The sequence below is a fragment of the Humulus lupulus genome, chromosome 8 (assembly GCF_963169125.1).
Source record: "Humulus lupulus chromosome 8, drHumLupu1.1, whole genome shotgun sequence".
NCBI lineage: Eukaryota > Viridiplantae > Streptophyta > Magnoliopsida > Rosales > Cannabaceae > Humulus > Humulus lupulus.
In genome coordinates, this window is record NC_084800.1 from 30,122,985 (window position 1) to 30,195,073 (window position 72,089).

The 72,089-nt window shown below is 34.1% G+C and overlaps 4 protein-coding genes across 5 annotated transcripts; 3 read left to right on the top strand and 1 right to left on the bottom strand.

The window, feature by feature from the left end:
• Positions 1-13,962: 13,962 nt before the first annotated feature.
• LOC133796608 (calcium-dependent lipid-binding protein) lies at positions 13,963-21,488 on the top strand. 2 transcript variants are annotated; one of them, XM_062234189.1, is made up of 12 exons: positions 13,963-14,307; positions 14,427-14,553; positions 16,035-16,136; positions 16,233-16,283; positions 17,068-17,188; positions 17,621-17,742; positions 17,902-18,000; positions 18,831-18,911; positions 18,994-19,079; positions 19,706-19,931; positions 20,465-20,629; positions 20,812-21,488. In XM_062234189.1, the coding sequence occupies exons 2-12, from the start codon at positions 14,449-14,451 to the stop codon at positions 21,232-21,234; spliced, it is 1,581 nt and encodes a 526-aa protein (XP_062090173.1). In that variant the 5' UTR covers positions 13,963-14,307; positions 14,427-14,448; the 3' UTR covers positions 21,235-21,488. The 2 variants fall into 2 exon arrangements, with proteins under 2 accessions (XP_062090173.1, XP_062090174.1); XM_062234190.1 differs by lacking the exons at positions 13,963-14,307; positions 14,427-14,553 and adding an exon at positions 15,752-15,912.
• Positions 21,489-29,681: 8,193 nt separating this feature from the next.
• LOC133796609 (receptor-like serine/threonine-protein kinase At2g45590) lies at positions 29,682-32,123 on the top strand. The gene has a single exon (XM_062234191.1). The coding sequence runs from the start codon at positions 29,802-29,804 to the stop codon at positions 31,905-31,907; it is 2,106 nt and encodes a 701-aa protein (XP_062090175.1). The 5' UTR covers positions 29,682-29,801; the 3' UTR covers positions 31,908-32,123.
• A 17,702-nt stretch (positions 32,124-49,825) lies between these two features.
• Positions 49,826-51,071, top strand: LOC133796610 (probable carboxylesterase 8). Its single transcript, XM_062234192.1, has one exon. The coding sequence runs from the start codon at positions 49,885-49,887 to the stop codon at positions 50,869-50,871; it is 987 nt and encodes a 328-aa protein (XP_062090176.1). The 5' UTR covers positions 49,826-49,884; the 3' UTR covers positions 50,872-51,071.
• Positions 51,072-53,197: 2,126 nt separating this feature from the next.
• Positions 53,198-54,618, bottom strand: LOC133793639 (probable carboxylesterase 9). Its single transcript, XM_062230947.1, has one exon. It carries the CDS (start codon positions 54,347-54,349, stop codon positions 53,396-53,398), a length of 954 nt encoding a protein of 317 aa, XP_062086931.1. The 5' UTR covers positions 54,350-54,618; the 3' UTR covers positions 53,198-53,395.
• Between the last annotated feature and the right edge of the window lie 17,471 nt (positions 54,619-72,089).

Consider the following 72,089-nt stretch of genomic DNA (forward strand, 5'->3'; position numbering starts at 1 on the left):
AGAAAACAATAATAAGAACAAAAACTCTCACACAACCAAAGTGTAGAGTAGTTTGGATCACCAACTTGAACAAAGTTCAAAACATTTGTCCAAAATCTTTTCCCCTATTCTCTAAGCACTAAGAGATCTCTTAAAGAAATAACTCTCTGGAATTATCAAGCCTCTATGGTGTATTTTCCAATCAAATGCTTTGTGGATAGAAAATGGTGTGTCTTACAATGGAGGATTAAGCTCCTATTTATAGAGTTTGAGATAACCTTTGAATTTCAAATTACACTAACCCCCATGATTGTTACCAATGTTTAATTGAATGTTTATGAAATTAAAATAAAGATTTGGGATGTTAGTACAGTGCACATTGCAAACAGTGCTAAACTCGCTAGTCGAGTCATTTGGCCATAAACGTGTAACTAAGTATGACTAGCACTTTAGGGGTTAAAAACCTCGGTTAAGGGTATAACATTTCACTATAACGTTTACTGTATACATTGGGATCCCAAAAATATAATTTCAGAGTTTATTACAAGAAAGTGTTTACAAAAGGCCGTTCTAAGCGGCAAAACAGGGTTCAGCCCTAGTTCCACTTTCAAACCTCGCCCAAGTATTGGTCGAGCAGCTGCATATGTACACGTCATCACCTAAGCTCTCCAACTCAAGGATGGTCCAGCTTCCTTTTTCCTTTACCTGCACCACAAAGCACCTGTGAGCCGAAGCCCAGCAAGAAAACTCATATGCTCATAAACAGTCATATCATGATATCAAATCATATCTGGCATGCCTAGCATTCATAGCTCTATTCAACATGCAAATGAATTCAAACAGATGCTGGGGTATCCAGGATAAGAAGTCCTGGCCTTCTGATTGGAGGACTATCAAGTCAATCCTAATCAGATGAGTGTCGCAACACTTGAGGTTCTGGTAAACCATACTGAGTGACCGACAAGCAAGTCACTAATTCAAGTGGAAGGGTGGCTGTTGGGTAAGCCTCTAACCTTCAACAGGTTCTGGTAAACCATACTGAGTGACCAACAAGCAAGTCACTGGGGCCTCAGTGCCCAAAGCCATGCATATGATGATCAAAATGATCATACAGAGCTCATAGCTCTGATCATATGAGTGAATATCACTTTGAGGTCCTGGTAAACCATACTAAGTGACTGACAACCAAGTCACTAGGGGCCCAGTGCCCATAGCCGTGTAACAACACCGTTACCTAGGCTTTCCTGCAATGGCTCTAAATGACTAGCCTTTGGCTAGATAAATGCTTGTTTATGTTCATCGAACTTGAGGTCGGTCCTGCATTAATGCTCTTTGAGTCATTCAATGCAGAGGGTCGATTAGATCCAATCGACAAAGCTTGCACTAAACACACTAGGGTTGTCATGACTAGTGAGTTAGCACAATGTGACCAGTGCCCAGTACCACTGCCGAACCTGACTAGTGAGTCACGGCTTCACAGTTGATACTAACACCTTTGCCAAATCTGACTAATGAGTCAGCCCGGTGTGACCAGTGCCCAGTACCACTACCGAACCTGACTAATAAGTCACAACTTCATAGTTGATACTAGCACCTTTGCCAAACCTGACTAATTAGTCAGTACCATGCATAAGTAAGCAATGCTATCAATGTGTATCATATGCCAATTATCCAAGAACAGGGCATTCAACATGCTTACTAAACAGTTGCTAGCATAATTATGATCATGCACAAACACAGAGACTCAAGCTCTGACCAATCTCATATTCATCATTCATGGCATGCCCTAATCACATGTTTCTCGTGCATCACATGCATCGCACTTAATCATCCAGCATGCCTCAACAATAATCATATGCAAATGGGCAAGATTGCCAAGCATTCATTATGCTATCCATGTTTACATTTAAACATCAAACATGCATCAATCATAGCCATGCATGTCACATATGGGGTGCAGTTTTCTTACCTTGGGTTCGAGCGAGAATTAATAAAAGAAACGACCTTTGAGAACGATCAGTCCTTTGGTCCTTTAACGGTCACCTGGTCATAAACAATTATGGGATTCCATCAATAAAATGAATAATAAAAGGTTCCCAAACCAAAACCTAACCTCCGGGACCTCAAACACTACTTAACCGGGTAGTAGGTTCAACCCCGAGGCCTTAGGCTTGAATCCCCAAGCTAAAAACACTATTATGGACAAAATGACCTAAAGGGCTGCGGCCCTCCCCTGCTGTGCCACGGCGCGCCCTCCAGACAGAGAGGGCCTCCCTGCCAGACGCCAAGGGCCGCGGCGCTCCACAGCTGCGCCGCGGCGCTCAACCCAGACTAGCCAAAACTCAGCACACGAACTCAATTCTTCCCCTGTGTTTTTCCTCTCAAACCAGCCCTTCAAATCAACTCATAACCTCTTCCAAACACTCATATAAATCTCCAGACATCACCCATAACTCCCCCTCATCAAAACCCAACCAAACATACACAAGAACTCCCCTTGATTCCCACTTTCTACATCAAAAACCATAAGCTGAAAACCAAAAGGAAAACAGAGCACAACTTGAATTTAGTGACTAGAACTCACCTTAAAACCAGTTTTGAACCTCCCTCAATAGCTAAACCAAGTCCACAACCCCAGCCTTTGAGTTTCCTAGCTTGAAACCTCTCCTAGAGCTCAAGAACACCAAAGGATAAAATGGAGAGAAGTAACGTACGGGAAGGAGGAGGGATGTCTCTGTTTTACTCTGTTTTCTACAGCCTTCCAAACCCCAAAGCTGATATAAATCCTTAAGGTCAAAAGACCATAATGCCCCTAGGCCAATTTAAAAGCTTCTAAACACTCCCAAAGGTAAATTCGTCATTTCCAACCTATACCGTTAATTATAATTAACGCTCTCTAATTCCCGCTAATCTCAACATTCTCAAATGCCAATAGATCATACCCCATTACCCTTTAATTCCCGGTAATGTTCTAATCATCAAAATGACCCCGAGACTCACCCCGAGCCTCGAACTTAATCCCGTTATGACTGGACCGAAAACTTGCATCTCATGATCATCTCATGTCGAATGACTCGAACCAATCCACATATAATGTGGTAAAATTATAATTCACCCATATGCATAAAATTACACAATCACGCCCCCAACGGCCAAATTACCAAAATGACCTTGCTTTTAAAATATGAGCCCATATGCATGCATTCACCATCATATACTAATATAATTCACATAAACATGCATATAATCATTAAATACCATAATAAATCAATTATGGCCCTCCCGGCCTCCTAATCAAGGTCCTAAACCTTATTAGGAAATTTGGGGCATTACACCATGCGTCCGAGGAGAGACAAAGGCCTGGTCCGTATGCATATGTCCAGTATGCATGTGTCCGACCAGCACTTGCATTTCCTGCCACTTGCATATGTCCAGCATGCATGTGTCCGACCAGCACTTGCATGTCCTGCCACTTGCATATGTCCAGCATGCATGTGTCCGACCAGCACTTACATGTCCTACCAATTGAGTATGTCCAGCATGCATGTGTCCGACCAGCACTTCCATGTCCTACCACTTGAGTATGTCCATCATGCATGTGTCCGACCAGCACTTGCATGTCCTACCAGCAAGTGCATGACTGTCCAAGTAGAGATATGGCATGCTAGACCAGAGTGCCATGTTAGACGAGAGACAAGGCATGGTAGACCAGAGTGCCATGTTAGACGAGAAACATGGCATGCTAGACCAGAGTGCCATGTTAGACGAGAGACATGGCATGCTAGACCAGAGTGCCATGTTAGACTAGAGGAATGCGTGTCCTACCAGCCAAGTGCGTGACTGTCCAGTAGAGGTGTGTTCGACCAGCTTGAAGGAGATATGGGTCGACCAGATAGAGGAGGACTAAGTCAAGATTCCCAGAAACAGCTTCAACAAGAACCGGTCTTGGCACACGCGGGAATCTCTAATTCTTCCCACAAATTTGGTGTTCTGTTAAATTTTGAATATTTTTGTAATTTATATATAATAAATATAATGAAATATCCCGATTCTAGGGGATATCAGATGTATGATCCTAAGCCTATAAATATATGGCTTATGGGATTAGAAAATGGGTCTGCTTCTTTTTTGGAGAATTTTGGGAAATTTTGGGTCTGAGTTTTCTAGAGAGAGAAAGTGCTTGTATCTGAAAGAATTCTTGTAATCTGTACTGAAGAAACTCAGTTGGCTCAGTTCATCTGATCTTGAGTACAGATCTATAATCACAACTCTAAGTGGATTAGGCTATTACCAACATATTGGGGTTGAACCACTATAAAAATTGCGTGTGTTATTTACTTTCTGTTCAAAATTGTCTGTGTCGTTTAATTTCTCTTGAAGGCTTTATCGTTTTTGACGTTCTCACGTCGTTGGCCAAAAACGCGGTCAACACACGTAAAATTTTGTGTGTTCTTTACCTTATGTTCGTTTTTATCTTCTGGTCACAAACTGTTTAAACATATCTAGTTTTTGTTCAAACAATCTTTGTGTCTGTTTAAACATTTCTGTAATAGTTCAACAACTAATTATTTAATTTGAATAATTAAGTTAGTAATCATAAAAAATGGAATTTCAATTGGTATCAGAGCGGTTCACTAAACTCTTAGTGAGATCTTGTGGTTATTTTCCGTTTGATTTGTTTTGTGTGAAATGTCTTTCTTTGCAGAAGGTAGTTCGATGTCTCGACCTCCATTGCTAAATGACTCAAACTATCCATATTGGAAAGTTAGGATGAGAGCTTTCATAAAAGCTCAAGATGAGAAAGCATGGAGAGCAATTTTGTCTAGATGGTCACCTCCTACTGAAAAAGGTGAAGATGGAAGCACAATTGTAAAATCTGAACTTATTTGGGATACAGAAGAAGAAAAATTATCCAGCTATAATAATAAAGCTCTTCACGCCATATTTAATGGTGTTGGATAAAGTTTTATAAAACTTGTTTCCACATGTGTCTCGGCTAAAGATGCTTGGAAAATTCTTCAAACTCAGTTTGAAGGAACTGTAGATGTTAAAAGGTCTAGATTTATTATGTTACAAACTAGGTTTGATGACCTTAGAATGTCTGATTCTGAAACACTATCTGAATTTTATGAGAGATTATCTGATATTTCTAATGAGTATTTTGCACTTGGTGAGAAACTTGATGATTCTGTTCTTGTTAGAAAAATCGTTCGAGTTCTTCCTAACATGTTCAATGTTAAGCTCACTGCTATGGAAGAGGCAAAAAACCTCAGTACTATGAAGGTAGAAGAATTGATGGGGTCACTTCGTACCTTTGAGTTAAATCAAAAGATTCGTCAAAAAGACAAGCCAAGTACTTCCAAAGAAAAGGAGAAAACCATAGCTTTCAAGAGCACTGAAAAGGAAGTTTCAGATGATGAAGATGGTGATAATGAAACGACAATGCTTGCAAAGAATTTTCGAAAATATATGAATAAGATAGGAAACAAGAAATTCAATGGCAAGATGTCAAAAGGTAATCCTTCTTCTCTTAAACCGTTTCAAACTAATAAAAAGGGTATTCAGTGCAGGGAATGTGAGGGATTTGGTCATATCCAGTCTGAGTGTGCAAACACATTGAAAAAGAACAAAAAAGGTATGATTGCTACTTGGAGTGATAATGACTCTGAAAGTAGTGAAGATGAGGAAGGTAATGTCGCTCTCACTTCTATTTTACCTGTTTCTAAATCTGAAAATGAAAAAATTGTTTGCTTGAATAATGTTTCAAAAGATGAAGAAAATTCTGATAGTGATGAATCTGAATTGAATGATGAGTCCTTGAGTGAATCTTACATAAAGATGTATGGTTCATGGGTGAAAGTGTGTTCTGAAAATCGGTCATTGGTAAGCAAAAATAAAGAATTATCCTTTGAAATTAAACAACTTACTGATTTAAATGAAAAATTTGAAAAAGAAATCATTTCAAAAAATGTTGAAATTAATAAGTTGTCTAAAGATTTGGATACTCTTGAGAAAAATGTTAGAATGCTTAACCCCGGTTCAATTGTTTTTGAGAATATATAGAATGCAGGTCAAAGAAGTCATGTGGGACTTGGTGCTTCAAGTTCTCAAAAATCAAAGAAAATTGTGTTTATCTCGGCTGGGATGCTATCGTCTGATGTTCCTGTGTCATCCTCACTGAAATCTATTGTATCCAGTACTCGGATTGTTCCAACAGAAAGGACACAGTCAGCAGGTAAATCCAATGGTAAGTTCGAAAAATTCATTCCAATCTATCATTTTTGTGGTAGGAAGGGTCATATTCGTCCTAAGTGTTTTACTCTTATGAATTTTGCCAAAAATGAATATTTTGAAAAATTCAATTATTTTGATAATTTCAAAAGAGTTAAAAAGGAAAATGTTTAATCAAAGAAAATATGGATAAAAAAGAATAGTTGTTTAGCTGGTTTTACTAGTGAATATGATAGATTTGCTTCTTCATATTTTTGGTATTTTGACAGTGGTTGTTCAAGACATATGATAGGTGACAAGTCTATTCTTATAGACATAAAACCTATACATTGTGGGTCTGTTACTTTTGGCAATGGAATTGAAGGTAATGTTCTTGGTATGGGTACTCTTAACTTTGAAGGGTTGCCTAGAATAAAAAGAGTGTTACTTGTGGAAGGACTTAAAGCTAATCTTCTAAGCATAAGTCAAATTTGTGATCAAGGTTATACTGTTAACTTTGATAAAGAGAGTTGTTTTGTTTTAAACAAGAATGGTGAGAATGTTCTTGAAGGTTATAGATCTAATGACAATTGCTACACTCTTCTGCCATCTATTATGTGTCAATCTGTTGTGAGTAATAACAGTGATATGTGGCATGCTAAACTTGGTCACATAAATTTCAAAACTTAGAAAAAATTGTCACATGCAGGGAGTGTTCGTGGTTTACCTAAGTTAGGTAAAGAATTTGATGGTAAGTGCAAGAGTTGTCAACTTGGTAAGCAATTAAAAATTACACATAAAAGTGTTTCTGACATAAATACTTCGAAAGTTTTAGAATTGCTTCACATGGATCTTATGGGTCCAATTCAAATTGAGAGTTTAAATGGGAAAATGTATATTTTTGTTTGTGTGGATGATTGATAACTCTACAAAATAGAGTTATTTTACCATTTTTTATGTGCTAATTGTTGCTTAATTCTTGAGTTTTTAATTGATTTATTAAGTTTTTAAGTAATTTTTAATTTATTAGTCTTATTTTGATTTTATATATTTTTGTGTGTTATTATAGTTATTTTGTTGTAATATAATGTAGTTTAATTATTTGAATTATTGTTGTGTTTAGTGGTAAAAAAATGGTGTATTATTGAACTTAAATGTGAAATATAAATTAATTTATAATTAATATTTTCAAAGAATTAAATTGATTTATTTTATAGTTGAAAATATTTTATTATGATTTATTTTATATTTATTTTGTAGGAAAATTTATGACACTTTTGCTCTTGAAAAGAAAGAAAAATAAAGAAAAGGTGGCATTTTTAAGGAAAAGAAAGAAAGGAAAATGACATTTTTAAAAATGCCATGGATCAAGTTGCAAAGGCCCAAACGCCAGGCCCACATCCTCCAATCACAGCTACACGCCTGAAGCTTCCTTCACCTCCCACCATTTTCACTTCCTGGCTCCTTCAGCAAATCAATCCGCGTGCCTCATCACTAAAGCCCCCAGCCAATCACGCCAAGCATCAATTCTTCCCAGCCGAACCACTTCAGCAGCACATTGACGCCTGGGCTAGCCACTCTCCAGCTGTGTCCTTTCAGCCCAAACGTGGGCCTTCTGCTGTAGCTCACCCAGACCCGGCCCAAGTCACCCATGCCAGCACCCTTTCACAGCCGGCCCACCTGCCCCAACGCCAGGCCCAATGCTCCAGCCAGCTGCTTCCCTGCCACAAAGCAGCCCCCATGCATGCCATTTTGTGTCTTGAACCCAACAATGTCTCATTGTCCATTTTGTTTAAAAATACCACTTTTTACCCCACTTTCTACATATTTTACCCCAAAACATCATTATTATACCCTATATTTTACCCCTACTTACCATATTATAATTAATTAAATTAATTTAATCAATTTAATTAATTTGAATTGATTATTTTAATACCTCATTTTTTGCTATAAATAGGGAGTTTTGAAGACCATTTAGGGTGTCCATTTTTTTAGGGAGGTTACCATACCAAAAACTCTACACATTTCAAAACCTCTCCATTCTCTTCATCTTCTTCTTCTTTTTGGTTATTTTCTATGTATTTTTAGAGGAAATATTTGGGGGTTTCTCCTCCAAATTTTCCTATTTATGTTTGTAATTTTTAGTTTTTATTTGTTATTCTAGTTATGTGTTTCTAATCTTTTTAAGATTATTAAGGTGGTGATGAAACAATATGTAACTAGATAGTCTTTATTTTGTATGTTGATTTCCCATTTTGTGCAACAAAGTTTATGGAATTTTCTTCTTCAAATATCTTCTTTCATCTTAAATATCATGTATTTTGGATTGTTAGCACATATTTATACTTTGTTCTTCATTAGTGCAAAAACATAATATTCTTTGTGTAAGATGTGTCATTAAATTGTACACATCCATGCTTAGAACAAAAATATTATGTTTTGCCTTATAAATAATGTTCATTGATTTATTTGTTATTTCATTAGATTGATTTACACTAAATGCTTTGAAATTATAATTTTGAAAAGTGAAGAAAAATCTTATCTTTTTAGAAGTAATTTGTGCTTAAAATTATAAATCTATTTGGAAAATGATAGTTTGATTTATTTTAACTATCACTAAAACTTGGGAATCAATGTACTTATAAATATTATTGAACTTATATTTTGTGGATTCTAATCCTTAATAATCTTATTTTACCATCTTGATTTTTACTTTTAATTTATGTTTATATATTTGTCTTTAATATCTCTATTATTGTCTTTTATTTTATTTTCATTATACAAAACTCTCATCAATCTTTGGAGCTAGGTTATAATTTATTAATTTTGATTTAAAATGGTTTTCTTTTCGATTTTAGACAACTCCCTTGGGTTCGATCTCGTGCTTACACAAACACTATTCTATAAATACGATTGGTGCGCTTGCGAGTATAAATATTTAAAACATACCAGTTTTGGGTCCATCAAGTTTTTGACGCCGTTGCCGGGGAGTTGCAAGAGAAAATAAGCGAAATTTATCTCAAGGTTAGTAAATTCTTCTACTAGTTATTTTAATTTTTGCACTAAAAAAAAACTAAAAAAAAATATATTTATATAAAATCTAAAAAAAAAGATAAAAAGAAAATTTGGGACGGTTCTACCACCCCTAAAAAAGCTTACTTATTTATTTATATTTATTGCATTTTTTTTAGTTGACGGCACCTGTACCTCCTAATTTTTCTATCATTTTAATTTTTATAGTTGACGGTACTTGTGCCTCCTATCTATCGTTTTAATTTTTATAGTTGATGGTACTTGTGCCTCCTAATTTTGTTATAATTTTGTTGTAATTTATCTTGTTGTTATTTTTATTTTATTTTTTGTTACTAGTTGATGGCAATTTTGCCTCCTAGTCTTCTATCTTATGTTTTAGTTGATGGCACTTGTGCCTCCTAATTTTTACCTTAATTTTGTTATAGTTGATGGCATGCTATGCCTCCCTACTCTTGCCTAATTTTTGATAATCTTACTTAATTTTATCTTAGTTTTCTTTGTCTTTTATCATATTATCATATAATTGTTTAATATCTTAATATTGTTTTGTTCTCTTAATTTTATTTATTTTTTCCCTTAATTATCATCTTAAAAAAAAAAAATAGTTTGTCATTTAGTTTTTACCATATGGATCATTTTAATTATAGTTGGAATTTTGAGTACAACTATTATGAGCAATCAAATTTAAATTATGGAGAAACTAATGATATGTATGATATGCATGAATCCTTTGATATCCATTTTACCCCCACCTATAATCCAAATTTTTCATGGAGTCATATCCAATCTCAAATGAATCAAGGGCATGAATTCAACATGCCTAATCCAAGTCATGCCTAATCCAAGTCATGCCCAATCCGACCTATCATATCCCATTGAACAAGAAACGAGCCCATCTTTAGAGGATACCCTACAACAGTTCATGCAATCAACCTACCAAATCTTACTAGCCCAGTCTCAGTCAATCTCAAAAATTAAAATAATAGTAGGACAACTTGCAACTGTTATAGAGTCGGAAAAACAAGTTTACCCCAACCGACCCATTCCCAATCCAAATAGTCAAATTGAAAATGAAAAGGAAAATGAAGTTGTTGAAGAACTTGTAATATGTATCCAACCCCCTAATAAAACCAAAAAGTTGGATGAAATAATTTTTGAGGCTTATGAGGAAAATGAAAAATATATAATTATATCTCAAGAGCCCATAAATGAACAAATTTGTATATTTACTCAAAATGAAAAGGAGCCTAATATAGATATGCAATTTTCGTGCGCTTGCGAGTATAAATATTTAAAACATACTCGTTTTGGGCCCATCAATGATTTTTCTAGATATACTTTGGTGGATTTCTTGAAAGAAAAATCTGACACTTTTGATGCCTTTAAAACTCTTTGCTTGAAATTAAAAGTTGAAAAAGATTGCAACATTGGAAAAATTGTTCGTATAAGAAGTGATCATGGTAAAGAATTTGAGAATTCAGTCTATGATGATTTTTGTAAGTCTGCAGGTATCTCTCATGAGTTTTCTGCTCCAAAAAACTCCTCAACAGTATGGAGTTGTAGAAAGGAAAAACCGAACTCTTCAAGAAATGGCTAGAGTGATGCTAAATAGCAAAAAATTGACCAAACGGTTATGGGCAGAAGCAATTAACACTGCTTGCTATATCATAAATCGTGTTTTTCTCCGTCCAGGTACATCTAAAACATCTTATGAAATTTGGAAAGGTAAGAAACCAAGTGTGGCTTACTTTCATATTTTTGGATGTGTTTGTTACCTTTTGAGAGATAGAGAAAATCTTGGTAAATTTGATGCTAAGAGTGATGAAGGTGTGTTTATTGGATACTCCACTAACAGTAGGGCTTATCGTGTGTATAACATGAGAACTCAAACTGTAATGGAGTCGGCTAACGTTGTTATTGATGATTCCAGGGATTTTTCTGAGTTTTCTACTGAGGAAGAAATTGATAGGTTTGTTGATGAACCTACTGAAAAACACAAAAAAGCTTTTGTCAGTGATACTACTGTTACAACGTATGGACCATCTGTTCCAACAGAGCACGAATCCGATGAAACAAATTCTGGACAGACAGAAAAGAAATTTCTAGATATTATTTCGGATGAAGTCCAAAAAAAGCCATCAACCAGAGTTAAATTAAATCATCCAGCAGATTTAATTCTTGGAAATCCAAAAGACAGTATGGTCACAAGAAGAAGATTTAGTAATGTTGTTCAATTTGTTTGTTTCTTATCCTTACTTGAGCCTAAAAATGTGAAAGAAGCTTTAGCTAATGAAAATTGGATTAAAGCTATGCAGGAGGAATTTGAACAATTTTTTAGAAACAAAGTGTGGATTCTTGTGCCAAGACCGTTGCATACTAATATAATTGGCACAAAATGGATTTTCAATAATAAATCTGATGAATTTGGTACAATTGTGCGAAATAAAGCAAGATTAGTGGCACAATGGTACACACAAGTGGAAGGAATAGACTTTGATGAAACATTTGCACCTGTTGCAAGACTTGAATCAATTAGATTATTATTGTCTATTGCTTGTTTGATTGGTTTCAGGTTGTTCCAAATGGATGTCAAATCCGCATTTCTCAATGGGATCTTGAATGAAGAGGTATATGTTGAACAATCCAAAGGGTTTGAAGATCCCCATGCACCTGATCATGTTTACAAATTGGAGAAAGCCCTTTATGGTTTGAAGCAAGCCCCTTCGGCTTGGTATGAGAGACTCACTCAATTTCTTGTTTCTCATGGATACAAAAGGGGTGGAGTAGATAAAACTTTATTTATCAAAAATATTAAATCTAACATAATTATTGCTAAGATTTATGTTGATGATATTGTGTTTGGTTCTACTTCTGACAATGAGGTGCAGACATTTGTGAAACAAATGAAAGAGGAGTTTGAAATGAGCATGGTGGGAGAATTGACATATTTCTTAGGTTTGCAAGTCAAGCAGTTAGATGAAGGCGCATTTATTTCACAAAGCAAATATGCTAAGAACTTGGTGAAAAAGTTTGGACTTGAAAGTTCAAAGATTGCCAAAACACCAATGGGAACGACTGTGAATCTATCCAAATATGAAAATGGTGTCAAAGTTGATCCTACACTGTATAGGAGCATGAGTGGTAGTCTTCTTTATCTCACTGCTAGTCGACCTGATTTGAGTTATAGTGTTGGTGTGTGTGCCAGGTACCAAGGAAATCCCATGGAGTCTCATGTTGCAGTTGTCAAAAGAATCATTCGATATGTTCATGGGACTGTTGATTATGGTATTTGGTATTCAAAAGAAATTAACCCTAATCTAGTACGTTTTAGTGATACTGATTGAGCAGGTAACACTGATGGCAGGATTATTTAATTTGAATAATTAACTGGGTAATCATAAAAAACGGAATTTCAAATGGAAATTATACTACTTACGTATATTTGTACTTCATATTTTTAAAAAATATATACTATATATATACTATATAAATCTAAGAGAAATGAACATTAGTATAATTAAATTCTTAACCACATCAACATGGACATTGTGCGTAACGTGGAATATAATGTCTCTCTCTCAAATTATCTAAAACTCGGCACAAAGTTCAATTTTGTCCATGTAATTCGAATTATTTATAATTATCTAAAACCCACCTTATTTCCATTGCATCACTGTGATCATAGCTTATAATATTTTAAAAACTAAGTAATGTCCAATCCAATGACCAGTGTTATATAAATAATAATAAAAAAAAATAACAATTAATTATATAAAAAAATAAGTAACTACTATAGTACTTAAAATGAGCGCATAATCGGCATTTATTTATTTAAATGGACTATTACAGGCTTACAACACTAATTGCATAATTGATGATAATCTATTACACAATAAAATTTTAAAAAATGAATATTTAATAAATTAGTAATCTTGTTCAAAAAATGAAAAATAAAAAATCTCCGATCTCGATTCGTATCGATACACTACATCAATAATCTGGCTAAATACATAAAATAATGTTTTCTTCAAAAACCAATGTAAATATAATTAATAATTCATCAAATACAAATTAGCATGTAAAATTCACAATATTAATGACAACCTCAAAAACCTTTTTTTTCTTTGAATCAAGCTCTTTGGCAGATATTATGATTATAAACGTTGCTTGTTTTTTCGTTGTATGAACTCAACCACGTATTAATCTTTTTCCAGCATGCTATAAATATATATTTATATATTGTATACTATAATATTATGACTTTTAAGTAGTTATACATGGTAAACATATATATAAGTAAATCTCTCATTAAATTAATAAATATATTTTTTAATAAATTATTCATAAATAAATAACAGGGTATAATCTTATGGAAGCTTGAGTATAATTCATGAAACGAAGGCCTTACTTTTTTTAATAGATTTTTATTTTCAAAATGGAAAAAAAGATGGCCGACAAAAAAAATGAAAAGATCCACGTAAAGGGTAGAGATGTAGAGTCAAGGGTATTGACTTTTTGAGTTTTGACCCGTATATATGAAAATATTTGGGTAAGATATTACTACCACCACTTGAAAAATTAATCATTTTATTTAATTTTTACACCTAGGCAATAAACGGTCCAAACGGTCATGACAAGAAAGCATAAAGCCAAAATCCAATTTATTATTATTATTATTATCTTTTTGAAAAGATAATAATAATAATAATAATAAAGAGAATGTGATTAAGGCATAGAGGCTCTCGCCTGGCCTGGCCTACTCATCTTGAATGCTTCAGTTTTGTGTCGAATCGAAACCAAAAAAAAAAAAAATCATAAGGAGGAGGACGAGGGAGGAGGAAGTCGTCTGAGAGGGACAATCAATACGACACCGCTTTGAGAGGGACCTTTTAAGCCAGAAACGCCGATTATTAAAAAAGAAACGAACTATCTCCCACTTATTAAAGAGAGAGAGAGACAGAGGGAGAAAACAAGAATGGAGGAAACGAATCATTCATAAATGCTATTCCTCTTTTTCGTCTTTATATCTCATTCATTGGTTCAGTGTTTTCTCTGATCCCTAATTTACTCTCTTTCTCACTGGTAACTTCCCTCTCTCTCCTTTACTCGATTTCATCGTTGATTTGAATGTGATTTTTTTTAAATTTTTTATTATTGTTTTGAATTTTATTTTAATTGGTTTTGTTTTGGCTTGGGCGAAGGTTGCGTTTGGAATCTGAGAAAATGGGTTTGATTTCGGGGATTTTTATGGGGATGATCTTGGGGATTGGGTTAATGGCTGGATGGCGTCACATGATGAGGCAACGCAGCACCAAGCGAATTGCTAAGGTACGCGCGGAATTTCTTTTTTTGGATTGATTTTCGAATAAGAAGTAGTGTCTACAGTTGCTTCTTCTTCTTCTTTTTTTTTTTAATTCAATTGATTCTCCATGTTAGAATTTCAAGTTCCATGATAGGAATGCAATGAAGCTTTGAGTCTTCTATTTTACCTTGAACTATGTGAAATTTGGAGTAAGGTCTTTTTTTAGGGCTGTGTTGGGTTGGGGGTGGCTTGATTTTTCACTCATTTTTTTTTAAAGAAAAATGAGAATTTCTTGAGAGGAAATGCGAATGCAATTTTTTTTTTTTAAAGTTTTCATGAAGCAGTATGATAGCACCCGTTATTATTATAGTCTGAATAAATATGGATGCTTACTGGAATAATGTTTCTTCACCTGCAAAGGTTCCACGAAATATAATTACCTTCAGGATGAAGGTTCAAACTGGAGAGTATAGGTATTAGGAGCTACACAATCTGGTGTGGACCTTTAGTGGGAAATGAGTGAGGGGATGCTGGAAAAATAATATTACTATTTATTATCCGGGGCTTCTTACTTGAAATTTGTTGATTTTATTCAACTTTTATTGAGAGAATTCGATTCCTCACATCCAAGATTCTTTATTCTTCTTTGCTTGCTAAAAGCAGCTCTTTTGGGCTATGTGAGAAATGGGGCAGTTTTTCACAATTTTTCCACCTAAAGGAAGTTTCTGATATCAAGTTAAGGAGCAAATTATGGCTTAGAACAGCACGAAACCTTTCTAATAGATCCACTTCCTGGACTTTGTACTATCTGTGTATGCAAATCCCTAATCTTTGAACAATTTTATTTTCTCGATTGGCAATATTAGTCATTTGAAGCACATCAACACAAAGTAAACTATTATAAAAAAGTTCATATGCTCAATTGAACATTAAATGATATCTGCAGTCTGCATGGCAAACCAAGTATATTTCTGGTTGTATGTATTCTGGAAATATATGCAGCTATCAAAATGGGAGTTAGTTGACGGTTCTGTTATATAGTTGATATGACAATTTCTATAACATTTCTTTAAGGGCTTCCATGGTCATTATCTCAACTAAAATTACTCACTCCTTAAATATTGGCTATGATTTATTAACACTCAATCCTCTTTTTTTCTTTCTTTTTTTTTTGGGGGGGGGGGGGGGGGGGGGTGGGGGGTGGAGAGGGGGAGGGAGGGATAAGAACCCAAGTGGTGCACTAAATCCATAAATTGGTGATTGGAGTTTGGTTCTTGAGCTAGATTGAATCATATAAGATTGTTCGTGAGGGAAGTTTTGGTTCTAGGGTTGGACGCAATTATGAAGTTCTCATTAGTGATGATCCACGCACAAGAGTAATTTAGGTGTTGCCAATATTTTTGTAATTGCTTTGCTTTACATTAAATATTGAAAATGTATATGTATATTTATATATTATATATAATTTTCCCCTTCTGAATATTTTGTAATCATTATTGCTTTGCAGGCTGTTGATATTAAACTCCTTGGGTCCCTCAGCAGAGAGGATTTGAAGAAAATCTGTGGGGACAATTTTCCCGAATGGATATCTTTCCCTGTCTTTGAACAAGTTGGTTTCTCTTTATTTCTCACTTTTGATTATTAAATTTTTTAATTTAATGTAATTTTCATTGTTTGATGGTTCGAAATTGGTTGGCTGTCTCAGGTGAAATGGCTGAACAAGCAACTAAGCAAATTGTGGCCATATATTGCAGATGTAAGACTTTTTTCTCATCCTCTATCTACAATATATACTATTGAATGCAATGTTTTTTTTATCTATCTCTTCAGGGAAAAAGTTGCTTGTATTTCCTTTTTCTGTCTAGTAGTTTACTGCAGTTTTTTTTTGACGAGATTTGTGTTATCTATACTTGTATAGATTGTTCTGTTTCTTAGCATATGGAATTTATGCTAAGTTTTGGACAAGTAGCTCATAAGGCTTTTTTGGGTTTTTTTTTTGGTGATATGGGACATGCAATGCAGCGAAAGACTACTACTTTTGGGAGTGGAGGCACATTGTAAATAATTGTTTTTAAATAAGTCAAAAGAAATCCTATAAATATATGCACATTTTGTATTAGGTGATGATGAGATCTACTTGTTACACAGTGAAGGAAAATTATATTCTTACATGGAAAGATTTTCCGGAGAATATGGTTGTAGTATTACATACTGCAAGTTTGTGCATGCAGTTAACCTTTCTTTAAGTGGATTAGATGTCACGATTAATTTTTTGCTGTGTAGAAAATCTACTTGTTGCCCTTTGTATTTTTCTTGTACATACTTTTGGTTGTATGTTAAAAAGAATGCATAAGATATGAACCATATGGCACTTGATCATGCGATGTAAATTTTATTCTTCTAATTGAATAATATAAACTAAAGGAAACTGAAAAGAAAGGGGAGTTAGGAGGCTTAAATTTAATGATAAGATGAAATAAAAAAACTAGGAAGCTTAGGTAAACTTCAGTGTTTGATACTAACGTACTATTTATTTTCAGGCAGGAGAAATGGTGATTAAAGAATCTGTTGAACCATTATTGGAAGAATACCGACCTGCAGGAATTACTTCATTAAAGTTTACCAAATTGTCTCTGGGTCGTGTAGCACCCAAAATTGAAGGTGTAAATCCATAACTAGTTCCACTATTCTCTCTCTCTCTCTCTCTCTCTCTCTCTCTCCCTAACCTACTTGTTCTGACTGCAAGTATCAATTATGCTAAAGCTTCCTGCTCAAACTGATTAAGGATTTTAATTTGATTTGAGTTTGAGTTTTAATAAAAATATTCATACTTCTGCTGATTTATTATATCTTATTGGATTATTGTTGACAATTGATATATCCTTTGGCACAACTAACTCTTTAACAAGAAGATACTGTTTCTGTTTCCTCCTAATTTCAAGCTTCTCAAGAATTTTTTCATTATCGCAGAGCTATCTATTTTAATTTTGCCTTATTGTGATTATAGATGTCCTGATCCGCTGTATTCACTTTTTCATGTTACTCCATAATTTTTTTTTAAAGCATTTGTTTTTGTACAAACAACCACTGTAGGTATTCGTGTCCAGAGTCTTAAAAAAGGTCAGATCATAATGGATATTGATTTCAAGTGGGGTGGTGATCCAAGCATCATATTAGGTGTAGAAGCGGCAAAGGTTGCTTCAATTCCAATTCAGGTCATTGCATCAATTGTTTTTTAATTCAATCAAACTTTATACCTTAGAGAAATTTCTTTTCTGTTTGAAATGGTTGTTTTTAGCATCCATGACTCTTCCCTGGGAAATAAGATCTTAACTACTAGTGAATTAAATATTTTGCAATAACATTTGTTGCAGTTGAAGGATCTTCAAGTTTTTACTGTTATTAGGGTCATCTTCCAACTTACTGAAGAGATTCCTTGCATTTCTGCTGTCGTTGTTGCCCTGCTCTCTGAGGTATATCTTTTAAATTTTGAGCTTCTTCCCTGTTTGCATATCTCTAAGGATCTCAAACCTCTCTCTCTCCCTAGCTTATTTCCTTCTCTCTTAGATGCTTTCCCATGATCATGGTTTGTGCTCTATGTTTTTAATTCATTAATTTTGCAATCTTTCTTAGATGCTTTACTTAGTTAAATTGTCACACATTGTGCAACAATGAATGCCATAAACATTGAAGTAAATTTTGTTCCCCATCACAGTCATAATTCATTATTTTGTTTTTTTTTTTACCTTTAATGTTTTCTTTGCATATATAATTATCATATTCTCTGGCTTTCTTTTTCTTCTTTATGATGATACCTCATCACTTTTTGGCTCTCTCTATATTTATATAAAATAGTTCTTGTTTCTTATAAAATAAAATAAAAATTCTCTGATTGTCTTATTTAAGGATTTAATTACATGCATATTGATGAACAGTTTTGAGCACATGAATAGTTTTGAATGTTATTAATTTTTTGCATGGGATCATTGGAAGATTATTTATTGTATTAATATGCTTGATATATTTGTTGCATTAACTTGGTATTTCTTTGAAAGTTTTGTGAGAATATTACAATTTAGACTCATTGTTGACACTAGATTGAAAAAATGTATTTTAATTGACGTGCATTGGCTATACTATTTTACCATAACTGAATGATGGAATGGATGAAAAAGTATGAGTTGTCCTTTAAGTAGTTATTGAAGATTTGCTTACCCTTCCTAGTCTGCTTTTAATTAGATGATACAAGTTCAGGTGAGCAGTATTTTTAAAAGTGACACTAATTTATTTATACATTCATCAGCCAAAGCCTATAATTGATTATACTCTGAAGGCTGTTGGTGGAAGTTTAACGGCCCTTCCTGGAATTTCAGATATGATTGATGTAAGTATCTTATAAACTTCCATATATTCTGATTCATTTATCAGTGCTTCTAAGACTCATTTGTCATCCACAAATTTGTCAGGATACTGTCAAAACAATTGTCACTGATATGCTCCAGTGGCCCCACAGGATTGTAGTTCCGATTGGTGGTCTTCCTGTTGATACAAGGTAGTCATGTACTCAATATCTTATTTTATCTCATTATCCTCGACTTTTTAAAATAATCCTTCTAGTCCTTTCCAACCATATGGCCCAACATATATTTATTTCTTAGTTAATATAATATATCTTAAATGAATAATATAGATAAAAAGTGGAATTCCATACTTTCACATAGATGTAAAAAAAATACCTAGATTACAAACACAAAGGAAACATTAGTAACTACTACAGAAATAGACCAGGTGTTTTTGTTTTCTCTTTATTTACTGTTCTTGGTTGGAAATTTTTTTTGTATTGTTTCTTTGTTTGGAGGATACCCTATCTTATTTTTGTTTATTTATTTATATTAATAGAATTTACCTGTTTTTTTTTCTTTTTTCCCCCTTAAAAAAAGGGGTCATGCTCTTAATTTTTACATTGAGTTACTTGTAGTAAAAACAAAATCAATTGCATGAATAATTTATTTTCAAAGAACCCTTGACGTACATTTGTAAATTCAGCGTATAATCGTATGTTATCATGTTTGCATTATATATATGCACGTTTAATGTCTTTTGGTTTGACCTATTTGTGCATGATTATATATTTACGGTTTTTTCTAATCAATGCAACGTGTCTGTTGCTTTATGCAGTGATTTGGAGCTTAAACCGCAGGGAAAACTTAGCTTGACAGTAGTAAAAGCTAATAGTTTGAAAAACATGGAAATGATCGGAAAATCTGATCCATATGTGGTCGTGTATATACGGCCTCTGTTTAAGGTTAAAACAAAGGTTGTTGAAAACAACTTGAATCCTGTTTGGAATCAAACATTCGAGATGATTGCAGAAGACAAGGAGACTCAGGCACTTATTGTTGAGGTTATATATTATTAGTACTTGTGTTCTTTCTCATCCTTAATTCACACTGTTCTACCCTTCTGTTTTCTAAATGCATCCCTTCCGAACATGCTTACTCATAGCTATTTGTAGTGTCAAATTATCGTTCATCTTAGAGAACTGGTGTGAAAGAGAGTGCATCTGTCATTTATAGGAGGCAAACCTGAAAAATTATTGAGGGGTTTTTTTTATAAAAAGAAATTGCCCATTCTAAAATACTTGGCTTGGATTATTGTAGGTACAGTTTGTATCTTTCCCAATAAGAGATTACATATTTTACTCCAAGCCAAGAAATTTCATTTATTTTCCTCCTGAGCTAAAACCGTGAGAATGATTAAGGGGGCGTTTGAGGAAATGACAAGATTCGATTTCAAGATTTGGTAAAAGTAATGTAATGCACAATACAAACACAGATTGAGCGCACAAGCAATGTATTATCTGTTATGGTTTCTAAACTGTTTTAAAAACTGGCTTTTACATTGTTGTCTCAATAAAGTTACTCCTTGTCCACACAGGTTTTTGATCAGGATATTGGGCAAGATAAGTGCTTAGGAATAGCAAAAATACCTTTGATTGAGCTGGAAGCAGAAACTTTGAAAGAGTTTGATCTGAGATTGCTGCCATCACTCGACACTCAGAAAGTAAAAGACAAGAAGGACAGAGGAACTGTTACAATTAAGGTTGAGTTTTAAACTAATTTCTATTTTATTATTTGGCATCACTTTATCTCAGTGGCTTTCGATAAAACACTTAGCTATATCACACGTTCTTAATTCTGTTTTCAGGTGGATTTTCTTACCTCATCAAATTACATATTATACACTATTTCTCTGCTTTTGATTGAATTGGATTTTCTCCCCAGGTTTTGTACCATGAATTCGACAAGGATGAGCAACTGGCTGCACTGGAGGAAGAGAAAAGAATCTTGGAAGAAAGAAAGAAACTTAAAGCAGAAGGAGTTATAGGAAGCACAATGGATGCTCTTGATGGAGCGGCATCACTGGTTGGTTCTGGTGTCGGGATGGTGGGTGCTGGCATTGGCACCGGAGTTGGGCTTGTTGGAAGTGGCATTGGCACTGGAGTTGGGCTTGTGGGAAGTGGCATTGGTACTGGTGTCGGAATGGTTGGGAGTGGGCTTGGAGCTGTGGGGAGTGGCCTTAGCAAAGCAGGGAAGTTCATGGGCAGGACCATTACAGGACAATCCAGCAACTCTAGGAGAAGTGGCTCCACAACTCCCGTGAACAGCATCCAAGAGAATGGCGGTGTAAAACCAAGAAAGGACTAGACAGCTGCTGCTGGAATGTGCTCATGAATCGTTGTGGTTTGTCTTGTTTAAATATCAGATGGAATTCAATTTTAAGCTTGTTTTTATGTTTATAGAATTTTACACTTTCTTGCCAATTTGGAATGTCATGGATATGAGGTAGTTACAGTGCACCAACTTTGTTTCAGATGTATCATTCTGTTTTGTTGTGTATGTCTGCTGAAATGAATTGTGTAATAAAACTTCATAAGCTGTAAAAATAGCTCTTTCTACTATACTTTTTGTTGGCATTTTTGGATTTGAAATCCAAATTAAATGACTGAACAATAGCGACTCTCCCACCACACTGCAGTCCTGTTTAATTTTGTTCCTTAGTCCTTACTTCACTATTATACCTTTCCAATATTTAATGGCTGCTATTAGAAATTATTAAATGTTTTTCAGAAAAATAAAATAATAACCCCTCAAATTTATTGAAAATGATTTGACATTACATTTATCGATCGAAATGGTTAGAAAATATTGATATTCAAACAGTATTTTATGTAAACTTTAAGTGAGACACGTTTCTTAAATTTGGACTATCATAAACATACAGTCAATGGAGATTCTTTATACGGAATGAAAGTGAGTCAAGGGACTTCTACTAATGGCTAATGAGACATCCAAATCAATGGTCAAATGGTCGGTGCGGTACATCCGATAGGCCATACCTTGAGCTTACAATATCATTCATGTTGGAGAATAGTTATGAATATTGTACAATTGGTTAGGGTAGTTGATTATTTATTTTTACTTGGTTTCTATTGTGATGCTATAAATGTAATTGACACATTATCATATATTTTGAAAGAGCTTCTCCCATTTGAGGATTTTCTCCTTTGTCACTGATAGGCTGCATCATTTATCTTATTTATTTTCCAGATATCCTTTTTCCTTGAGTAGTTTTTTTTTTCAATGACAGCATGTGTATGAAGCATTTTGTAAATTTAAATGCTGACACATATATCGTACTAAGACAAAATCTAACAATTGACTATCACTTTGAAAGCACCTTGCAATAAGAAATTTTTTAATAAGTAACAAAGAATCTTTGGTGTGTATTAGTTTGTAACTTTTAATACTCATAAAAAAAAACCATAGAAAACAGTCAAGCGCATTCAACCAGAGACAATTATGATCTTTTTGAAAATGAAGCTTATTTGTTATTTTACTCTCAAGAGAAAACAAAAAAACGTTTCTTTGTTTTTGTAATTATTGTTAGAGTTAGTCGGCATAAATCTGTAACACATTTACCGGGAGTCGACCATAATGCTAATATGGACAAAATGTACATGTCAAATATTCTAATAGTTCCAAATAATTCACATGTCTTTGGCCTTATTCTAATCGAGCACCAACGTTTTATACCAAAAATCATTAATGGTCATAACTTATTATACACCAATTATATGCATATTTTTTGTTCTTCAAGAACAAGCTATCAGAATTGAGACATATGGCACATATCTCTGATTATCTTGCATAACATAGAATATTGTGATGCTTGGATGTTACGACGAAATCAGGAATTATTATTATTAGATACTAGTGGCATTTTAATGTTTTAGGAGACTATTATTTATTGTGATGCTTGGATGTTACGACGAAATCAGGAATTATTATTATTAGATACTAGTGGCATTTTAATGTTTTAGGAGACTATTATTTATTTTAATTTTTCAAACTTATAAATTATATTTCTTTTTTTAAAATAAAAATAAAAATTGAGGAATAAGCTACGTTTTACCCCCAAACTACCATGTGGACGTTACTGTTTTAAAGCTTCTAAACAATAATATAAAAGATTATTCCATAAGAGAATAGTACGACTATTAATTTTATTTATGTATATATAATGTATTGGACTGACAACGATTTCATATATAACTTGTTTGACATTTAAGATCGATTGATTGGATATAAATATATATATATATATTTATATTGTTGCCTCTATATGTATAGTGCCAAAACTCAGCTGATAGCCTAGCTTAAGAATAAGATGCCGGGAGAATTAAAAAAAAAAAAGTTGTTGTACATTCTTTAACAGAAGTGTCATAACATAGACTATAGCAATCGAAGATTCCAATTTTTTTTTAAATATATACATATGTATATATTATATTTCAACAGCACATAGGGCTTTATTTGGAATTTTGATTTTACCAAAGGAATATTTAGTAAGAAAATTAATACTAAGAAAAATAATATTTTATACATAAAAAAATTGTGAATCGTTTATAATATTTTTAATATCTCTAATTTACACTCAAACAAAAAAAAATTATGTAATTAAAAAAAATATTAATTTAATATAATTCATAAAAAAATGAATTCGGAAAAAAAATATATTAAGAATATGCATTTCTTTCTAAGTACTTTCTCGACAATTTTCTTCAAAAATCTAAATAAAAAAGAAACCTAAATTATATGCAGTCAATCAAAATTTGCGGATTAAATTTTTTAAGCCATCATACTTCTTGAATCTTCAATAATAAGAAAGTTAAAGTATTAATGATCAATCAATCATAACAAATTGCTTTTAAATAATTAAGGAATTTTCCACATTTTTATAAATAAAATGAATAGTAAATTTAAATGATTAAAAGAAATCTTACAGAAAAAATGATTAAAAGAGAAAGATGAGTTCATTTACATATTTTTAATAATAAGTTATGATGAAATTAAGCTAAAAATTTGAGTTTATTTTAATATAATAAGTATTTGATTTTTTCTCTTTCCCACACTCACACACATAACCAGTTGAACTAAATGATATCTCTTAATGTCTATTTTAGATCCTACTATTGTTTGGTAAAAAATATGTATATTGTTCTGTCTGTGTTGAGGTTTGTTTTATCTCGATATTATGAGTTATATTGTTAAATTGATGAGATAATTAGTTTTTGTTTAACAGGTTTTGTTTTCTCCAGCTGGTAAGTTCACACGTGACTGTGTGATGTGATTTGGTCTTGATATACTTACTATAAATAATATATTGAGTTGATCAAATCAAACTAACTCTGATAGAAAACCCTAGATTTCAGTTCTTGATTTTAGCCTTATTGTTGCAGGCACAAGAGAAAAATGTTGAAGAAGAAGCTTAGGAAATCTGGCTGGGTTTTCAAGATCAGAGAGGAAGCAAAAGTTTGGATCAGATAGTAATTAAAGAGATTTCAGTCAGGTCATTAAAAATAGTTCAAATAGAGTATTTTGTCCAAACTTGCTATTTTAGAATTGCTCTTTCATTGTTCTTTACTAATTCTTGATTTTGTTGTACAATCTAAAATGTTACATTATGAAAGATTGTATAAGTATTCTTAATAATTTTTTTTTGTATGTTTTCAGATCTATGATAATCTTTCTTGAGTTAAGAATTTGAAGTACGTTTATAGTGATTAAGTTTTTTTTATTAACCACAAGTAATCTAAATTTGTTATTAAAGTAGCAAATCCAACTTCAATATCAATGAAGATTTATAATTGGCAAAGAAAAAGAATATGAAGTTTTAATCTAAGATGAGTAAGAGCACTTCCAATGGATGCTCTACTCCATCATTTAAAATACATCCCCAAAACACACATTTTTCTATTTTACCATACATCAACTTCTCTATATATTTCTCTATATCATTTAAATATTATCTTTAAATATATTTTATTAATTAAAGTAAAATAAAATAATTGAAAAGAAAGAAGAAATAATAAATATATATACTAAATAGGAGAGAGAAAGCTTCTAAAGAAAAATAATAATATTAAAATATTATATAAAGAATATGTAAATGTTATGTAAAAGTAGATATGAATTAATTGAAGTTTGTGCATAGCTATTATAAATATATGTATAAACGAGCTGATGGAATATGTTTTTGTGTGTTTTAGCTAAATATTATAGAGAAAGTGTATTATAAAATATACCACAAAAACATATTTTTTTTTATAATTTACCTCAAACTTTTACATTATACTATACATCAGCTTCCCTATTTTTTCTTTACATCATTTAAATATTATGTTTTTTAAAAATATTTTATTCATTTTAAAAAATAAAATAATTAAATATAATAATATCACACTGATATATATACAAAAATTTATAAAAAATAATAAAATATTTATAACTTGATGAATAGTATTTCACTACATATAGAGAAATATTATTTATTTAGGTAAATAAATATAACTTTATATTACCCATTAGAAAAATATTTAACAGTTTTTTCTCTATATTATAAAGAATTAGATATTTTAAATCCTGGTATATTAATATGCAAAGAGAAAAAAAAATTGTAAAGTGTATTGTAATGGAAATATCCCATTGCGTTATCTGACCTGCCCGACAAGCGTGGGCCTTAAACACAAACTCCATTATTCCACGTTGCATAACTCATTCTAATCATTTCAATCTTCAAAAATCAGATTATTATCATCAATCAAACATAGGCTCCTCCTAGCCCCATTATATGTTATGGATAAATGGATTTATTTTCTGAAGAAATTTAAAATAAAATAAAAGAGTTGAGACAACAGGTTATTTCAAAACCATTACATGGTAATGGAAGAACACAAACACTACAGGCTACAACAATCTTTTCTTAGTCTTACCCTACCATCCATTAGTTAGGCTATCTCTAACCCATAACATCATATATAATTGTTACACCAATATCAAAACTAAAACATCTTAGTATTATATTTTTTTTCAATTTTAATCACAACATCAAAAATTACACCAAAAAATATATTCTTTATTATTTTATTATTTTATAAAATAATATACATATATGTTTATTATTAAATACTGATATAAAAAACAAAATAATTCTACTTTTTGTTTTTGCCGTTTGTACGCCCTGATTTTCCCACGGGCTGATTAACGAGCTGAGATACGGCCTAATCATGACTACCACGTGGACATCCCCAAGACCGGAGCTGCCATCATAAGATCCTACCTCCTTAGCTCAAGGTAACCCAAGGGTTCGCCAAGATTGCTTAAGGACTGGGTATGGATTCTGAAGGCCACAGGTCGAGGGAAGCATCCAGCTCGTGGTGCGAGCTAGAGTTGGAGGCTGTGACCTTTTATGAAGTCAACCACGCAAGGTAAACGTGGATATATCAGACATCACGTGTCTAATATACCCCTGACTTCTCGGACACGTAGCAGGAACGTGGGTATTCAGACACCCACGACTGGGTTGGGCCGTGCGGACCATTATCCCCTTACCTATTTGATAGTGGGTGTGCTACTTTAATGATTATTTCAAATTATTTACAGTAATCAAAGAACCTTATACTCAAAGAACTCAATTATCAATTGAACATAAAACACACTTGTAATCTTTCAAGAAGATTTATTATAGAACTGAAATCATTCAAACAAAGTTTACAAATACAACTTACAAACAGTAATACAGAATATAGATTGACTGCACAATCAAATCAATCTATGTACACCAATTAGTAACCAAATACGATCTACAGCAAAGACTTGACAGAGATCCTTCTTCGAACTCCCTTCAAAGAATTGACTGAACTCCCTTCAGTGAATGTCTGTACCAAGCTTTAGCTGCTCCTCTTCAAAAGCCCAAGTAGATCACTAGCTTCTTCTCCACACTTATCTCTGCACCACAAAGAAAAGTCCAAGAAACAAGATCTACAATATCTAGGGTTTTTTCTCAAAGAGTTAGTTGCTCTGTTTAGCATAATGATCTATATATAGAAGGAACATAATCAAGTAACAAGAGCTTGTCACGTGGACTGCCAGCTGGAAAAGACCATTATTATTTTAACTAATAACTAACCTGTCAAAACAGTGATAACCCTTTATAATATTGAGATAAAACAGATCGAAAGCTAGACAAGACAAAATGCATAATTTTTGACAACAAACAGCAAGAGCTAAAACTTAACATTAACACTATTGATTTGACCACACTTATGTGTCAGGTTTAGGAATTAATTATGAATGTCACAAAGTTGACATGATAGGTAAGAAGGTCACCAACTCTCAGGTGCCTTCTCCTATAAATATGGAGACCCTGAGAGTTATAAATGGTTGGATTCTATATTGTAAGAAATACCCTGTAAAAGAATACCCAGTATATAGCAATAATATTGACTAGTAGAGTAGAAGGATTTCAACCTTTGAACCACTTAAAAAAACGTATTTTGTGTCACCATCTCATTTCCAAGATCATTCATCTATTTCGGTTTAACATAAACACTAATCCATTTATCTTCTTTTCTTAATTACCTGTTGGCGAAGAATCGCGTCAACACCGTTATTACAGTACACTACCATATTTGATAAGGTATTGTAGCTTAAGAGCAAAATGGTGGAATAAATAAAGTTGATTTGAATTTGATTTTATATCTTTTTAGCACTGAATTTGATGTTTTGCATTCGGTTGGAGATCCCTTAGTTCATAATTATTCATTATAATTAACTGATAATAAAAATTCAATGGTGTCTTTTTTTTATCGTTATTAGTATTTTATAATTAGTCATTAGCTTGGATGTGGTTGTGAATAGTATTTGGACAATGTGTAAATTTATATATAATAATAAAAAAAATCTTGAAATGGAGAAGAGAAGATAAGTCATACGTGGGACTCACATGAGATCTCAGTTTTCTTCAGCCTCGGCTTTTAGCTCTTTGTTTTATTTTCTGTTCTTTTCCTCTGCTGCACTTTTCGTAAACCCTAAGCCATTTTTTATTGCCAAAAATAATATATATTTAAAAAAAAAAAAATACGTTGGAGTTTCAACTTTCACAGAACCAGTCTCAGGAGACCCAGTGACAGATTCCTTTTACCAGCTTACATAAAAGTCAACCTCTCCAATTTACTCAACCATTAATTCCTTCTTTTCTTCGTCATTCTAATTTCATAAAAAAACAAAAACAAAGTTAGACTATCTTATTAAGACATCTAACAGTTTTGTAAGTTAAAATATTCAGTTTCTATTATGTCTCTGTTCAATTAAATATTATAATTACTGTTTAAAGCTATGTATTTAAACAAATTCTAGAAAAAAAAATAATTTTCTTTATTTATTTTTGAACAATTAAAGGAAGAAAGTCTCTTTCAATTAGTTATAACTTACAAAGAAATGAATGACATATTTTGCTTCAAACTAGTAATTGTTTAGAACTTACAAAAGTTTTTTCTTAAAGCTCTTATATTTTGGAGGCATACACTACAATGCACTCATATGAGTCATTTTTTGTTTGACTCCCAGGTTTTATAAATATGATGAGTATAAAGATTTTGTTTAAAACAGCAAAGTTTTTTTCTTTTTTAATAATAATTAAACGCAATACAAAATTAAAGTCAAGTACGTTCTTTTTCATTGAAAAGTCAATCCCTTTAATAAGGATTTTGCATTTTTGCTTAAAAGAAGGGAAAGGCTTTAAAGTGTTTTTTGAGGATTATGTTGACAATAAAGTAAACGGCTTTTACTTTTGGTTAAAAAAAGGCTTTACCTTTGGATTTGTACAGGACATGTCATATATGATACACTATCACTTGGAGGTAGAAAATTTATGGAATGAGAAGAAAGTTGACAAAACGGTTGTGTCAAAAATTAAAGAAAAAAATAAAATAAAAAAGCACACAGAATTTAGAAAAGCCCAAACAAGTCAAACCCTATCAAAAGCATCTGACCACTTCTGGTTTATAGCTAACGTACGTTCTATGTGCCAAGAGACACATATAAATGACAAACTCAGTATAAGAATCCCAAGCTGTGACGCATATTTCCACACTAAAAAAAAGCCTAAAATTCGAGTGTTTCTCTGTACTGTATTTATCTAACATTACTTAAAAAGATGCATTTTTCACCTTTTTAATTTTCCAAAACAGTGTAATTAAAGATTAAGAGCTAGAGAGAGACTCTTCTTAGTGAGCAATTATTGGTGGTTTTATAAATATTTTATCGTGGATTTTAATTGATTGGATATATTTTGCATTAATAGATGTAAGGATTACTTATTTAATTTATAAATTAATACATGTAGCAGCATTAAATTATAGTATATACTTTTTTTTATTGGTAATGTTTAGATAAGTCATCATCTCTTAAGTCCTTATCTTACTCTTACTGTGTGGACCAGCAATCTTCGCTTAATAACGTGCTCCTTTCACTTTATATCCCACGCGCATCGAAAACGCCGTGGACAACACTCTCTCTCACATTGTCGCCAAGACAACTCACCGTACCGTTAAATTCAAAAAATGACCGGTTGGGCAAATAATCAACACGTGTCCCCTAACTCAATATGATTGGATCTTCAGCATCTACCAACTTTGACAGTCACCGTCACCCTACCCTTTCCGTGACTAAAAAAAAACAGTTATTTCGAAATTAATTTTTAATTTATATATTTTTTTGTCCCGAAATTCAGTTTGCCCGTGCCTCTCTAATTTGTAATAATATAAGCTTTGAATGAAAAGCATAGTCTCTCAGTTATCTGTATTCACACTCCGAAGCCCCTTAGCTATGATTCCCTAATTGCCCTTAACTTTCGTCTTAATTTACTTAAAATGCCATCGCATCCCGATCCCTCTCTTCTACCGGCGGTGATAACTCCGCCGGCCGTTTCCACTCCCCACCACCACAACCACTACCACCGAGTCCTTGTGCCTGTTCTCGCAGGGACACTGACTGTGGCCGTTATCGGAATTTTTTTCCTCATTGTTTATATCTACCGGAAGCTCTCGTACAACCGGACTGCTCCTTTTGACCAGAACAATCAAACCAGCGGCGTTTCGAACCAGCACCAGAGGTTCTCCTATTCCCTTCTCCGGCGAGCCACTGGGTCGTTCTCGGCTTCAAACCTTCTGGGTCACGGCGGGTTCGGGTTGGTTTACAAGGCTACGCTTCCGTCAGGTCAGTCCTTGGCAGTGAAGCTCATGGACTCTCACGGCTCAATCCAAGGAGAGAGAGAGTTCCACAACGAACTGTCTTTGTCCTTGAACCTCTGCTCTCCTCATGTGATTTCTCTTCTGGGTTACTCCATGGACAGCCGTAGAAGAAAGCTCTTGTTGGTTTACGAGCTCATGCCTAACAGAAGCCTCCAGGAGGCGTTGTTTGATCGAAAGTGTGCGGAACTAATGAACTGGAAGAAAAGGTTCAGCATTATCCTTGACATTGCTCGAGGCCTCGATTACCTCCACCATTCCTGTAGTCCGCCTGTGATTCATGGGGACATTAAGCCCAGTAATGTTTTGCTTGATTCTGAGTTCAATGCTAAGATCGGGGATTTCGGTCTTGCAAGGTTGAAGACAGAGGATCAGGATCAGGGGAATCTTGTAGTGGAAGAGGAAGAGGAGGGGGAGGAAAACGTCACGGAGAAGAAGGAGAAGAGGAGAAATGAAGGAGTAGTTGTGGAGGTTGGGGAAGATAATGGGTCGATCTTAGAAGAGACAGAGAGTGTCAGCGTGAGTGTGCTAACTGGTGGGTTTGATCAAGAGGGTTTAAGTGTTATTGATCGGTCGCCGGAGAGTTGCATCGTTAGGATCTTAGAACCCGAGGCTTCGCCGGAGACTACGGTGGCGGAGTCGCCAGCAACGGTAGATAAAATTGGGTCCGTGTCGGAAGGCGGTTTCGACAGGTTGAGCATGGAGAGTGGGAGAGATTTGGTTGGGAACGGGAGGAGGAAAGGTGGTTCAGGGAGGGATTGGTGGTGGAAACAAGACAACAATGGGGCAGGGTCAGAGTCAGGGAGAGTGAAGGATTACGTTATGGAATGGATTGGGAATGAGATCAAAAAAGAGAAACCTAAAGCGGAATGGGCCGTCGCGTCTCCGAGCTCGGCAGAGAATCTGGAGTCGTCGCAAGCAGAGTCCGAACTAAAGAAGAAGAAGAAACGGAAGAAAAGATTGGAATGGTGGTCATCTCTGGACGAAGAGAGAATAGCTCAGAAGAAAGAGAAGAATCGAAAACCAAGGGAATGGTGGAAGGAGGAGTTTTGCGAAGAGCTCACTAAGAAGAAAAAGAAGAAGAAGAAGAACAGTATAGGAGGTGGAGAATCATGGTGGCAAAAAGACGAAGATGAGCTTCAAGAGAGAAAGAAGAGAAAGAGCAAGAGTAGCAGAGGGAGTATCGATTGGTGGTTAGATGGTATAAGCGGCGACCTGAGAAGTGGCCGGAGAAATAGCCAAGATTGGGCGAGTTCCGATATCCCAAAGAGTGGCGGCATTAGTAGTACTCCTTCGATGAGAGGAACCGTTTGTTATGTTGCCCCCGAGTACGGCGGAGGAGGGCAGCTATCAGAAAGGTGTGATGTTTATAGTTATGGGGTTTTGATTTTAGTATTGGTTTCGGGGAGGAGACCGCTACAAGTGACAGCGTCGCCGATGTCGGAGTTCGAAAGGGCTAATTTGACCTCATGGGCAAGGCAGCTTGCACGAAATGACAGGCTTTTGGATCTTGTTGACCCGTCCCTGCATTCATTGGATAAGGTAGAGGCATTGCTCTGCCTTACAATTGCCTTGCTTTGCCTCCAGAGGACGCCAAGCAAAAGACCCTCCATGAAAGAGATTGTAGGGATGCTGTCCGGTGAGGCGGAGCCACCTCATTTGCCCTTCGAGTTTTCGCCATCCCCGCCTTCCAATTTTCCGTTTAAGTCCCGGAAGAAGGCACGGTGAGTTTATATAATCTGATGCTCTTTTTTCTTTGTTTTTGGGTTTTACCATTTTGATTAACTGTAGAGAATGTACTGTTAGTAGGTGATTATCTAATTATCATGCTTATGTAGAAAGGAAAAGAAAAAAGAAAAAAGAAACGAAAAACATCATGATTTTTAAGGCCAAAAGTGTTGCATAGTTTTTCATGTACAAATCACTATACTTTGTTTCTTTGTTAAGAGATTTGCTGTCTGACCTGCAAAAAATCTATTTCAGTTTCCATATTTGTTTTGAGAATCATTTAGGCACACAATGCTGTAGTCCCTTTGCTCAGTTGTAAAATTGAAGAATCCAAGGATAAATGTCAAAAGTGAGATGTGAAGATTAGTCTTTTCTCTTTTGCTTTCAATATGGTGAGGTTAATCAACAAAACTTCCCTTTGGTGCTCTCTCTCTCTGGTACTCAAATGAACAAACTTTCTTTTGATGACTTTAGGACTGATAGGGCCAGAGGAAGATGAGTTTACTTTTCTGTTATCTGCTACCTTTACAAAGTAGGAAGATTTTTGGTGCCAAATTAGCATCAAATTCAGTGAAAAAAGGAACCAAATGTTGGTTCTTGGTCCCACGACCCATTCCTCTCTTTCACAAAGTGATTAGTTAGTACTTTGTTAAAAGAAAGAAAGCAAAAAAAAAAGTGACTTGTTAGTAAAGTAGGTGTAATGGAGCACATTAGGCCAATGGGAAAGCTTTGTAATTTGGTAAGATTGAAATGGATGAGAGTTTAGAGGAGAGTTAAGATTTTTTGGTCTAAAAAATAAAAAATTCTTTTTTTCTCCTCTCCCATTTATAACATCAAAATAAAATCTTTAGTGCTGTTCTAACTTTTCATGAAACGAAATTGAGTGAGTTGAATGAGGACAGATGCCAATTCATCTTATCACACCTGTAATCTTAAGAATAGTTTTTTTTTTTTAGTTTACCTGATATATTTGCTAATGCGGGCAATCTATATAAACACGCTACTCAGTTATCGTTCTCCACTGATAAACCTTTTTATTTTTATAAATACTTGTCACTATTGAACTCAAGATAATTCCATAGGCTGATGGCATCTCTTTATAAAGGAATATAATTTAAAATTTGGTGAAATATAGAACATATTCTCCATTTTTTTCGCCACATTTTCCAAATATTTTGTAGGAAAAGTCAACTAGTCTTCCAATTGGGGAGAAATTCATATGAGCAAAGAAAAAGGGTGTACTACTGCTGTACAACAAATAGGCGTATTTGCTCTTCAAATATGGATATTTGGTTTGTTTACTGTCAACCGTTTATGTTGAAAAACAACTGTAGCAAAATAAGTGATGTATTAATACGTATTTGCATCTTTCTCTGTGATGTGTCATGATTTATTTTGTGGCTTCACTTATATTCATTCATTGTATTAAATTATGATTGAATTGCATACGATCAGATTCAGATAGATGACATTTATGGTTGTTTTCATTGGTTTTTGTGACTTAAGATTTTGACATTTATGGAAAGGTGTATGTGGTGGTTAAACATGTTATTGAAGTATAAGGTAGAGTGTAGATTACATCGTTTGTTATTGATGGTTAATAGTGGCTGTTAGAAAGTCTATTGGGATCTAACCACTGGCCTTGACCCCAAATCCCAATACTAGGCTAACACTATTTTTCTTTCTTTGTGCATTTGTAATTGTCCCATTATGTTTCGATAGAAGTTATTGGACACTTGCTAAGTTAACCCATGTACTTGTATTGTTTTGTATATAGATAGATGCCTTTCATTGATTGATTGTTAGGTCAGAAGTCCACTAGGGTAGTTCAATTGGGTAAGAACTTCCTATGCTCAAAGAAGTGTTGAAAAAAAAAATCTCAATAATATGGCATAAGTGGTGGATGACCTTTCAGGCCAGCTAGTCTTCCGTCCTCCCTTCTCTTGGATGGTAAAAGTGATCTATCATCAAGCTCATATGAAATTATGAATGGGTTCTGAAAACCAAAACCTGAAAAGCTGACACAAAGGCTGTTCCACTTGACTTTGTTGGACTTGGATTCCCACCATAATGAATATCCTCATTGGGTTCGTTATATTTAGTCGTATAGATGTTAGACACACGTGCCTTAACTGGCTTTTCTAGCCAGCTAATACTCTACAATGATGTGAGAAACTGAAGGCTTAAGAGGTGACATTCATTAAGCACTGAGAACTAAAAAGCACAAAAAAATCAGACATGAAAACATATTAATTTCAATTGAATTGTCTGTTAGGTGGTTTGAATAGGAGTGAGTCAAACCATGAATCCAGGTCTCAATTCGTTCAAATGCATAGGGGCATTGGCTTCGTACGATGATCAACAACCAAAAACTTACAAAAGAAAAACAACAATCGAGCACAAATCGGTATTATTACACCGAGGACATTTCGTAGCCAATATGTCCTAAAATAATAATAATAAAAATAAAAATTTATGTTCAAAAGGTGTGGTGTCTTTCTTATTATCTTGTTTTACTTTAAGGGTTTTTAGCATAAGTGTCCCTTGAGTTTTACTTTGTTTAGTAATTCAGTCCCTAAAAAAAGTTTGGTAAAGAAATCCTTGAGTTCTGTAAACAGTGACAATTTAGTTTATTTTTTGAGATTTTTACATAAAATACTAATTTTCATTAAAAAATTAGGTTTTTAAGCTCAATTTTTTTTCTTTCAATTTTACGGTTTTCAAGAAATTTTTACGGTTTTGTCTTCTTTTTTTGGGTTGTTTTTATGTTTTTTTTTTCACGTTGTTTTTAGATTTTTTTAGGTTGATGTTTAGTTAGTCTACTGAGTTGTTTTCAAGTTATTGTTTAGTTATATTTCTTAAAAATCGTATTTTCATAATTATGAAATTTTGAAAATCTTCTTTTTGAAAACTTAAGAGTGTATTTTTTAAGAAAAAAAATAAGAACAGTAAAAAAGTAAAAAAAAAAATGTATTTGAGAAAAAATCATTTTTTCCAAACTTTTTGGTTTTTGAATGAACTTTTAAAAAAAAAAAATCTATCAAAATTATTTATAAAAAAAAATTAGAATTTTATTAAAAATTAACTAAAATGACTTAATTGCTATTGTTTTTAAAATTTAAAAACTTAATTGCCAAAAAAATATTTTCAGGGACTAAATTGACAGACAATGAAAAACTAGGATCATTTATGTTAGAAACCCTTATTTTAATGCATTACCTGCTACTAGTCCTGTGATAAATTTTCTTTTGGGTTTTCAGCGTATTTACCTTTAAAATACAAAAGTAGTAAAATTTACAATTCACTCCATACATAATAATGTGGGTTAGTATTTTTCCTTTTCTTTTTTGATGATTTTGAATAATAAAGTTAATTGCCGTTAATAACCATGTTAGTACTGTGTCAGTTACTATAGGTAATTTAGTGAGTTACAAATAATAACTTGGGACATATTTTTCACAAATACCAAGTTTTGTATTGTGTGTGAATTGACTACATTTTGAAAAATACCAAAACAAGTTTGTAGATTTTAAAGAGCAATGTATATATTTTTGTTTTTCGTTAAAGAAATCCGAATTACATATATAGTTCTCTTTTCTCTTTTATTGTAGAATCCCGAAGTCAACAATTGGGGCTCTTATCAAGATGGCCGAATTTTGAACCTTGCTAAAGAAACGTAGCTTTAGAAATTTGGGCTACGCACTATATCTGGGTTTTTTTTTTTAAAGGGGAGATATTCATTCAGCAACAAACGATTACAACGAAATAAGCAAGTCCGTCTGAAAGACTGAACGAGCAATAGAGGGCAATGCTTCATTTTACATGAAACTTTGTTATCCAAAGCAATCTTAACTAAATAGTGAGCAAAAATGTTAGCATCTGTACGCTCAAAACAGAAATCAAACAAACCAGAGTTACTACTTAAAGACAAATATCACTACTGCCCCTATCTTTCTTCTTCAGCAGCTGGGGCTTTGGGCATGTGTTAATTTTCAAATCGAGTTTTAAACAATTTCTTTTTTGCTGAAATTTTAAACGTTGATAATTGCATTAAACAATAAGGGGACCACTGACGGTCGTTACAAAGAACATTTGGAGGAATAAAGTCAACATCAAATGCTCCAAATGACTTAGTCATCACGGCCCATTTAGCACAGTTATGAGCCATAAAATTAAGACGTTTAGACACAAAATTAAAACAACAACAATCAACTTTCCCATAAAAGGGCTTCAAAGACAGGGATTAAACTACTTAGTTCCCAAGACCTTGAGGTACCATTGAGCACATTAATGACGCTGAGGGCATCTCCTTCAAGGATGATATAATCCGCTCCTTTAGTAATTGAAGACTTAAGGGCAAGCATAGTGTAACAAGCCGACCTTGAGGGCATGTTACAAGCTAGGTTGGGGCTTGGCCAGAGGCGCATGCGAGGGTGCAAGCTGGTGAGCATGCTGATGCATAATTTGTACGACAATGTTATTTTTCGTAAATATCTTCAATATTTCCTAAAAATGGACGAGACCTGGTAGTTCCCATAATGAAAAATTATTTGGATTGTGACGGGAGTTATTCGGATAGTATCGAATGAGGCATGACGAGAGGTGTTGGCACTTCAGCTTGGTGGTTGCTCTTGGCCACACATGTTACCTTAGCTTGCGAATGTCTGGGTGAGCATCAGTGTTGTGATTTGCCTTGGCATAGTGAGAACATAAGGAAAATGTGAGTATCTTGCCTAGAAGGCCTTGATGCATGGATGCACTAACAAATGCTTGAGAGCATGACTCGGTAAGAATTGTTCGAGAAAAGGAAGTGTGCAGAGGCACACACTCGCGCGAAAAATGTGCCCATTGTTACTCGAATGGTTAGAATGCTGACCTTGGCTCAGAGGAGTCAAGGTGGCGCGCGGGCATTTTCGCTGTCAAAATGTTAGTCTGTGACACTTGGTATTAGAGATAGGTTCATCTCAAGTTGGGGTAAACCTGGTTAGTCCATCCTAAAGGGGATGTAGGCGTGCAGAAGAATTAGAAAGGTCCAAACGTTCGAGCGGATGTCGATAAGCCATTTAGTCACCTAGAAAGGATCAGTAGGCTGATACGGGATGAGACTTGGTTGCTCTTCTTCATGGAAATACTAGACATCCTAGAGAGGAGACAAGTTCTGATTGTTGCGAACCAAAAGTTCAGTGATGCTAGAAAGACAACAACCATGTGTAATTGTGGAGGGACGCTACAGAGGAGTTGGAACTCGTTGATGCTAGATAAGGTTTGATCGAGAGGTCACGCCTATATGCTTGGTGCACTATCTCGGGTTTTCTTCAGTGACATTGTCAGCCGCAAGAAGCACTTTTGATGAAAAGGAAACTCGGGGGCAAGAATGTGGAAGTATGACAGTGGCCGTCAAATACTTATTAGTCATGACAATGGTCGAGAGTGGACAACTTTGATGAATCAAATAGAGATGGATATAGAATGCTTCAGTTGCTACTTATGTACCAAAGGGTGTCACAGGGAGACCAAGGTGGCAGTGGGCGCAGTTATCAGAGGACAATCATACTTGGAGGTGTTTGCATGTTATCTTGTTTTAATTAAGAAGGGAGGCGCCGAGACAATTGAGTTGGACGTGTTGGCTTACAGAGACGTTAGATGGTGTGAGCAACACTAAAGCATTGAAGGAGATGCTGAGTTGTAGAATGTTAACATCAAAGGCCAGCATGACCAAAGAGACCGCGTGCAGAGGTCAGAGTGGTATTGGAGTTTGCATGTGGCCAGAGGACTACGTAGAGAGGAACTTAGTGCTTCTGGAAGCCCGGAAGGGCGAGATGCTAGTATGATGGATCAAATGGGTGGTTATGTGGACAATGCGCGCATATGGGAATAGACAGTGGTGCTACATGAAGTAGTTGACTTGAGAGTCACATCCTGCCGGGTGCACTTCTAGATTTGTTGTGTGCATGAGGAGTTGGGGTGGTCAGACGTTCTTGCGTGTGGGCAAGTTGTAGAGGACGCCGACAATTGAAGTGGGGAGAGACCTTCATGGATCAAACATCCAAATAACCAGCCAATGTTCCATTACAAAAGCATCGAGATGAGTTATCGTTGAGATCAACTGTTGTTCCAAATGTAAAGTCAAGACTCAGAGCCATGGACAGAGCCAAGTTACCTAGGGTGAAAGTCAGCAATCAGAGACTAAGGTAACATTAGTGCAACGTTGGCCTAGAGTGAAAGTCAGTCAGAATCAGGTACTAAGGCAACCTAGAGATGTCGTGGGGCAGAAAGTCAGAATGACCAAGGCATTAGATCAAAACCATCATCAACATAATGATTAGGAGAACGGGTAGCTCGCGAGTTGTGCCTTAAGGAAAGGTACGCCTCTAAGGAAGTTATTTGCAAGTTGAAGTGGGGGAGCCCACTAATTCATGTGTTTGAATAGTTAGGGAACTTGTTCGGTTTGGTGTGTGAATCTAGGAGGAAACACAACAACGGATGGGTTCTATAGTGCGAAGGCATGCATGACTGATGTGATTAGGTCGGGTGGCAAAGTGAAGTCGCAGATAGACAATATGCATGGGCGTAGGCTGAGACCAAGATTGAGCAGGTTTTGCAGCATGTTATGGGACACGTTTCATGTTTTATGGGGACACTTGTATGGGAACACAAGTCGAATAATTCAGAGAACACTTGCCGATGAGAGCGGATTGGGGATGACTTCAAACCTCAAGAGTGAGGTAGTGTGTAGCCAAGTTGGTCAAGATTCAGTAAGTTGTTTAGAGGGACGCAATGTTGATTCAGGGACAAAACTTGGAGCACAATGTTAGAGAGCTAGCATTAACAAGAGCCAAATCTTTACTGCATGGTTTCGAATGATGAACAGATCAACGGCCACAACATTGTTGGAGCTTGGGAAAAGAAGTTCGAAAGAGCAATTGTACTTACTGTCGTAAGCGGTCGTTTGCATCAAGCCGTAGAGATGTAGCAGTGTCGGAGGACCAAAAGTCAAAGAGACTACTTCGTGAAGTTTGTGTGCAAGTATGCACTAGATGTTGCATAGAGGCTACAATTGGCACGAGTGTTGTGTCCGGAAATGGACGCATTAGAAATGCCTAGAGGTGACTTATCTAAGAAGAACATGTCTTCAGTTGAAGTGTGTTTCGTAGGTGCCGTTAGGAACAGTTGGTTTGCGAACCTCACCCTGCAAGGGTGCACCTTATTGTAACGCCCTGGTTACCCCAGAACAGTTACGGTGAACCGGAAATTTGACTCGCTACCTGATTCATTTGGTTAAAAATGTGCTTCTAAGTGTTATTAACAGACTAAGGTGGAAAACCAATAAAAAGGAAAGGGTATATTTTATTCAGTACATAAAACTATTCATGGGCCCATCAAAACATTTACAAGTTATTTACAACTCTAAATGGTCACTACTGTTTCAAATTTACAAACCTGCAGACCTAAGCAGCAAAAATAGGATAATCCCCCTAGTTCCTCTGAGAACTCCTTGGCCGTGGTGGTCAAGCGACCGCATATGTACACAACACCACCTAAGCTCTCCACTCAAGGCTGGGTGAACTTTTCTTTCCCTTTACCTGCACCACATAGCACCCATGAGCCAAGGCCCAACAGTAAAATACAATATAGCATGATATAATATCAACAATGATCATAATAACCATTCAGGACTTTCAGTCCAAAACAGATGAGTGACAGTCGCAAAATTCACTAAGCTGGGTTCAATTCCCAATAGCCATGTGACGATAGGGTCACCGGGGCTTTAGAGATAAGTGATCCTTTCACTAGCTTAAACAAGTTAGGTGCACGATGACTAGTCATCAACATAACCTACCTCATGACCATAGAGTCAAAACCATAGAATATCGTTCCCTAGCCATGTGACAAGCAGTCACCTAGGCCTTAGGCCCTGGCTCTGAGTAACTAGTCCTAGACTAGCCAAGCGCTTATAAGATTCATTGACCTTAGGGTCGGTCCAGCGTTAATGCCTTAGAGTCATTCAACACTGATATCGATTAGATCTAATCTTCATTCGGCCCTGCGTTCAGGACGCTTATGCCGTTTCTGACTCTTAGGTTAGTGATACGCGACCAGTGCCGTCCCTGACTAATCAGTGCCATACACAAGTAAACAACATCTGCTAGCATTCAATATGCAATCAATGTTCACATTTATCAACCAACATGCCTCAACAACAATCATGCATGTCATATACACAGGGTGTTGTTTTTCTTACCTCTGATTCGAGCGAGAATGAATATAAGAACGACCCTTGAGAACGATCTGACTTTTAGTCCTTTAGCGGTCACCTAGCCATAACCAAATATGGGACACCATCAATAAAATGATTAACAAAGGCTCCCAAACCAAGATATAGCCTTCGGGACATCAATCCTCACTAATCCGAGTAGTAGGAACGATCCCAAGGCCTAAAACCAAGTTCTCGAGGTCAAAACACTCAAACGGGCTCAAACCTGCCCAAGGGCGGTGGCCCTAACACCTTGAGCCGCGACCCCTAGCCACTCCAGGAGCAAGGGCCGCGGCACCCTACACCTAGGGCCGCGGCGCCCAGCAAGGCAAAATCGCTCCACCAGCTTCTTCGAGCTAGGGCCGCGGCGCCCAAGAACAGGGTCGCGGCCCCCAACCCAGAACCATCCCCAAACTCGGTTTCCATCATCCTAAACCCTCCAAAAACATACCTAAACAAATCAAAGTTTCCAAGCTTCCCAATGATCCAAAACCAACAAATCCCAAGGCTCAAACGAACCAAAAACTCAACGATTCACAAAATCCAATCTGAAGCTTAGAAACTCTAAAAACTCAAAACTTAGATTACCTTTGATTGGGTTGTTTCTCGTCAAATCCTTCGGTCAAGAAGCTTCTAATCTTTCCTAGGATCGTTATGCATCGATCCTCGCTTGAGTCCGACTCCTAGAACTCGAGATTTCTTCGAAAATGCTTCGAACGGTAAAACGAACTAATGGGAAGAGAACGAGAGGTTTTCTAACGTACGATTCTATCTGACAAGCTACTTCAAGCTTAAGTAACCTCAAATAAAACCTAGTGCTCGGGGTCCCGAAAACACCCCCGGGGACACTATAGTTAAAACTTCCAGAATTTCCTTCTGATCTCAATAATTCCCAATTTATCATCAAATAACATTCTCATTACTCAATATCCCAATAAAAGACCCACATTATGACAAACCCGCTAATTTGAAATATAAGACCGTCTCATGCCAAATAGCTCGAATATATCTCCATAATAATGAGATCTCATTCACAAATCACAACATGCACCCAAATACACAAATATGCCCTCAACGGGCCAAATTACCAAAATATCATAATAATCAAATGTGGACCCACATGCATGCATATAACATCATATTATAATATAAATCACATAAACATGTATATTATCATTTAATGACATAATTAAACAGTTATGGTCCTCTTGGCCTACTAATCCAACCATTAAACTGCATTAGGGATTTCCGGGGCATTACACTTATATTGTCCTTGTCAATAGGTGTATGCAGTGGAAGATTGGCAGTGAAGCTACAATCAGAGAATGTGTTTGCTTCGGGGTCAGTGTTGCAAAGGCTACATGGTCAACTCGAGGGACGTTGTTCATTGGATGAATATGGATAGTGACAATGGCACAGGGTCTTTGATCGAGTCAAAGAGTGGACATTAGAGATTGTCACCAAGTGGATGATTCTATAGTGGTAGAGGGACAAGTGCAGACTTAAGATTCAGAAGAAGCATGGAGTGAGCTTAGGAGTCGAGGTAAGACGTGGATTGGCTAGCGGTTGTCGATGAAGGCATCGACAATTGAAGTAGGGGAGAGTGTAACATTCCAGCCTTGAGGGCATGTTACAAGCTAGGTTGATGCTCGGTTAGATGCGCACGCGAATGTGCAAGCTGGTGAGCATGTTGATGCCTAGTTTGTACGACAATGACATTTTCGTAAATATTTTCATTATTGTCTGAAAATGGACGGGACTTGGTAGTTCCCATATAGAAGGGTCAATGAACGCAATGGTTCAATCAGATCTGGGAGATTCAAAGAATTGGCAAGCTAAGAGCCAAATATGTCTCCCAAGGAAAAATCACATATGTTCCTATTAGAAGGCTAAAAGCTCATAATACTTTTTGTAGGGGGAGCACCTAGTGTCAGCTCCCCACCACTCTTGGCGCAGGTGTGTCAAGTGAGGTACTTCTAGTTAGGAGGGTTAGTAGGGCAGGCATATGAGGACCACGAGGGGACTCATATGTCTCCATGAGTAGTACTCATGGACATTAACAGGTTGTCCCAGTAGTCCTAGTAGTTCGTTGAAGCGTGTTGCCAGAGGTTTATGGGTACGATTCCCTTGGCTTGCCAATATGCCGCTTGCATGGAACATGGCCCAAACCTTCGAGAGACGTCGTAGTGCGCTATGGTCACAAGTCTTGACACGAGATGGCACAGGAAGTCATTTGTGAGACTTGCTAGCATACAAGCATTGGAGGGTGCACAATGCTTGAGAGGGACAAAGGTCCAGTGTGTGCTACCAGTCTAGCAGCTAGTCTTGAGGGTCTGCCAACATGAGTAAAGACATGGTGCCTTGAGGATTGGACCATCGATGTATGGGAGTCCTTGGACCGTGACGGGAGCTATTCAAATAGTATCAAATGTGACATGACAAGAGATGCTGGCACGTCAGCTTGGTGATGACTCTTGGCTACACATGCTACTTTGGCTTGCAAATGTTTAGGTGAGCATCAATGTTGGGATTTGTCTTGCCATAGTGAGAACCTATGGACAGTGTGAGTATCTTGGCTAGATAGCCTTGATGCACGGATGCACTCATAGATGCTTTTGAGCGTGACTCTTTGAGAGTTGTTCGAGAGACGGAAGTGTGCAGAGGCACACGGTCGCGCAAAAAATTTACTCAATGTTACCCAAATGGTTGGAAGGCTGGCCTTGGCTCAGAGGAGGCATAGTGCAACACAAGCATTTTTGCTGTCAAAATGTGAGCCCGTGACACATAGCAACCATGCCCTCTCCCATCATAATGGAGGATGGGTTGCACTCGTGTGTTTCAACCCAAAGAATTTTCTCATCCTCATTTCTAGCTACTGCACATATGCACCATCACTACGGCCTCACGGAAAGGTCAAAATTGACTTTGGTCCAACCCCGGAGAGGAGGTTCCCAAGCTAAAGGCAGCTCACTGATGATGGGGATGAGCTCTTTCCTAAACTCTTCAAAGGACTCAACAATTCACCAATTCCACAGCATTTGGAGTGGTGTTCTCATTAATGAACTTGTTCCTGCACCACCAAATGTTATCTAGAACTACTTTTGCAAATAGTAGTAAGGGTTTGGAGTCCATACCCGAACGGCATGACATGTTGAAGTAGCTGAACACTGCCGCAATACTGTTGCAAAATATCTGAATGTACTGACTCATGTGATTATTACTAAAACTTATACGGATTAAATGAACCGAATTTAATACATCAGTTAATATACCTACTTTAAAACAAATTTGGTGTGAAGTGTACAAAATATGTTTATTATGATTAATGTATTATAAAGACTTTTTAAAAGTTTCTTTTGAAATGTTATGAAACACGTGACCCATTTAATTTTGATGGTCAAATGTTCTCGAGAATATTCAGAAATCATACCTCTGAAATAATTTGTTTGTCACTTGTTAGCTCACTTTAACGTTTGAAAAACTTAATTTTAGTACAAAGCTAACATATTATTGTTATTATCTGTCGGTGCCATTTGATGAAAACATGAAAATGTAAATATAAAATAAAAAATACTGCCAGCATTCCTGCGATTATATTAATCTACTTATATAGTATAATACTTGTTTAAAGTAACATTACAATCTTCATAGACTCATATAAATTATCTAAAATTTAAATATTATTATTTATATATTCTTTTGTGGCAATATTATTATTTATTATTGAATTCACATCTTACATCTTACATAATAAATAAAAATAAAAATCTCAAATAGAATTGAAAATATATATTTATCATTTTTTTTTGTATTACATAGAAAACAAACACTTCTTAGTAAATTTAGTTTCTATGATTGCACCAACCTCAGCAATCATAAATTTAAGTGGTGACCTAAATCTACATTTATTATTATATAGGGATATTTGCGGTGAAAGTAATGAAGTTATTACGTTTTTTGCACTTAAGTATCCAAATTATTTTTTTGGCAGCAAAAGTACATTCTGTCTATATTTTGGTGCAGTTTGATACAATCGTAAATTCTCACTCTTAAGTTCGATTGTGACACAACCGAAAATACCTAATTAAATGGATACTTGCGGTGAAAGTACCCAATTAAATAAATATTTGCAGCAAGAGTACCAAATTAAATGAATTTTTGCGGCAAAAGTACCAAATTAAAGGGATATTTGCGATGAAAGTACATAATTCAAGATATGTTTGCGGCAATGTTAGGTTCATTTTAGGTTTGTTTTAGAGATTGTTTTATGTTATGTTTTTAGGATTGTTTAGCACAGATTTATGCTTGTTTTCTTCTTGTTTCAGGTTTTAATGGTCAAATACATAATATTGAATAAAACGAGAAGAAACATGTTAAATATGATAAATAAGATAGATTTCGTGTTGATTATAGAGTTTCAAGACATTATGTGTGGAAAATACTACATTGAAGATGCTCAATATACGTCGTTTATGCTCTATAACGTAAGTCTGATACTTCAAGCCGCATTTTGACCATGATTTATTCATTTTCTGGAAACACTTATAGAAAGAGAAGTTGTAGATATTTCTCTTCGTTTTCCATAGCTTTTTGAATTATTCAATTCAAAGTTATATTGAAGGAGTTATGATCAAAATACAATGAGTTGACGCTGCAGGCTGTTTGAAATGAATTTCCGTTCTATTATGGAAGTAGCACCCCAGCGCTACAAAGATAGCGCCCCAGCGCTAGTGAACAAAATTTTAGGCGTTTTGGCTCTGACTTTAGCGCTACAGCGCTCCAGACACAGCGCTACAACGCTGTATATGCGTTTTTCAGATTTTAAACCACTTTTTGAAGGGCAAAATGGTCTATTCACTTGGGAACATTGGAGGGCTATTTAAGAACATTTTTATGTGATTTTGAGAAGGGTCTTAGTTTTTAAAAACCCTAGATTAGAAGAGGCTGCTGTAATTAGTTTTCTGTTTTCATGTGAATTCTTTAAGTTAATTTTATGAACAATTATTTGCAGTTTATTTCCATCATGTTATTTATGAACTAATTTCTTTTATCTAGGAATTAATATAGTCACTGAGATTTCTATTTAATTTTATTATGATTTTCTATAGATACTTCTTTTCTATTCTAATCTATATGATGTTTGTTTAATGCTAGTAAATACTTGATCACTATTTACTTGATTTAATGGTTTTGATTCAAAATCGAAAGATGAGAATTGAATATGCTATCATTGTATAAACATAGGTTGCATATTTGACGAAAGTATCTGTATGACTTGTGTAGTAATTAGATTTCCATGTTTAATGTCTTTTATCTGTTCAAGTTTATCACAGAAATGTAGAAAGCCTGAATATAGATTGAGATCTTATATATTGAAAAAGAATATAAATCGATTATATTCACATACTATTATAATAGAAAGAAAAGATTTAGAATTGATTATTAAAATTAATAAAATGAACAGTTGATTAAATTAATTCTTAGGCTTTTTATTATTAATTTTTAATTAGTTTATTCATTATTTTGTTTCCAGTTCTTTAATTTTTGTTCATAGTTTATAGTATTCATTTTACTTTTAATTATTCAATCAAATTTTAATTCACCAAATAGAATTTGAAAATCAATTAGTAGTATTTGGAAATCAGTCCTCGTGGGATCAACACTCTATTTATCATATATTACTTTATTCGACCACGTATACTTGCATGTACAGATTTTACAGATCACGCAAAAGTGCTCAAGTTATAAATAAATTTCACGATGTAGGCGGACTTAATGGCAAAATAAACAGATGCACTGAAGTGCACAAAAACATGCAAAAATAAACAAATGCACTACACTGCACAAAAACATGAACAGAATGTACTTTCGCTGCAAAAAAATAACTTGATACTGAAGTGTTACAAACATAATAATTTAAGTATTTTCGCCACAAATATCCATTATAAATATCAAACTAAATTTAGAGTACCTTATTTGTCCCGTTAACATCATTAAATAAGCTCATCACATGTCCATTGGCATTTTTTTATTGAGCGTTGTCTAAAAAAATAAGCTCATAACATATTATTTACGCAATCGATGCATCCAACAAGTGTTTCACATTTGGTCTTTAATAATTCATTCTCGAGCTATAGGGCATACTCTCTAAATCGCCCTAATTATTTTTTTTCATTAGTCAAATTATAATATAGAAAATCACAAAATGAAATAATCTCCCATTTATTATTCAAGCTTGAATGGTAATTTCGGCGGACTTTTATTGGCTAGCTAGAAAAAAAAACTAATTATAGTAAGTCTAAGGAATGGTTTTTTATTTAAACGAAAAAAATAGGGAATTTATTTTATTCAATAAAATCAAAAGATATATTATTTCCCCTATTTAAGGGTAAGTAGTAAAAGTGGGGAAACATATAGCAAAATCAGTCACGTTTTCATCAAACCATTACCAAACCATGGTGTACAAAACTTAAACACATTGAGTAGCTCTGTAAGTGCCAAATTAAAAATCATAATTATAATATTCGTACCCATGAATTAGAAACACAAAATTTGTATTTCTAAGATAATGTTTATGAAATTAGTACGTTGTGTTCTAGATTTGCATGACAAAACAAAAGCAAAAACAGTGTTTCTGGTTCTCTTTCTCTTTAGGAGTTGTCCATTTTGTGTTCACCAATCTTTGATCTAAATTTCAAGCCAAAATAAAAAAGCATAGACAGGGAAATGCACAAGGTATATAAATAATTTTTTATTTAATTAATTAAAAATTTGACAATTAAACATAAAATAATATTTGGTAACTTTATTTTTATCTATTATTTTTTTAAATTTTAAACAAAATTTATTAAATTTTCAAAATAGAAAATTTTCACTTTTAAATTTTTTTTAAACCGTTTTTCGATTTTTATTTTTTTTCTTCCATTTATTAAATTGGTTTTATATTGTTAAACAAAAAATAAAAATTATCAAACACATTTATTATTTTTTGTTTTTAAAAACAAAAACCAAAAACAAAAATAGTTATCAAACATATTTTTATTTTTTTATTTTAAAAACAAAAAATAAAAATAATTATCAAACATATTCTCATTTTTTAACAAGAAAAAAGCAAAAATAAAAATAATATTAAATTCAAAAACAAAAAGTTTACCGCAGACAGCGTTTATAAGTCGTTTTCATTTTTAACTATTTAGTCAAATATTTTCAACCCAATACTCAAAATCATGTCGTCAAAAGGCCACTTCTTCATTAGAATTATTATTTTAAGTATTCAACAGAATACAACGTTCACAATGGCTACCACCAATAACCAAAAAGATACCCTTAAAAAAATAAAATTAAAATAATTATAACCAAAATGTTTGCTTAAAATTTTTATTTTTAAAACAATTTTTGAAAAGAAAATTACAAGAAACACATAATTACAAAATTATTTATTATTATTTTCAAAATATTTTTAATTTTTTTCACCAATTATATTTTTAATTATTATTATCTCAGATCACTTTTTCTTTTCTTATTTTTTTCTTTCACTATTTTCTTATTTACTTTCTTTCTTATCAATTTTCCTCATTATTTTTTATTTCATCACTTTCTCTCTTTTTAATTTTTTACTCATCACTTTCTCTTTCATTTTTGGTCATACCAATTTCTCTCTTCTCAATTTTTCTTTCATCAGTTTTTCTTTCCTCAAATTTTTTCTATATTACAAATTTTTAAAATATTTTTTTCTTTGTAAATATATTTATTAATTATGCATTTAAGATTATTTATAAAAAAAATACTAAAAAAATTATTTTTAGAAAACATTAACCAAACACTTCTTGATTTTTGCAAATTACAAAAAATATTTTCAATTCTCATTTCAAAAAACACAACTTTGAAAACAAAAAGATAAGTGTTATATGGTCAACCTCCTATTTCAACCTCTTAGTCAACCTCCACCTGAAAAAAACATAGTATTTTTTTTCTAATTTTTTTTCATAGTGGTGTTCGTTGTAGTTAAAATATCATTCCTGTAAATTATTCGAAAAATTATGAATAGTTTACACTACCGAAAACAAAATTCTTGATATTTCAATTTATCACATGTTCGAAAAAATACAAACATATTTTCGACACCGTAAAGTATTCAAATTTTTTTGAAAATTTACAGGAAATATATTATAACTACAACGAGCACCGTCGTAAAAAAATATTCCACATGTGTTTTGAAAAGTAAAGATTAACTAAGAAGTTAAAATAGGAAGTTGTTGTTAGCATTACTCACCAAAAAATAATGTGCAATATGCCCTAAGTTTTTGTCATAAATAATTAATAATAACTGTCCAAAATTCTTACTGATTTTTTATCCTCATTAATGCTTTATATTAAATAACATTTAATAAAGTTTATTCCGTTATTATTGAAAAACATAATATATTATTTTTGATATAATAAATCACATTTTAAATGTATATAATTAGTAAAAGAATGTTAATAAAAGTTTTGAATGCATGTATCTTATGAACCCCGTTGTATATAATTAGTTTAATAAAATGCATAAATTTTGAATTAATTGTCTCGATTTCTTTTATTCATATTTCTCACGAAGATATAAGTATATTATTTTTGGAATCTCAATAGTATTAATATACTTTTCGCATTATTTTACGTGCCATATAACATTTATAAATATAGTTCTACATGTGATCACGTAAAAACCTACTTCTCCCCAGTTATTTTTTTTCCCTTATAATTACTAAAGAGTAAAGTAATATTATCCACTATCTTCGCCAAAATGAATGGAGGACTAATATTTTACATTAAATCACAATAGTCAAAATGTCGAGTAAATTATATAATATATACAAAAAATAATTGAAAATGAAAGACCACAAAAAGTTGTCATGTAGTGTGTTGTCTAATCATAATTCACAAATTAAGATCTTACTAATACCAGTTTGACTTTACTATCATTATATCCATAAAAATTAACTAATTAATTCATAATAAAACCATAATTCATAATTTTTTCTCTTTAATTAATTTCAAATACACATTCTTTTTTAAAAAAACATATTAAAAAAATATCTGCCACGAAAATATTAAGTTAGCAAAAAATATTACATTTAAATACTTATGTTTTTTTCACTATAAAAATACTCATGTTCAACTTTTAATTACAATATTTGTATCTATAGTTAATTTTGTTGTTAGATGTTCACGGTAAATACTCAAATTATTTTAAGGGATATTATATTTCCACCTCAAAATTTAATTAATACATTTTATTTTTATTAAAAATTAATATACAATATATATTTTTATATATTTATGTTCACATTTTTTTAATTTTTTTTCTTTTTTATATTAACATAATATATATAAATAATGTATATTTTAATAAAATAAAATTTAAACCAAAAAAATATAAAAATTTGGTAAAAAAAATATTATAAAAATAAGATAAAATAAATTTTTTGAAATTAACAAAAAAAAAGAATATAAAAAATGTCAAAAAAAATTGATAATAAATGTTAAAAATGATTTTAAAATTAATTTTTTTTAATTAGACTATATATTTTGTTCGGTGAAAATATAATGCGGCTTGTTTTAATTACTTTAGCTGCAAATATTAAAAAAAAATATCGTCCACTTGCTATTTATAGACACAACGCAAGTCTGTCTCTCACACAAACAAAACCATATCGGTCTAGAGATATATCGTAACAGATAACAATGGCGGACTCCATGGACCCTTTCGAGTTCCTCAAAATCGTCCCCAATCCAGACGGCTCCCTTACTCGCAAAATCCCCTTCCCCAACGTCCCTGCAACTGAGTCAGACGAGTCAGCCGTGATCTCCAGGGATTTCCCTGTCAACTCTGCCACCGGAACCTTCCTCCGCGCTTTCAAGCCCCACCCTCTCCCGACGTGTCCCAAGCTTCCCGTCCTCGTCTACTTTCACGGCGGTGGTTTCATCGTCTTCAGCGCTACCTCCCTCCCTTTCCACGAATCCTGCTCTCGCTTCGCGGTCCGTCTCCGCGCTCTCGTCCTATCACTCGAGTACCGCCTCGCCCCCGAACACCGCCTCCCCGCCGCCTACGACGACGCCGTCGAAGCTTTCCGTTGGATAGCCGCCGTAGCCGGCGGCGTATCAGCAGAGCCGTGGCTCAGCGAGTGTGCCGACTTCACCAAGTGTTATGTGATGGGGGGTAGCGCTGGGGGAAATATGGTCTACCACGCGGGTCTACGTGCGCTCGATCTTGATCTCTCACCTATGGTGATCCGAGGGCTGGTGTTCAGCCAACCTTACTTCGGTGGGGTCCAGAGAACGGAGTCAGAGTTGCGTATGGTCAACGATCATATAGTCCCTTTACCAGCCAACGACTTGATGTGGAGCTTGGCTTTGCCCGAGGGCGCTGACCGTGATCATGAGTATTGCAATATGACGGTGGTCAATGGTGGCCGTGGAGATGAGAGGATCCAACGGCTGCCGAGGTGTCTGGTCACCGGGCATAGAGGGGACCCACTCATTGATCGGCAGGAGGAGTTTGTGGAGTTACTCAAAAGTCGAGGGGTCCATGTGGAGGCCCACTTCGATGACGGTGGGTTTCACGCCGTTGAGCTTTTTGAACCCGCCAAAGCTGAGGCCTCGATCGACATCGTTGAACGTTTCATTCGTTGTGATGATGAGATGTTGTACCCAATTAAATCAAGTTTTTAGTAATGTAGTCAGCCTTAATTATCTATCAAAAATTCAAATGAGCACAAGTTGTTTTATGATTTTTGGACATGTGATTGAAGAAAAGTAAAACGAACAAAAAATTATTAATGTAATGCAAGTTTATAATGGATCATGTCATGAGATAGGATTCACATATTCGAGTCAATAATAATCTATTAAATAAGAATATTAATTTTTTTAATTTAGATGGAATGTTAGTTGGGTGTATAAGATTTGCAAACTTCTATCTACAACGAAGCCATAAAGATGCATTAAAGAAATATATATGTATATGTTAAGTTAGTAAAGTATGTAAAAATGTACTGTTTGGTTCACTTTCGTTTGATAAAAATGAAATGTGGGCCAATTTTTTTTTCTTCTAGAATTCACTTGTTACGATCCCGTCGTCATCGTGGATCACTAGGAGGCGACCGAGTTGTACTTGTAACTAATTTCTCATTCTAATTAATATATATCATCACGCCACACTTTTGAGCCGCTGACCTAAGCAGGTAACCTATTAATTGGAGTACTATTCTCATAGTGCTATTTCATATGAGTTATAAATTGTTAATATGATATCTTTTTTCTTCTTCCAATAAACTTGGTTTTAGGGAAATATTTTCTGAAAACTTCTCAATTTGGTGTCGTATAATTATCATTTTTATATAAGAGCACTCAAAATGAATGTGCTAAACTAGTTAAATTTCTAAAATATATAGAAAAATGATAAAAATGAGTTTACAATGAGTAAGTTAAATTTAAGTTATTTTACACATTTTTTAGGAATAGTATTATTCTACTTGTAGAGACACTATCCATTAAGTTAAAATTATTTTATTATTTTTTCTTTCTTTCTATTTCTATATTAATTATATATTTTTTTCTTTTTTATTTTAGTATTTTAATGAATAAAAAATAATATTTAAACAATGTAAATAAAATATAGAGAAGAAATAAAAAAATTGATGTATGGTGTAATGTAAATGTTTGATTAATAATAGAAAAAGTAAGATTTTGGTAATATATTTGAAAAAATAGAGTAGAGCATATTCATTGGTTGTGCTCTAAGTATGTATAATTAATTTTGTGGTTGAAGAAATTTATTGTTAATGGTTAAAACTTTTTCTAATTTTATGGTTGAAATATGCATATATATATATATACATAATAGTTTACATCACAAGATAGTGAGAAATTAATATCCAAGACTTCCTTACCATTATTGTGACAAGTGGTTAAGACTATCATTTCTCATTCAATGCCAATATATGCAAAGAAGATGGAACTTGTAGTTGAGCTAGACAAATCATAAATACATCCGCCCTTTCTCGCCTGCATGCCTCCCCACTATCATTAATAGTCGATAACATAGCATAATGCCTAGCCGAGGGAAATTTCCTAATATTTAAGTGGATATAATTAATGATAGTGAGTGAGCTAGTGGGTTGTTAGTTATTTATGACACCTTGTTTGAACAGTTTAATTTGTTTTGAGGAAGAGTTTAATTACATAATAACACTACTAAAGGCCATCACAGATGTTAGACACTATATTTATTTATGTACACTAATAATGTTAAAGAGTTATTAGAAAATTATAATTTAATAGAATTATATTTATAAAATATTAGAAATATACATATTTAAATTTAAATTAAATAATAATTAATAAAACATATCAAATTCAATTTATAAATATTGATAAATGAAAATGACATAAAATTATAATTATAATGTATATATTTATATATTGTTGTAAATATATAAAGTTATTTTACAAGTTTAAGTCTAAATTGATGATTAATTTTATTATAAATTTTTAGTATGTATAAAATAATATATATATATATATAAATATATTTAATATTAACATAATTATTATATTTTTAAAGACGGGACCAAAAAAAAATTAATTTATTACACAATGTAAAATTTATTCCTATTTATAATTAGTTTGAGCCTAAATTAATAAGTGTATAATATAGGGAAACACTTTATAGGATTTACTGTATATATTATTGATTGCTTAATGCTCAATATTTTGTATTAATTTATTCTTGATTAGTCCACCAAAAAAAATGTGAGGGAAAGCCTAATAACTAGCTAATGCTACGAGCTATTATAATTAAGAAAGGGTGAGATTCCCCTACAATATTTTTTTTTTTTGATATATGATCGAAGTAGTAGGTACTATAAATTATATATATCTTTATTTATTATATCCTATAATATGATCTTTGGCATGATAAATATCCTTACATTTATGTTACTTGAAGATTGTTGCAATCATGAATATATCTTATAATTGAAGATTATTGCAGAAGATGCACGCTGGTCAAAATTTAAGAATAAATACATATATATATATAAATAAGTTATGTACTAATTATGATATGTATATAACTAACCAGTTTCGTGTTCTTTCCCAGAAATTTATATAGAAAGAACAATGAAATCTATTATAACATAACAAGAGCTAATCACAAGAATTAATTATATTTGATGAAGAAGATGATTATTAATTAGAAAATAAAGCCTTTAACGATGCTGAGAACAGCCGCAGCCCGGCGGCGGTCAACGAAATCAACATTATGGAATCCCGCATCGTCAAAATGTGCGTCAACCTGGACACCGCACGTTACCAACAACGTCACCAACTGGTGCTGCCGATCGACCATGGGGTCTTCGCCAAATCCAATCACAAGACACCTCCCCAGCTGTTTAATCATCTCCTTATGAGCATCGTCCGCCATTGGATTACAATACCAGTGGTCCCGGTCAACGTCTCTCGGCAAAACCAGGTCCCACATCAGATCTAAAACCGACAATGGCAATAGCTGATCCGTCGCGAAATTCAGCTCCGACTCCGTTCTCTCAACACCTCCGAACATGGGCTGGTTCATTACGATCCCCGCCACTTTCAGCGTCTGTAAGTCCAGCTCCTTCACTTTTAGCCCCACGAAAAAGACGATATTGCCCCCGCACCCGCACCCGTAGAGGTAGCACCGAGAGAAGTCGCCGTAGTCTTTGAGCCACGGCTCTCCTTCCGGGTCGGACGCCTGGCGGTTGACCCAGCAGACAGCGTCGGAGCCTTCAAGGTACTGCGATGGGAGACGGCTCTCGGGGGCTAACCGGTAGTTGACGGAAACCACGATCGCCGGGATCTCACTGGATATCTGCGAGCAGTTCCGGTGGGCGGCGGTGTCCGCGGCGGTCAGGAGAATCCAGCCTCCGTGATGGAAGTAGATCACGATCGGCAGCCGGGCGACGGCGTTGTCGTTTGACGGAAGCCTCGTTGGGCGGTAGAGCCGGACCCACGTCTGGGTATCGCTGTTGATGGTCACGTCCTTGGACACCACCGCCTCTCCCGGCAGGGGATTCGGATGTGATTCGACGGTGGGGCTGTCGAGCCGGGTTAGGGTCCCGTCTGGGTTTCGAGTGACGTGGAGATGGCTGTACGGATTGAATTTTGACATATTAAGGTCAATTCTGCAGCTGTTTTAAATTAATATTACACTTTAATTTAATTAGGAATTAAGGAAAGAAGAAAAAGATTGCAGTTAAGGATATTATTCCTGATGATTGTAGTGTAATTTTGTTTAAAGGAATATTGAAAAATTCGAAGTACTTAAGTACGTATGGGTATGCATTAAAAATGTGAAGACTTAACCGTACAAGCGAGGTTGATTAGTTAACGAAAACGTAGGGTTCATATGTATATGATGACTACGCGTGGAATTTGCGATACGGTTAATTTGTGGTCAATCTTACGTTTTTTTTTAACACCACATCTCAATCTCATATGTTTAACGAATATATATAAAGGGATAATTACAATTTAAAAAAAAAAAAAAATATTAGAAAATCATTATCTACTTCCATATTTTAATTAAGGTTGATAGTTTATATATGCAAATAGTCATCGTGTGTGTGAACAAGAAGCTGGAAGAAGCCCCCAAAATTTATAAAATACATGTATTATATTTCACGGTAAATACTAATTTAGACTAATATTTTGCAAAAGTTACTTTTCAGACCATCTATTTTGGTAAATGACAATTTGAACCATGTTTTTTACAAAATAAAACAAAATAATAACATAGACTAGATTTTCAATATGACCAAAATACCCTCAAATTTTATAAAGTAGTTAATTTAATAATGTTTGTTATCCCCATTTTCTCCCCACACTTGCGGCTCCAGACATTGAGTCAATGGGTCATCCTGAATGGACTTAAGGCCTGGACCGAGCCCAATAGATGGGGAAGGAGTGAGTCCTAGAGGCCCAAATATCTGTAAGCCCAATATTGTCCCGGAATGTAAGTCTGGGCCACGAAGTTGGAACTTTTCATCTTCCCGGACCCCTTGTAAGGTGTCGTCCAGGGAGCGATAAGGATGATGTTTCTTCCAAGTCTAAAAATGGACTAGAACGATAGCGGATGAACCTAGACTCTGGTAAACGAACTAGGGTCTTGGTAAATGAATCAAGATATTAGTAAACAAACTCAGACCAGGCGACCGAGTTGGGTGTGACAAACTGTTTCTGACACTGACATCACCCCAAGAAACATAGAGTTTTGTCTCCACAACTAACCTGCAGAAGAGGTTACATACGGAATGTACCACCACTACTCTGACGGATCCTGTCCCTCGGATCTCCTTAGAAGCCCATGCGAACCAGACTGAAGATGTGTATTGTTGTCAGTCTTAAAACATGGTTATGTTCAAGCGGGCCCAATGGGCCCTGATTAGTGTATTTTATTTGATAAAATCATTTGTATTAAGCCTCCATCAGTGAGCAAATAGTGTTTATACTCTTATTGGGCCTAGATTAGTCCGGCACAAACCCATAGCACTCAACTGCCTATAAATATGAACAGTTGTGCACTGTGGAATGGATCCGATATTTCTCTTGTAAGCTTATACTCTGCTCAAACTAAGAGAAAACTCCATTACTAAAGCTCTTTAAGCTCTAATATAACAGTCTCGTGGACTAAGGCTCTTTAACGCCCCAACCATGTAAAATCTCTTGCGCGATTATCTCTAATCCTTTCTGTTATCCCCATTTCCTGTCGTGGGCCTGGGACGATGGTCCAGGCCCATGGTCTGGGCGTTTGGATATGGGCCCAGCCCAAGCCCGCTTGGTACGGGAGAAACCAAGGGCTACAACCCAAGTGTGATTCCGCACCCGGATGGTGTCCAGGAAGGTGATCCAGGACAGTCACCCAAGAGACGTATGGTCAGCTGGGATTATGGTCGAAGTATACGCGAAACGATCCCGGAGCCTGGTAAACGGTCTGGGCCTCTGGTAAACGAAGGGGGACAGAGGTAAACGAACTCGGATCAAGTCCTCCCAGTTGGTGAGGAAAAGCATCTGTGACCCTGAAGCCGCCCCATGACGCGTGCCACCTTGGGATCGCACGCCACTGTTTCAGACCTGCGCTGCCAATGACACTGACTGGCTTTGTCCCCTGAATCTGCCTCGTAACTCGGAGTGCCCAAACCAAAAGCACTATTTTTTTGGGCGAAACATAGTTCTTGGACCGCCCCATTGGGCCTTAATTATTCTTGGGCCTGTGTATTTTTATCTTTTGTATTGGGCTTCCGCCAGAGAAGCCAAGAGTATCCACATCTTTGATGGGCCCGGGTCATACCCGGCCCAGATCCAGTGCTCCTATGAGCCTATAAATACAGGCGATAGAGCACTGGAAAAAGGATATCTCTTCAACTTGTATACAGTTACTCTGTCAAAACATAGAGAGAAACTCCATTGTAAAAGACTTTCCAACCTCTAATACAACTGACTCGTGGACTAAGGCTCATTAACGCCCCAACCACGTAAAAATCATGTGTTAATCTTCTAAATTCCATATCATTAGTCTTAGCTAATATTCATTAGTGTAGTTTCCGAAAATCTCGGTAAACACTTTCTTTTTAAGCTCTCTTATCTATTATAATTCTAGTTTCCGAAAAACTCGGTAAACAATGTTAATAAAATGTTATGAAATTAAAATTAAATGAAAAATTAAAAGAAGAATAAAACTAATTTAAATATCACATTAATAAAAATCTATATTCAGATTTAAAATAAAATATATGTTCTTCAGAAACCATAATCCTAAACTATTCCCCCACTTTTTCTTCTTCTTTGTATTCCGTGAACAAACCCTAACCCCAAACTTCCACATTATTCATCTTTCTTCCTTTACTAAGGCTTCTTCTAGATCTAGGCTTCCTCATTCTCGAATCTACTTCGAACGAAGGTGGGGTTGGGTTATTGTGAATCTAGGCTTTGGACGGAGATGGAGGTGGAGGTGCTCATCGTGGGACTAGGCTTCGAACAGGCTTGGTTGCCGTGAGTTTGGGTTGGGTCGCTCGATTGCCATGAATCAAGTTGGGTCATTAGGTTTCTGTGAGTTAAGGCTAGGTCACTAGGTTAGTGTAAGTGGGTCGTCGCCATGAGTTTGGACAACAATGGTGGTTTTAGTTAAGAGGGTAAAGAGACATACAAAGAAAGAAAAAGATGGAGCAGAGAGATAGGAGAGAATGAATGTTCTTCGTTGTAGGAAATGTTAAGCATGTTTTGATTTTTCATTTCTTCTGTGTTTTGAATTTGTTCAATATAAATTTTTAGTGTATTTTGGTGAAAATTTGGGCTGATTTATTTGTGCTTAATTGATGTTATTTTGAATAATTTTTTTGATACATCTGAGTTGATTTTGGTTGTGATGAGTTTGTTTGTGCTAGGTTTATTAGAGAAGAACAACAGTAAGCCTTGAATTTTTATGATTTATGATTATGGATGAAAAACTCTTGTAAAAGTTTAGGGGAAAATTTGAATAATTTGCGTTATTAATGAAATATGGGTTTAATAAGTGATGAAGAACATGAAGAAAAAAAAAAGAAAAGTTTTAGTTTAATAAAATTTTATTTTGTGTTTTATTTTATTAATTATAGATTTAAGTTTTAATTTTAATTTTGATTTTATTTAGTTATTTTATTATTTAAATATAATTTTTTATTTGTTTTTCTTCGCTCTTTTAATGAATTAATTTATAAAATCAGGGGGTCCAGGGTAATATCTTGTTCCATTTTGCTAAACGTATAATCTAAATTGTCATTTAACAAAACAGAAGGTCCGATTAGTAACTTTTGTAAAATACAGGATCCAAAATAGTATTTATCATATTTTTTATAAGGGGTATTTGTAGCATAAATACCACATGTTTTCAGTTTTATATACTTATATACTACATCTTTTTTTTCGATGAATTAAATACTAAACGTTATGATTTCGGCAATTATGTCACTACCACTTTGTTAAATACTATTATGGCTGATTAGGATGCCAAGTGTCATGATCTTATTAGTCCATTTCATATTATTTTTAAAAAAAATAATTTCAACATTATTTAAAATAAAAAAAAAGAATTAAAACAATAAAAAATATTAAAAAAAGAACTAATTGATTTTCAAATAATAAAAAACTAATTTAAAAAAAGAAATCAGTTAAAAAAATCAAAACTAACTTTTTTTATTTTTTTTCCCTCTCTCCCCGATATTTCTCTCTCTCTCGTCTTCCTTCTTCTTCATCTTCTTCCAGATCTTTCTTCTGCCTTCTTCATCTATTCTACTTCTTCTTCCTTAGGTTGAAACAGGTGGCTTCAGGCGAGGGGCAAATCAACTTCAGGCGAGGGGTGGACCCAAGGATAATTTCTTTGGGTCGAACGAAATCTAGGAAGATTGACCTAAGATTTGATTTGTGGTTTTGAGATTTATGTGATTGATTTGGGATTTGTGATTATTGGGTTTGATCTTGGCATATCTGGGTTCGATTTCTATTATGGGATTGATGTCATTAAATTAATTTAGGATTTGAATTTTGGAATTATTTAGGTGTGTGTCTTTCAATTTTTTGCATTTGAATATGATTTGGTTTAAGTTAAATTAATGTTGTTAGATTTTTTTTAACTTTATTAAATTATTGTAAAATATATAATATGGTTTAATTTTCATTTTAAATGTGTCAATATGGTAATTTAAAACTAATTAAACTTATTTTTAAATTTAATTAAATTATTTTTTTGATAAATTTTAATTTTTATAATTTAAAACATATTTTTAATTATTTTTTCTGAGTTTAAATAATGTTGAAATTATGTTTTAAAAAATTAATATGAAATGGACTAATAAGATCATGATACCTGACATCCTAATCAGCCATAATAGTATTTAGCAGAGTGGTAGTGACAGAATTGCCCAAATTATAACACTTGGTATTTAATCCGTCAAAAAAAATGTGGTACATAAGTATATAAAACTAAAAACATGTGATATTTATTCCGCAAATACCCATTTTTATAATGATATTAATTTTATTTAACGTCTTTCTTGGTCTTTTTTTTTTATCATTTTTACTTAGCTCTGCTAATTTTATGAATTGACACTATGGTAAATGTTACACCTAAATTTTGATAATAGAATTTATGGCCTCAAAATGTAGGCTCGTAAAGTGTAAGCTCGAAATAGGCAAGCATGTCACGTCATCAGCATATACACGGATTGAGTTTGGCAGTTTCGCTCAGCATTAAGGTGACAACGATGGAATTGGTGAGCTCGGAGCTACATGCGGTCTCGAAGATGTTTCGAGGTTACAAGTTAAGCTCGAAGCTACAACTGAGTAATTGCAAGGGTTCACTACAACAAATTTGATATACAATGACTCCCTACAATGTCTTACACCATTGGTGTAAGACATTAAAACTTATCAGAGGTTTTAAATGTCTAATGGTGTAAGACATTGAAAGTTTTTATTAATGACTACAATTGGAAGACATTAAAAATGGTGGAAGACGTTGGAAATAGGTTGAGAAGTGGCCAGGGGGACATCTAATGTCTCCCACTGGGAGACGTGGGACACGTGGCACGTCTCCCACTGGGAGACATTGAATGTATAGAGGGGTACATCCAACGTCTCCCACTGGGAGACGTGGGACACGTGGCACGTCTCCCAGTGGGAGACGTTGGATGTACCCCTCTATACATTCAATGTCTCCCAGTGGGAGACGTGCCACGTGTCCCACGTCTCCCAGTGGGAGACGTTGGATGTCCCCCTGGCCATTTAATGAATTTTGGGTCTTCTTCTTCCTCATAACACCAAACAGAGAGAGCACACCAAACAGAGAGCACGAAAGGGGCTGCGATTTTAGGGTTTTCAAGGTTAGTTTTTTTTAATTTTTATGAATTTTAGTTAATTATTTTGATAAAAAATCATAGGTTTAGCATTAGGATGAGTAATATACATGATTTTGTGTTAGTTTTACATTTTTATGCATTTTTTTCTATACATTGTTAGATTTATTTGTTTTTCCATGGAGGTTTTTTTATAGATTTAAGATTTCATAGTTTTTTTTTTTTAATTTAACCTATCACATTGTATATATTTCATTATAATATATATGTTCATGATTTTTTTTAATTTTTATCATTATATATTTCGAAATTTAGATATATTTTTGTATGTATATTTAAACTTTTTTTTTTAAATTCTAACTATTTTGTTATATATATATATATAGTTATTATGTTAAAATAAATTTATTAAATAATTTTAAAAATATAAATATATGAAAAAATTTATGTTTTTGTTGATTATTGAGATTTTAGGTTATGAAATTTTTTATTAATTTTTTGTTTAGGTTATAATTAGTGGCTCATTGGAGTTTTTTTTTTATTTGTTTACCAATCAATTACTTATTAGGAATTTAGTGGTATTTGTTTAGTAATGTTTAACATATTAATTAATTTAATTTCGTAGGTTGTGATTTTTGTGGTGAGATTTTAGAGAATACTTTGCATCAAAACTTCTATATCTATCAATCACACATTTGAGGTAATTAAGTTTCTAAAATTATAATAATAAGTTATATATTGCTAGATATTTAGTGATATTTTATTTATTAATTTATTTATATTGGTTTGTGGATTTAATAGCGAATTCGATTACTACTTGAAGTAATTTTGCTAGCTTTTGAATTATTAATTGCAAGAGGTAAATATATATTCTCTTACTTCTACTTTTAATATTATTAAACAAATGTTAGAAGAGTTTGAATATCTTAAATATTCATCCATAGTGAAGTAGGTTCTGAGATTAAAATTGTGTGCTGCGGTGATAACAGAAGGTTGAGAACTTGTGTGTATTAGTGAAGTAGGTTCTGAGAAATTTGACTGTGTGCTACGGAGCTATAAGGAAGAAACTTATTGTATGTTGTTTGAATTGTTTGTTTTGCTATTCACATGTAGATGGTTAGGTCACTATTATAGGGGAAATGCTGCCCGATTTTATTTAGGATAATAAACAATTAATTTTATATAGGCATTCTATAAGGAAGAAACTTATTGTATGTTGTTTGAATTGTTTGTTTTGTTATTCACATGCAGATGGTTAGGTCACTATTATAGGGGAAATGCTGCCCGATATTATTTAGGATAATAAACGATTAGTTGAGAACGGGCATTACTTGATTGAACATGCGAGTCCCGGGCATTACTTGAGAACGGTATTATTAATTAAAATTTACAAATTATTTTTGAAACTATAAATGTAATCAAATAATTAATTAATATATTTTACTTTATATTACTTGCAGCTAACAAGCACATCATATACAGAGGCACAAATTGATGAGTTGCGACAAGAATGGACGACATATATGTTGCCGATAATCCAAAGTTACCGACCTCGTTGATAGGTTTTTTTTTTAATTTTTTAACTCTTTCTTCATACACAATGCAATATTTGTTCATTTTGAATATTTCTAACAACTATTGTATTTCTTGTATATATCTAACAAATATATTTTTTTCTTTCAATTTAAATTAATATTATTTCAATTTAATTCATTTAAATTTAGATTAAAATAATTTCAATTTAAATTAATATTATTTCAATTTAATTAATTATTAAATTAATTTCAATTTAGATTAAAATAATTTCAATTTAAATTAATATTATTTCAATTTAATTAATTATTAAATCAAATTAAAATAATATTAATTATAAATTTATTTAATTTATTTTTTTTAAATGTGGGAGACTTTCAATGTCTCCCATTGGGAGACGTGAGAAGTGACTCACCTCTCCCAATGGGAGATGTGGGATGTCTCCTAGGGACTTCCCACCTCTCCCAGTGGGAGACGTGGGAAGTGAGGCACGTCTCCCAATGGGAGACGTGGGATATATACCTACAATGACCCTAGCAACAACGTCTCACTAAGTGGGAGACATTGTAGACTTCCAATGTCTCCCAATTAAAGTCATAAAATATCTATTTTGTTGTAGAGGTTCAACACTTGTATAAATAAATTTTCTGATTTGTTCTTATTGGCGATCGAGCACCAGTTAAGAAGGTTCAAGCTTAGGCATCAAGCTCGAAAGGATGAATCTTCTCCGAAGTCTGAGTGCAATTCGAACCTTCATTGCAAGCTCGAGGAGGTTGGTCTCTGATGGTTGAGCTCAGTAAAGTCACTGGTTAAGGACGAGGTTAACCAGAATGACGAGCTCGTGATGTGGGTCGATCTCGAAAGTGAGTTAATTGTATGTTTGAGGTCAGTAATCCAGTTTGAACAATTTTAAGATCCCCATTCGTCTTGGATTTGTTGTAATATGATAATAAATCCCTATTATCATGAGATATTATGTAATTAATGCATTTATTTGTATTTATTTCAAATTTGAATTGTAACTTCCCGAAATAACAGGGAATACATTTTTTAAATCAGTCCATAAATAGACTGGAGAAATTCATTTGGAGACAGAGACAACTTTGTACTGGGAATAATCTGCGAAAATTGCTTTCTAAAAACTTTGAGAGAATTCCACCACTCAATAATAATGACTCGTGGACTAGGCAGATTTTAACTGCTGAACTATATAGAAACTAGTGTGTGTTTTATTAGCATTCTTAATTTGTATTTAATGCTCTTTTAATTTAAGAGGACGAAAAACGACAGGAAGCAAGATTTAATTTTATGCTGACTATGGATGCTCATTATCATGTCTCACCCCTTGTGGAACAAACTTAGAAAAATTCGTCGATATGGAGATCCAAAAGAGATTTATATAAGAAAAAATAAATTTCACTGAACAACAACATTTGGATACGAAACATAACATGATAAATGCAAATTCTACCCTGTTAGGTTATAAAAATGTGTAATATATTCTTCTTTGAGCACTCCTAGTCTTATCAGTATCTTTTTTCTATCATTCTAAATTCATCACCAATTTTTTTTTTCTACACCAAGCCACCATGCAGTAACTTTTCTATTTTTTCTATTAATCATTTTAATATTATATATTTTAATATATTATATTAATCTAATATTAATAAATACACACATACACATATAGATGTTGGATCCAAAACGGGATGTTTTAATATTTAAATTCGCAAGTGCACGAATCGTTTCGGAATATAATGTTCATGTAAGTACGAGGTCGAACCCATGAAAGTTGACTAACATCAAAAGAAACTATTTCAAACAAAGCAATAATATTCTAACATAGTTCCAAATATTTGATGAGATTTTGTTTTAGAAAAATAAAAGACAAGTAATAAAAAGATTTTATAGAAAAATGATTTTCAAATGAGATATGTAAAATAAGATTATTAAGATGTTAGAATCCACAAAATGCAAGTTCAATAGTATTTATAAGTATATTGATTCCCAAATTTAGATATAGTTGAAATAAATCACACTATATTTTTTTCAAGATACATTTTCTATTCAAGCACAAGTTACTTTAAAAAATGTAGGATTTTTCTTCACTTATAAAAGATATAATTTCTAAGCATTAGTTGTGTTACAACCTAATGAAACTACAAGAAATCAAAGAGATTATATTTAGGCAAAATATGATACTTATGCTCTAAGAATTAGATGTGAACAATTTAATGAAAAACATTTAATAAAAGAATATCATATTTACGCATAATGAAGAACTAAGTGTAATATGCTTTAACAATCAATAATAGATGAAAAATGCATATATTTGATAGAAAAATCCATAAACAATGTTGTACAAATGGGAAATCAACATACAAAAAAAAATACTATCTAGTTACATTTTGCTTCATCATCATCTTAATAACCTTTGAAAAAGATTAGAAGCTCATAACTAGATAAAAATTACAAAATAACATACTTGACATGCTCTTCAAAAGATGAAAATAGTAGAGAGAAAATAGTGAAAAGAAGAGAGAAAAATATGAAATGTAGAAGAGGTTGAAAAGATGAAGAAGAAGAGCTCCCCAAAATGGTCTTACAAGACTCTATTTATATGCAAAATATGGATATTAAATTAATCAAATTAAAATAAATAAATTGATTAATTTAATTGTGTTGGGAAGTGGTAGGATAAATAGAGTAAGTGTAAGAGTATTGGAAAGATGAAATGCTTGGTTGGGTAAAAAATTAGTGAAAAGCTAGGGTAAAAAATAAATTAGGAATGTTTATTTAAGTAAGAAAAATAAGGAAGAGTGAATTGATATTTGAGTGAAAAATATTGGGAATAAAATACATGATTTTTGGCATTTTTGTGGCTATTTGGCAGCTGGTTTAGGCATGGGATGGTGTTGGGCCTGATTGGGCTGAGAGGCAAATTGGGCTTGCTGTGGTGTGCCAGGCGTGAAGGAGCTGAGGCGTGAGACTATATGCTGAAGTATATGCTGAAGTTGATGGTGGTTAATGATATATGCTGTGGAGAGCTTGGGATCAACGTGGGAAGGCAGGAGCTGCTGGAAGACAAGGTCTTGGAATGGGCCTGGGCTGGCTGAAGGATTGGGCAGGCTGCTTGGACCTTTAGCTTTTCAGAAATACCAAAATGTCCTTATTTCTTTCAGCTTTAACTCTTGAAAATACCACATTTCCTTCATTTTTCTTTCTTTTTAAGAGCATACATTCCCTACAAAATAAATCATAATACAATATTTTCAACTATAAAATAAATCAATTTAATTCTTTGAAAATATTAATTATAACTTAATTTATATTTTACATTTAAGTTCAATAATATAACTTTTTTTTTACCACTAACTTAACAATAATAATTCTAAATAATTAAGCCATAACATTTTACAATAATATAACAATAAAAATACACAAAAATCTATAAAATTAAAATAAACTTAATAAATTCAAAATTACTTAAAAACTTAACAAATCAATTAAAAACTCAAGAATTAAGCAACAATTAGCATATAAGAAGTGGTAAAATAACTTTATTTTGTAGAGTTATCACACCCCCAAACTTAGAATTTTGCTAGTCCTCAAGCAAAAGAAAAATTAAAAACACACATTCTTTTTATTTGGCGATATCAAAAATGTCCTCAAAGATTGCACATTGAAAATAATTTATAAAAAATATGAATCAAAATTAACCTTATGTAATTAATTCCATAGTCAATCTTGCTTTGAAAATACATTTTAAATTATAAGTCCAAAACTATTTATCAAGTTATTATGTGAATTTTGGAAAAATTGTTGTAATAAACTATTTATTTCACATATTATGATGAATATTTTTTTTTCAAAATATCATTTTTTTCTAAGCAAAATTGACCCAAGAATTAAACACAAAGCTTAAGAAAGATTCATATATTTTTTTTAAACTAAAATCAAACTCAATCAATGGTATTATCATAGGAAAAACGGATATCACCAAAAGGGTTTTTTCTTTGTTTTTTTTTAAAAATTTTTTTAGATAGAAAATAAAGTATAAAAACACAAAACTATAATATTAAACATATATATAAAAAAAATTATAATTAATATATAAAATAGATACTCTACCATCAAAAAAAATATATTTTGTTTTTTTTTTGTTATTTTTTTTTAAAAAAAAAATTCTACCATTTTCAAACACATGAAAGAAGTAACCATATAAACCCACTACTGTAACGCCCCAAACTCCAGGGACCGTTACGGTGTGCCTTGTAAATAGTGCTAAACTCGCTAACCGAGTCATTTGGCCAAAATCGTGAACTAAGTATGATTAGCGGTTTAGGGATTAAACATTTTGGTTAAGAGGTAACGTTTCACTAGAACGTTTAGCATATACATTGGGATCCCGAAAATAAAGTTTCAGAGTTTATTACAGAAAATATTTACAACAGGCCGTTCTAAGCGGCAGAACAGGGTTCAACCCTAGTTCCACTTTAAACCTCGGCCGTGGCGGACGAGCAGCTGCATATGTACACGTCATCACCTAAGCTCTCCAACTCAAGGGTGGTCCAGCTTCCTCTTGCCTTTACCTGCACCACGTAGCACCCGTGAGCCGAAGCCCAGCAAGAAAACACAATATAGCATGATATAATATCAACTATAACCATAGTAACCATTTGGAACCAATGGTCCATCCAGATAGGTGACAATAGCCAAAAGTCACAATAATGAGCATCGCTCCCTCTAGCCACGTGACGATAGGGTCACCGTGGCTCAACTGATAAGTGTTTCTTTCATAAGATTGGTTAGGATAGGTGCATGGTGATTAGTCACCAACATAACCTTCCTCACGACTCTAGAGTCGAAACTATGGACAACGTCCCTTAGCCATGTGACAAACGGTCACCGGGGTCATATACCTTGGCTATAGTCATCTGGTCGTAGACCAGGCAAGCGCTTATAGTTCTCATTGACCTTCCGGTCGGTCTAGCATTAATACCCCATATGAGTCATTCAATGCCGACCTCGATTAGCTCCAATCTTTAATCGGCCCGGCGTTCACAACGCACTGCCACTTCTGACCCTTGGGTCGGTAAAACGCGACCAGTGCACAGCCCGTGGTGAACTTAACTAATAAGTCACAGCTTCACAGACGGATCTGACACCATTGTCGATTCTGACTAATAAGTCAGCGCCATACACAGGTAAGCCATGCCACCAAACATATATCACATGTCCAATGTCCATAAACAAGGTATTTAGCATGCTTACTAGCAGATACCAGTACAAATAGGACCATGCGCAACCACAGAGGCTCAAGCTCTGAACAATATCACACCCAGTATATAAAGCATGTCCTAATCACATGTTTCTTATGCATCATGTGCAACATATTCAACAATCCAACATGCACCAACAACGGCCATGCATGTCACGTTTAATAGCCAACCAACATGCATCAAAAATAGCCATGCATGTCATACATAATAATCAACCGTCATGCATCTATGATAACCACACATGTCATGCCCAGTAGACAATCAACATGCATCATAATAGCCATGCATGTCACATATACACAGGGTGCAGTTTTCTTACCTCCGGTTCGAGTGAGAGTTAGAGTAAGAACGACCCCTGAGAACGATCGATCCTTGATCCTTTGACGGTCACCTAGTCATAACCAAAACAACCTTCAATTAATGAAAATCACCAAAGATAGGGTCTTAACCTAAACCCCACTCTCGGGACCTCGAAACATGCCCACATAGTGAGTAGATTCGATCCCGGCCCTTAAGGATTGAAACCCCAAGTCAAAAACCCTTAAAAACACCCAAAACAGGGTTCTGAAGGAACAAGGTAGCGCTACAGCGCTGCCCTTCTAGCGCCCCAGCGCTCAAGACAGAACCACAACCGCCCTGCTGAAACCCTGTGTAGCGCTATAGCGCCCTCTGATGGGCGCTGTAGCGCTACCCCCAGACAGCACCACCCCTGAAACTTCCTTCTTCGATTTCCTCAATTCTAACTCGATTCCAAAGCTTCCAAATCCCATTTTTGGTGCCAAATGAACCCAAAAACCATCCCCACATGTCCTAGGGACCACAACCCCAAGAACCCTAGCCAAAACTCCAACCAATTCCCAAGTTTCCAACTCAAAAACCAGCTGAAACTTAACTTAGAAAACAGAGTAAGACCAAGAGTTCTAATGGCTAGAAACTCACCTTAATCTTGGCAACACACCCTCTTCAATGGTGGAGCACAGCCCTAGCTTGGCTAAGCTTGGTTCCTTGGCTTAATCCCACAAACTGAGCTTGAAGATCCAAAGAGAAAAGAGGAAGAAAATCCATCGGGAGAGAAGGAAAAGAAAACTCTGTTTTTGATACTCTTCAACAGCCTCAATGGCTGATATATATCTCTTAAGATAAAAAGACCTATATACCCTTAGGTCTAAAATAAAACCTTAATAGCCACCAAGGGCAAAACCGTCCTTTTGCACCTATTTCATTAATCACATTTAACACCCTCCAATTCCCACTATTCTCAATACCCGCAAACACCAATAATCCATATCCCATTACCCTTTAATTCCCGGTAATGCTCTAATCATTAAATTCACCCCGAGACTCACCCCGAGCCCTGAACTTATACCCGTTATGACTAGACCGAACTCTCGCATCTCATGATCGTCTCATGTCGACTAGCTCGAACCAATCCACCTTATAATGTGGCTATATTGATTAATCACAATCATGCACCCAAATTATGTAATTACGCCCACAGCGGCCAAATTACCAGAATACCCTCACAATAATAAATTCTCCCATATGCATGCATCCACCATCATATAATAATATAATTCACTTAAACATGCATATATTCATTAAATACTATAATAAATCAATTATGGCCCTCCCGGCCTCCTAATCAAGGTCCTAAACCTTATTAGGAAATTTGGGGCGTTACAACTACCCCCAAACTTAATTTATGCATTGTCCTCAATGTATCAAAATACAAATATAAATTGAAGCGTGAAAGAGTTTAGGGTTTAGAATGGTCATACCTCGTCATGGAGCATTGTCAAGAGTGCAACAAAAAAGAAACAAAAATCAAAACAAGAAGTTAACCTAAAACATAAATAAAACACACATTTACCAATAAATGATGAGAGCGATCAAGGACCATGGTAAATAGGATCCTCAAGAAGGATTTCATCCACTTTAGCAGTTTTCAATTCTAAAAATGGTTTCAATTTTTGTCCATTCACTTTGAATACATTACCATTATTAGGATTTTCAATTTCAATGACTCCATGTGGAAAAACAGTGCGAACAATGTATGGACCTACCCACCTAGAGCGTAACTTCCCCGAGAAGAGATGCAAACGAGAATTGTATAAAAGGACTTTTTGACCGGGAGAGAAATCTTTTCGCAAAATGTTTTTGTCATGGTAAATCTTCATTCGATCCTTATATTTTTTGGAAAAGTCATATGCATCATGCCTAAGCTCTGCTAACTCATTTAATTGAAGCTTTCTTCTCTCACCCGCTTTGTCTAAGGAAAAATTCAATTGCTTAATTGCCCAATAGGCTCTATGTTCTAGCTCAACGGGTAAGTGACATGCCTTTCCATACACAAGTCTATAGGGAGACATTCCAATGGGTGTTTTGTATGCAGTGCAATATGCCCATAATGCATCAATGAGTCTTAAGGACCAATCTTTCCTAGTTGGATTGACAGTTTTCTCTAAGATGTGCTTAATTTCCCTATTTGATATTTCAACTTGACCACTAGTTTGTGGGTGATAAGGTGTAGTGACTTTATGTGTAATACCATATTGTTTCATTAAATGCTCAAAAGATCTATTACAAAAGTGTGTACTGTTATCACTAATGATAGCACGTAGTGAGCCAAAACGGGAGAAAATATTTTCTTTCAAAAACTTGAGCACAACTTTATAGTCATTTGTGTGGCATGCAACAGCTTCAACTCATTTAGACACATAATCAACACCAACAAGAATGTACAAGTTACCAAAAGAGTTAGGAAATTGACCCATAAAATCAATGCCCCAAACATCAAATATTTCAACAATAAGGATAGGATTCAAAGGCATCATGTTTCTTCTAGTTACACTTCCTAACATTTGACAACGTTCGCAAGATTTGCAATAAACATAAGTGTCATGAAAAATAGTAGGCCAATAAAATCCACATTGTAAAATTTTCAAAGCAGTTTTCTTACCACTAAAATGTCCACCACATGCATGATCATGACAAAAAGATATGATTTTAAGTTGATCACAATTTGGAATGCATCTCCTTATTATTTGATCAGGGCGATATTTAAACAAATAAGGGTCATCCCACAAGAAATTTTTCACTTCAGAATAAAATTTAGATTTGTCATGCTTAGACCAATGAGAAGGAATTTCACCAGTGACCAAATAATTCACAATGTCAACATACCAAGGCAAAGAAGATATATGCATGAGTTGTTCATCAGGAAAAGTTTCAGTTATAGTGGTGGAGTCATTATTAGTCTCAACAATAATTCTAGACAAATGATCAGCTACAACATTTTCAGAACCTTTTTTATCTCGTATCTCTAAATCAAATTCTTGTAAAAGCAAGATCCAACGAATTAAGCGAGATTTAGCATCTTTTTTCGACAAGAGATATTTCAATGCAGCATGATTAGAATAGACAATTATTTTAGATCCTAACAAATAAGACCTAAATTTCTCCAGTGCAAACACAACAGCAAGCAATTCTTTTTCAATTGTAGAATAAATTAATTGAGCATCGTTCAAAGTTTTGCTAGCATAGTAGATTACATGAGGTAACTTGTTAATTCTTTGTCCTGGAACAGCACCAATAGCATAATCAGAAGCATCACACATTATTTCAAAAGGAATATTCTAATCAGGAGGGCGAATAATGGGTGCACTAGTCAAAAGGGATTTCAATCTTTCAAAGACAACATGGCAATCATTATCAAAGACAAAAGCATTTTCTTTTCCTAGCAAATGACATAATGGGCGTGAAATTTTGCTAAAGTCTTTTATGAATCTTCTATAAAAACCGGCATGGCCTAAGAATGATCTAATTTCTTTTACTGTTTTAGGTGGGGAAAGTTTTGAAATAAGATCAACTTTTGCTTTATCAACTTCTATTCCCTTAGATGAGATTACATGACCTAAAACAATTCCTTTTTTAACCATAAAATGACATTTTTCCCAATTAAGAACTAAATTCTTTTCTTTGCAACGAATTAAAACAAGAGAAAGATGGTGCAAACAGTCATCAAAAGAATTTCCAAACATAGAAAAATCATCCATAAACACTTCAAGATTTCTTTCAACCATATCAAAAAATATTGCTATCATACATCTTTGAAAAGTTGCAGGAGCATTACAAAGACCAAAAGGCATGCGACGATATGCAAAGGTTCCAAAAGGGCAAGTGAAGGTAGTCTTTTCTTGATCTTCAGGGGCAATGGGGATTTGGTTATATCCCGAATAGTCATCAAGAAAACAATAATATGTATGGCCAGCTAAACGTTCAAGCATTTGATCAATAAAGGGTAAAGGAAAGTGGTCTTTTCTAGTAACATTGTTTAGCTTTCTATAGTCTATACACACTCTCCATCCCGTTTGCACTCGAGTAGGGATTAATTCATTTTTCTCATTTTCAATAACTGTGATCCCAGACTTTTTAGGCACTACTTGGACTGGACTAACCCATTGACTATCAGAAATAGGGTAAATGATACCCACATCTAACAGTTTAAGTACTTCTTCCCTAACGACCTCTTTCATATTTGGATTTAGCCTTCTTTGACATTCCCGAGAGGTTTTAGCATTTTCTTCTAGATGGATTCTATGCATGCATATGGATGGGCTAATTCCCTTGATGTCTCCAATAGTCCAACCTATGGCTTCCTTATGTTTTCTAAGGACATTTAACAATTTATCTTCTTGTTCTTTATATAAAGCAGATGCTATGATAACAGGCAAAATGTTAGTTTTTTAGAATCTGGTATTTTTTGATGAAGTGTCAAGGTATTTTTGTAAATAAAATTTTGTGTGTGATTTTTGTAATTATTTTATATTATAGGTTTATAATTGTAAAGTTCACTAAAATTTAGTGAGGCCCTGAAGTCTAGCCCAGGCCCTACTATAAGATGTCCCAAAGTTTTTAAAAATAACACTATTTTGCATAAAATTTTGTAGGGTATACTTTTTCAATATTTGTCGAAATGATTTGTTATATTTATTCTCATTATTTTTTAATAATTTTCATACACTATGATGTGATGATCTTATAATATTTTTTATTTCAATGATTCCTCAAAAAGCAATAAATAAAAATAAAAAAATCCAAACGAAAGCTAAATCAAAATGGTCGTTGAGTATTGCATCAATGACCTAAAAATGAATTTAATACAAATTAAAAAATACTGTTGAAATATAATTATTAAATTAAAGTTTTA

Bases quoted from the DNA above. Each gene is read 5' to 3' on its own strand.
- LOC133796608 (XM_062234189.1), top strand. From the start codon at position 14,449: ATGGGTTTGATTTCGGGGATTTTTATGGGGATGATCTTGGGGATTGGG. The intron at 17,743-17,901 runs GTCATTGCATCA...CATTTGTTGCAG, and splicing joins TTGCTTCAATTCCAATTCAG to TTGAAGGATCTTCAAGTTTT. The intron at 19,080-19,705 runs GTAGTCATGTAC...TGCTTTATGCAG, and splicing joins GGTCTTCCTGTTGATACAAG to TGATTTGGAGCTTAAACCGC.
- LOC133796609 (XM_062234191.1), top strand. From the start codon at position 29,802: ATGCCATCGCATCCCGATCCCTCTCTTCTACCGGCGGTGATAACTCCG.
- LOC133796610 (XM_062234192.1), top strand. From the start codon at position 49,885: ATGGCGGACTCCATGGACCCTTTCGAGTTCCTCAAAATCGTCCCCAAT.
- LOC133793639 (XM_062230947.1), bottom strand. From the start codon at position 54,349: ATGTCAAAATTCAATCCGTACAGCCATCTCCACGTCACTCGAAACCCA.